The sequence below is a fragment of the Phaseolus vulgaris genome, chromosome 3 (assembly GCF_051622355.1).
Source record: "Phaseolus vulgaris cultivar YP4 chromosome 3, ASM5162235v1, whole genome shotgun sequence".
NCBI lineage: Eukaryota > Viridiplantae > Streptophyta > Magnoliopsida > Fabales > Fabaceae > Phaseolus > Phaseolus vulgaris.
This window is the reverse complement of record NC_143500.1, coordinates 22,289,297-22,361,385: the sequence shown is the minus strand read 5'-3', so window position 1 is coordinate 22,361,385 and position 72,089 is coordinate 22,289,297. Positions and strand designations below refer to the sequence as shown.

General features: G+C 36.0%; 3 protein-coding genes and 1 pseudogene across 5 annotated transcripts; all 4 read left to right on the top strand.

Moving 5' to 3' along the window:
• The first annotated feature begins 24,353 nt into the window (after window positions 1–24,353).
• On the top strand, window positions 24,354–26,798 carry LOC137806844 (uncharacterized). Its single transcript, XM_068607176.2, has one exon. The coding sequence runs from the start codon at window positions 24,742–24,744 to the stop codon at window positions 26,458–26,460; it is 1,719 nt and encodes a 572-aa protein (XP_068463277.1). The 5' UTR covers window positions 24,354–24,741; the 3' UTR covers window positions 26,461–26,798.
• A 7,837-nt stretch (window positions 26,799–34,635) lies between these two features.
• Window positions 34,636–43,753, top strand: LOC137806845 (uncharacterized). Of its 3 annotated transcripts, none has more exons than XM_068607178.2 (9): window positions 34,636–34,884; window positions 35,402–35,463; window positions 35,758–35,812; window positions 36,278–36,376; window positions 36,667–36,753; window positions 37,150–37,266; window positions 42,303–42,395; window positions 42,689–42,719; window positions 43,401–43,753. In XM_068607178.2, exons 1-9 carry the CDS (start codon window positions 34,789–34,791, stop codon window positions 43,583–43,585), a joined length of 825 nt encoding a protein of 274 aa, XP_068463279.1. In that variant the 5' UTR covers window positions 34,636–34,788; the 3' UTR covers window positions 43,586–43,753. The 3 variants fall into 3 exon arrangements, with proteins under 3 accessions (XP_068463279.1, XP_068463282.1, XP_068463281.1); XM_068607181.2 differs by having other exon boundaries at window positions 34,648–34,884; window positions 43,256–43,753; XM_068607180.2 differs by lacking the exon at window positions 43,401–43,753 and adding an exon at window positions 42,960–43,268 and having other exon boundaries at window positions 34,648–34,884.
• Window positions 43,754–45,374: 1,621 nt separating this feature from the next.
• On the top strand, window positions 45,375–46,185 carry LOC137806846 (uncharacterized). The gene has a single exon (XM_068607182.2). It carries the CDS (start codon window positions 45,519–45,521, stop codon window positions 45,972–45,974), a length of 456 nt encoding a protein of 151 aa, XP_068463283.2. The 5' UTR covers window positions 45,375–45,518; the 3' UTR covers window positions 45,975–46,185.
• Window positions 46,186–67,923: 21,738 nt separating this feature from the next.
• Window positions 67,924–72,089, top strand: part of LOC137806847 (putative E3 ubiquitin-protein ligase LUL4) — a 7,225-nt pseudogene continuing 3,059 nt past the window's right edge.

The following is a 72,089-nucleotide window of genomic DNA, read 5'->3' as shown; positions in this document are numbered from 1 at the left end:
GGCGACAAGGACTTAAAAACTTTATACTTGTGCCTCCAATCGCTGGGTGGCGATGGGGACTTAAAAACTTTATACTTGTGCCTCCGATCGCTGGGTGGCGATGGGGACTTAAAAACTTTATACTTGTGCCTCCGATCGCTAGGTGGCGATGAGGACTTAAAAAACTTTATACTAGTGCCTCCGATTGCCGAGTGGCGATGAGGACGTAAAACTTTATACTTTTGCCTCTGATCGCGAGGTGGCGATGAGGTCTTAAAACTTTGGACTGAATGCATGCGATCTGAATCTGCCCTAAATTATACAAGGACGACAAAGTTTTCTCTTGAAAACTTAAAATGACAAACATGCAAACTCAATAACTGGGAAACTTTGATAAATTATTTAAAATGATAATCATGCAAGCTCAATAACTGGAAAAACTTTGATAGACTCGAACTTTCTTTATTGGGTGGCCTCATTAAAAAACCCTTCTCAGGGAAAAAGAGCGCCACCTTGAAAAACTGTTTTCACTTGACTGTTCGAGTTAACTGCTACTTACAATGTTTCAACTGTAATAAAACTTGAGGTGGGTAGCGTTCCAAGTGCGAGGAATCGCCCCTCCCTCCAGTGTTTCCAAACGATAGGCGCTGTTCCCGAGTGCTTCGGTTATTCTAAACGGTCCCGTCCATTTGGGTGACAATTTATTCTGCATCTCGTACAGGTGGGCCTTCCTCATTACCAGGTCGCCATCTCTGAACTGTCTTGGCCTTGTCCTAGAATTGTACTTGCGCTCGACTCTTCTCTTTATCGCCTCGGCCTTTACCCTTGCCTCCTCCCTGACCTCATCCAACAAGTCTAAGTTCATCCTCCTTTCTGCATTCGAGTCTTCTGCCACGAAGTTTTGGAATCTCGGCGAGCTTTCCTGGATTTCAATTGGGATCATTGCATCGCACCCGTACACCAAGCTGAACAGGGTTTCGTGGGTTCCTGACTGTTCAGTGGTGTGATATGCCCATATTATACGGGGAACTTCCTCAGCCCAAGACCCTTTGGCCTTCTCCAATCTCCTCTTCAAACCTCTTAGTAAAACCCGATTAGCCGACTCCACCTGCCCATTCGTTTGCGGGTGTTCCACAAAAGCGAACACCTGTTGAGTTCCAACGTCCTCGCATAGCTTCTTCAGCAGGTGACTTGCGAACTGAGTCCCGTTATCCGACACCAAACGCTTGGGCACACCGAAGCGACACACAATATTCTTCCATACGAAGTTCTGTATCTTGTGCGCTGTGATCTGGGCTACTGGTTCTGCTTCAATCCACTTCGTGAAGTATTCAACTGCCACAACCAAATACTTCATCTGCCTAATCGCCAATGGGAAGGGTCCCAGGATATCGATTCCCCATGTGTGGAAAGGCCAGGGACTGTAGATTGATTTTAACTCTTCTAGAGGCGCCTTGTGCCAATCGGCGTGCTCCTGGCACTGCTTGCAACGTTGGGCATATCTCTTGCAGTCTTCTCTCATTGTCGGCCAATAATAACCCGCACGGATGGTTCTTGTTGCCAAGGCTCGACCTCCGATGTGACTCCCGCAAATCCCTTCATGAAGCTCGGTCATAATTCTCGTGCACCTCTCTCCATGCACACATACTAAAAGGGGGTGTGTGAACCCAAACCTGTACAACACACCATCGATGAGGGTGAACTTGCTGGAGTTCCTTTTTACCTTCCTAGCTTCCGCCGAGTCCATTGGGAGTAAGCCATCTGCGATGTATCGCTGATATGGCGTGATCCATGTGTCCGGCTCGTGGACGGCGCAAACTTGCATCATTTTTATCTCCCCCACTGGATGCGCTCTAACCCTTGGCGTTCTCAAGGTCTCCTGAGATAGGGATTTATGACTTCTTGCCATCCCTTCCTTTGACTTGCAGATTTGGAGAACTTGGTGGTCTGCCACGAACGCTCGAGGTGTCTTCAGGGTCTCTTGTATGACGGTCCTCTGCCTGCCCCCCTTGCCCGAACTGGCGAGCTTTGCTAGTAAGTCGGCCCGGGCGTTCTGCTCCCTTGGCACATGCACTACTTCGAACGCAACAAAAGACTTCCTCAACTCCTGCACATACTCCAGATAAGCTGCCATCTGCGGATCTTTAGCCTGGAACTCGCCGGTCACTTGGCCTGTGATTAGCAATGAATCGCTTTTGGCCAACAGCACCCTTGCTCCCATCTCCTTTGCCAACAAAACGCCAGCGATCAAAGCCTCGTATTCCGCTTGGTTGTTGCTAGCTTTAAAGGCGAATTTTAGGGATTGTTCTATCAACACGCCGTTGGGTCCTTCCAGAATTATCCCGGCCCCACTGCCTAACTGGTTAGAGGATCCGTCCACTGAGAGTACCCAACGAAAACCATCCCCGGCGCTTTGCACTGTTTCAGAAGATAATTCGACCACGAAGTCAGCGAAGATTTGACCCTTGATCGGTCCCCGGGGCTCATACTTGATGTCGAACTCCGACAACTCTACCGCCCATTTTACCATTCTTCCAGCCACATCTGGTTTCTTCAGGACCTTCTGGATAGGTAAGTCGGTCATCACCAACACTGTAAAACTCTGGAAGTAGTGGCGCAACCTCCTCGCCGAAAACACTACTGCCAATGCTGCTTTCTCCAATGCCGCTATACCTTGCTGATAAAATAAACGGGTTTCTGAATTTGATCTTGATCCTGGACGAGCACCGCACTCAGCGCCTTCTCGGTTACGGCGAAGTATAATCTGAGGGGCACTCCTACTTGGGGTTTGCACAAGACCGGCGGGCTTGCCAGGTATTCTTTGAGTTTTACGAAAGCCTCTTCGCACTCTTTCGTCCAGACAAATCTATTGTTCCTTTTCAAGCACTGGAAATATGGGTGACCCCTCTCCCCACTGGCAGACACGAATCGCGACAGGGCGGCCATCCGACCCGTGAGCTACTGCACTTCTTTCACCGTAGCAGGACTCCTCATTGCCAAAATGGTCGCACACTTGTCAGGGTTTGCCTCGATCCCTCTTTCGGTCAAGAGAAAACCTAAGAATTTTCCTGCTTCCACACCGAAAATGCACTTCTCGGGGTTCAGCTTTAGCTTGTATTTGGCTATCGTAACGAACAGCTCCTCTAAGTCGGCTATATGTTGGTTTTTTTCCAAGGATGTTACGACCATATCGTCAACGTAAGCTTGCACGTTTCTCCCAAGCATAGGCGCGAGCACTTTATCCATCAATCTCTGGTACGTGGCTCCCGCGTTCTTTAGCCCAAAAGGCATCACTTTGTAGCAATAGCACGACTGTTCTGTCATGAAGGCAGTTTTTTCCTCGTCCATGGGGTGCATCTTAATTTGATTGTACCCCGAGAACGCGTCTAAGAAACTCAACAACTTATACCCTGCTGCGCTGTCCACTAGGGCGTCTATACTCGGCAAAGGATAGGAATCCTTTGGACAGGCTTTATTTAGATCTGTGAAGTCGACACACATTTGCCATTTCCCATTGCTCTTTTTTACCAATACAACATTGGCGAGCCATTCCGGATACTGTATCTCCTTGATATGGCCTGCCTCAAGGAGTTTTTGCGTCTCATCTCTGATCGCCTGTCTCCTTTCTTCATTGAATTTTCTTCTTCTTTGTCGGACTGGTCTGACTTGGGGGTCCATTGCTAGGCGATGACATAAAAAATCGGGGTCGATTCCTGGCATATCCGAGGAAGACCACGCGAACGCGTCCAGATGCATGCCTATCACCTTGGCGATCTGTTCCTGTGTCCCGTCGTCTAGATTTTTCCCCAACTTGAAAGTTTTACCGCCGATCTCCCTCTCGAGCCAATCTCCAACCGGGCGAGGTCTCCTCTCGCTAGCGAGCAATGCTCTCATAATGCTTGACTCCCTGGCGGCCTCCGGGCAGCTCGCCTCTTCTTCTACCCCGGCGTTGTTTTCAGGCTTCAACCCGACATCTCCCATGTTCACATCGCCGTTGGTGGCTGCCCCCGATGTTATGTCTATACCCACGTCGCCTACGGCGGTTTCCCCTGTCGCCGCATCCATGGCCCGTCGGCTTTCTTGCGCATCCTTCGCACCAAGAGGCGGTGTCGTGGTCACGTGGCATACTGATCGCCTGTTCTTGAGGCTGTTTTCATAACATCTCTTTGCCTCCTCTTGGTCAGATCGGATGGTGACAATTACCCCTTCCATTGAAGGTAATTTGACCTTCATATGCCTCGTGGAGGGTACGGCTCCTATCCTATTGAGTGTTGGTCTTCCCAATAGGATATTATATGCTGAAGGGGCGTTCACGACAAGGAATTTGATTTTCTCCGTGCGCGAGGCGGTCCCATCCGTGAACGTTGTTCTTAACTCAATGTACCCTCTGACTTCGACTTGGTCGCTCGCAAATCCGTACAAGCAGCCTCCATATGGCCTCAACTGATCTGTGGATAGTTGCAATCTTTCGAACGTTGGCCAGAACATCACGTCTGCCGAGCTCCCTTGGTCAACTAAGACCCGATAAACCGTTCTTCCTGCCGTGATGAGCGAGATCACAATGGGATCGTTGTCATGCGGCACGACATCCCTGAGGTCCTCCCTAGTGAACGTGACGTCCACGTCGGGTGAATGGTCCTCGAAAACATACTTCTTACGCTGCGACGCCGTGCATCCGCCACCCGAGAACCCACCAGCTATGGTGTGGATTTCACCGAGGACGGGCGCCTCGTGCTGCTGTGCCTCACTGCCCCCTGCTTGCGAGCCTGGTGGTCGTCCCGCCTGTTTCTCCATCAAGTAATCCTTCAGGAAGCCACTCTTCACGAGCTCATCCAACTGATAGCCAAGTGCTAGACAGTTGTTGATATGGTGTCCGAATGCTTCGTGGAATTCGCACCACGACTCCTTGCGAGGCCCTAGTACCTTGTCAGCTTTAATCGGCGGCCTCAACCTGTTGGCTATGCTGGGTATCGCAATCAGACCTTTGAGTTCCATCACGAAATTGTGTCTTGGCGGTTTGCGTGCTTCTCTCCCTTCCTCTACTCGACTCTTAGGTTGAGTCCTTCGTGGCTCGTAAGCGCGTTTCCTGTCAAAGTGTTTCCTTTCTGTGACGGCTTGGTGAACTCGAACAGGTTGCGTGCATATCTGTGCCTTGGGGCGCGCCGGCATAGTGGTTGTACATTTTTCATACGTTTCACCTTCTGAGGCAATATGTTCCACCGCTTGTCGCCTTATTTCAGCGAAAGTTTTGGGGCGACTGCGGTTAAGCGTTTTGCTGAAAGATCCGGGGCGCACTCCCTTCTTGAATGCGTACACAATCATGGGTTCCTCCTTGGTACCTACTTTCACCACCTGTGCCCCGAAGCGGCTTATGTATTCCTTTAGGGTTTCACCTTGGAACTGCTTGACGTCGAAAAGGTCGTACGAGCCTGGGGCGGGAGTTCTGTTGGCTAGGTACTGTTCTCTAAATAGTTTCGAAAGTTGGGCGAAGGACGTGACGTGGCCCTCTGGGAGGCTAATGAACCAGTCCATGGCCATCCCTGTCAGGGTGCTCATGAAAAGCTTGCACTTAGCAGCGTCCGATCCACCTACTAGTAACATCTGTGTGTGGAACGCCGTGAGGTGCGCTTCGGGGTCCTCCATTCCTGTGAACGTCGCTTTGGGTCCTGTGAACGTGTTGGGAATTGCCGTCTCCAAGATTGCTTGTGAAAACGATGTTGTGAATTCCCTGGGTGGGGATGTAGCCTCCGGTTCGTCTCTGCCCCGCCATCTATGACGTAACTCCTCGTTGGTGCGGTGGAGTTCCTCGCTTCTTACTTGAGAAGCTGTGAGGTCCGCCTGCATGCGTTCCTGTTCTACTTTCGAGGCGGCCACTGCGTCTTGTAGCCCGTGCACCATCCCCATGAGCTGCTGTAGGGTCATCTCTTCACTCCTAGCGCGTGCTGGTCGGGTGGCCATGGCTCTCCAAGGATCCTCTCGACTTATCTGAGTGTTGAAAATCTTGAACTGAAAGCTTGTGTGGTGGAACCTATGTTTATATCGGCCCCACGGTGGGCGCCAGATGTTCCAGCCGGTTAACCTGGGTCGTCTTTATGCGTGGCTTGTCTTAACGAGTTAGGGCACCTTCGTTTTACTTCGTCTGCCAGTACCTGAAAAAAGAAGAACAAAGGGGCACCCTCGCGGCCGTTTGCACTCCGACGATCAAGTCAGCTAGCGAGAAACACCAAAATACTAGAAACTGTATAATTATCTCAATGACTGAAACTGTATGATTTAACTGTGTTGCCCTAATTGTCTTGTATTCTCAGCGGATGCGCCGTCAAGGACAATTAGGGTCTTCGCTCTGTATGTCTATCTGGGAACTAGGTTAAACTCGTGTAACTGTGGACTGAAAAACACGTACCTCTCTAGGGCTTATTTGCGCCCTATATATAAGTGAAAACTAGGGTTTACCTCTGCGTCGCCTGCTATTATCTAGGGTTCCTTGGAGAAGGTCCTTGCGCCGCCATCTATAGGATCTTAGCGTATCTGGCCCATGGACTTCCCTTATCTTGGAGTGCAATGTATAACCTCATGGCCCCTTGGGCTCTAACTTGAGTGCTGTATTTATCGCGCCATCATTCTGTTCGAATCCCCTAATTGGACACGTGTCATGCATGCAGCCTTCCCTGGATACCTTCAATGAGCACGTGGGTATTACCACGTGCCCCTTTGACTTGATCACTTATTCTGCACACAGGGACCCACAGCGTCGCTACCCAACTTAGGGTTACCCCTCGTGTGGGCCCTCTCTCTGTGAAAAGCTTACGTCATGCGGGTTGATTCTTTAGGCGGTGTCTTGCCTAGGCGGTGTCTTACTTAGGCGATGGGCGATGATCTTGGTGGTGACACATCTCGGCGATAACAGCTTACTCAGTGGTAGAGCACGCCGTCCTTACATACGTCGACTGTGTTAACTTCTTGACTACCTACCTCTCTCTTGTCCACGTCATCATACCCGATGACCTGGTCGGTACACAAGCCCCCCAGTCTTGAGCTGATAACTTGTTTTCAGCGAAAAGACTAAAGCTTGCCCCCTACTGCCCTTGCGGCGTTTTGATGACATGCCATCTTCCGATCGACTGACGTGACATTTCTGTATCGCCGGCGCAACGTACCCTCAAGGGCTCTGACGATGTGACATTCTCTGAGTGAACTAAATGACATTTTAATTCGTACCTTTACCTCGCGACACGTGGCCCACTCATGAGGCGCTTGCTTTACCGCTTCAATCATCAGGCTCGAATCTTGAAAACCTCGCATCTCAACTCATTGTCTCTGCTTCCTTCGTATCTTTCTTGCACTATTCACCTTCTTTCCAAGAACTTCTTGCCCCACGTTCTTTCTTTGCGACCCTTGCCTTTGTTGCGTTACTGAACCCTTGACCTCCAGTTCCTTTACTGCCAGTGCACACTAGGATGTCTACCAATCCCTCTTCCTCTCGAGTGAGTCACAAGGATCTCTATCCCTGGGCTTCGAGCGAACTACTAGAAAAACTGTAATACTAGAAAAAACAATCGGTTGTTTATACCAACAAACAACAAACAAACTGAATTTAAAGAGTTAGGGATAGAGAGATTGTACACAGTTGTTTATATTGGTTCACTCCAAACTAGAGGTACATCCAGTCTTCTCAGAAACCCTGAGGATATCCACTAAGCAATCACCACTTGATCACTTACACCACAACCAAGAGAATGACCTTGAACACCTCAAGAAACACACTCTCCTTGGCGAACACTAAGATTGTTGATCTTGAACACCTCAAGAACACACAGCCAATCTCAACAAAAACACAAAAGCGAATTGTTCAGTAGTTTACAAAGATTACACTTGTTACAGATGAATATCTGAAATCAATACAAGCAGAATCCTATTCAGCACCTTGATCAATCTCTCAACTCTTAAGCAATCTCAGAACTCTTTGAAAAACTCTTAGATGATAACTTTGTTTCAAGATTCTTAAAACATAAAAATAGTTTTTCAGAATATATCTAAGAATATAGTTTGTTATCAAATCTTAACAAACTCTTAATTGCATTTAAAACAGATTGGTCAAAGCATTTAATGACTGGAGCGTATTCAGTTAAAGCATTTAAAGCTCAGTCAAAGAAAACAGTTTTTCTGTTATGGTTTTAAAACAAACAATCGATTGTTTCCTCGAATCAATCGGTTGTTTTGTTACTTAACAAAATTCACCATTCAAAAACAGTTTTCAAACTTTCTCAAAACACCTAAGTGTAAACAATCGGATGTTTCAAAAAAACAATCGGTTGTTTTAACTTAGTTTGAAAAACATTTTTCTTTGATAAAATTGAGATGTTAATTGCTTTGAGATTTAATCTAAGGGTTGATTACAACATTGAACTACCCCAGAACAAAGCTTAAACCAGCATAGTAGCATCAAGCAAAGCAGAGGCTTCATCATCCTTCAAAGGATTGGATTCTTCAAAACATTGAACACCACATGGTTCAACAATCTCCCCCTATTTGATGAAGACAAACCCCTGATGCTTGTGTTGTTCTTTGATTAAATCTGAAGCAATTCCTGCAAAAGAACTTTGAGCAATACATTGAACTTCTGATATTCTGTTAGTATACAGATTAACAATTAAAGCTTAAAACATCTAATATCAGAACCAAATAACATCACTCAAACTGTTTTTAACAACTTGAAAAACAGAAACTTAAAACAAATTGGAAACACAGCATATATCTCCCCCTATTTGTCTTCACAAATAGACAAAGATAAAAGATAAAATAAAACATTATTCCCATTACATCAGAAATAAACCAGCAACAGCAGAAGGAAAGAAATTTTGAAACCAGAAAAGAGAACAACCAAAAACAATCGATTGTTTTGATGACCAATCGGTTGTTTTTCTTTCAATCTTCTTCATCAGCAAACTGAAGATCAAAGATTTGATTCTGGACAGCTTCAATATGTTCGTCCAGAGTCATAAACCTTGCATCCATGTTGTCAAACCTTGTGTCAATCCTCTGAAAGTTACTAACACATAGATCATGAAGGCTCCTTTGATTTTCAGCAAAGGTATCTAGCCTATTCACCATGAGTCTTTCAAAAGGAGACATGGTTTGCATTCTTTCTCCTTGATGTTCAGCATCAGCACTAGGATCTGCATCTTGAAAATCTTCAGCTGGATCTTCATGTTGAACATCCATGTCAGCAGGTTCATCTTGTTCAAGATGAGCAGCACCACTAGAAGATGCACCATGATCACCATCCTTACTTATCCACTTTCCACCTATTTTTGTAAAGCCCATCTTGCTGAGTGATCCATTGTTCAACTCTTGAGTTGACTTGACCACCTCAAAAGTTTCATCTTCAAGATTAACTTCAAAATAGTGTAGAAACTTAGATATTAAAACAGCATAGGGATAGTGGTAATCGCCTAACATCATGGCTTTTTGCATATGTTCTTTGATTATGTGAATCCAATTGATCTTCACTTTCTTGGAGATGCAGAAGATGTAAACCAGATCTTCTTCAGTCAACACAGAGTGTTTACTCCCCCTTGGAGTTAGAATCCAAGTTACAATGAGAGCAAGCAACCTCTCATCAAGCTTCAAACCTCCAACCGAGCATGTGCTAACTTGAGATTGATTGTTCTTCAAGCAACTTTTGTAAAACTGGATTTTGTTGAAATCTTCCACCACACCAAGGTTTCCTTTATTGATTCTTAATCCAAAGAACTTAAGCCCAACAACAGTTGCCCAAACCTCATGGGTTATCTCCATCTCCACGCCTTTCACATGAGAGACTAAGTTGTTTCCCTCAAACTTCAAGTTGGTGTAGAAAACTCTCACCAAATCTGGATATATATTCCCTTTGAGCTCCAGAAACTTTCTGAGTGATTGGTCCTTGAGAAGCCTCCTCACATTGTCAAGCTTTTGACTTTTCAGCCAGTCAAAGCACACAACCTTGGGGTTGTTTATCTTCTTGACACTTGTTTCATATCTATACTTCTCAATGAGATCGGTGTCACCAGAAAACCAGCTTTCAAGCCTTCCTCCAGACCTTACAACTCTGGTTTTGACTCTTTTAGAGGTGGGAGGGGTTGATTCCATGACAGCAGAGACGAAAACTCACTTCACAAAATTTTGCAAGAGATGGTGCAAGAGATGTTGCAAGAGATGTTGCAAGAGATGTTGCAATTGGTTGTTCTTGATGAAAGAAATCTGCACCTGATTTTATAGTAGAAAGGGAATCAATTTGAATTTAATTTCATTCAATGGGTACCTGATTTTTCAGAGAGAGGACTTGACTCTGTTCTGCACTGAAAAAAGTCAGAAAAAGCTGAAAATCACATGGTGTTCACATGTGATCTTTGACTAGTCATTAAGGCTCTTGAATTTCCAAGATTTTGGAATATATTCCTTTATGACTGTTGTAAATCCTTTCTGAACGTGATCAGCTTTCAACACAGATCCTTTGACCAAGATTCTCCCTTTGAAAAATATCTGCAACGGCTAGAAATTCAAAAAGCAGTTAAAACAATTTCTACACAGTGCTGTCAGACTCAAAACAATCGGTTGTTTCGAAGAAACAATCGGTTGTTTTTCTGCAGCAGTTAAAAACTTGATTTTGTAATTTTTAACCATAAACAGAAACAGATTAAAGTACATGACATTGATTAAAAAGACAATTAAACATAGGAAAGAACTTTGAAACAGAAATTGAGAACAAATAAAAGACAAGCTGTTGTTTCTTTAATGAGCCAATTGCTTGCTGATCAAGAAAACTTCTTTTCACTGTTTTGACCTTTTGCATAGCATTGATTCAGCTTCAATGACTGCCTTTTTCTTCAACAGCTTGATCAGAAGGCTCAATTCTTCCTTTTCTCTTCATTTTTCCTGCATAAACAAATTCAAGTTGCAAGATTTGGTCCCCTTACAAATTTGGGTCCATTTGGCTTTTCTTTGCTGTTAGAAACATCACATCCCTTAGGAATCCATTTCGTAAAACCTTTAGGAACATAATATTTTCTAATTTTGCAGAATCTAACAGAGTGGCCTTTCTTCATGCAGTAAAAGCATGTAACAATCGGTTGTTTCGTCTTAACAATCGGTTGTTTTTCTGATTTTCTCAAAAAGCTTTTTGAAAACCTATCTTGCTTGTTCTGTGGATTGAAGCCTAAACCAGCTTTTCCAAAAACACAGCTTTGAGATGCTAGGACATTCTCAAAGTTTGACTTTCCTTTTGAAAGCTTGTCCACAGTTTCAACAAGATAGTGAACCTTTTTCTCAAGATTTTCACAATTTGTGCAATTGAGAGTATCACACTTGCAAGAGGCATTTTTCAAATGATTTTCCAAATTTTCAAAATCACTTTTTGCTTTTCTCAGTTCCTCTTCAAGTGATTTAACTTTCTTTTCAAGCCCATTGTTAAGATCTTTCAATCGGTTGTTTGAAAGAACCAATCTATTAGCTTCATCATGTGTTTCTTGAAAAGCTTCAAGCAATTCACTATAGTTTTGTTCATTTAAGGAAGCACATGAACTAACCTCACTTGAATTGCAAGAATCATCATCATCATCCTCAGCAACTAAGCATATGTTGGCTTTTTCATCTTCACTTGATGAAGAACTTGATGATGATACTTCATTTTCATCCCAAGCAATGTAGGCTCTTTTTGTCTTGCCTTTCTTCTCCTTGTAGCTTGTCTTTTTCTCTTTGCTCTTGTTGGGACAATCTGCCTTTATGTGACCTTGCTCACCACAACCAAAACAAGTATAGTTATTTGAATTAAATTCATTGGGTTTCTTATTTCCATACCTATCCTTGTTGTTGTCTTTGTTGTGGTTTCTTTTTAGGAATTTGCTGAATTTTCTTGACAGCAAACTAAGATTTTCCTCATCACTATCATCACTTGAATCTTGCTTTCCCTTATGTTCGGATGCTTTCAAGGCTATGCTCCTTGTGTGCTTATCTTCACTCTCTTGAACATTGAGTCTATTCATCTCTAGCTCATGTTCCCTAAGCTTTCCAAACAAAGAGGCAACACTTAATGATGTTAGATCTTTAGATTCGGAAATAGCAGTTACCTTTGGTTGCCATGCTCTATCAAGACATTTCAAGATCTTGATGTTCAGCTCCTCTTTATCAAACGTCTTGTCTAGGCTCATAAGGTGATTGATGATGTGTGTAAACCTTTTCTGCACTTCAGCTATGGTTTCACCTTTAAGCATTCTAAACATCTCATACTCTTGGATGAGAGCATGCTTTCTAGCTCTTTTCACCTCATTTGTTCCTTCATGAGTGACTTCCAAAGTATCCCACATTTCTTTTGATGATTTGCATTGTGAGACCCTGAAAAACTCATCAGAATTTAAAGCAGAGGTTATGATATTTTTGGCAATGCAATCGAATTTGGCCTTTCTACTTTCTGCATCAGTGCATTGAGACCATGGCTTCTCAATGACAGAACCATCTTTTTCAAACGTTGGGATAAAAGGGTCATTTTCAATTGCATCCCAAATTCCTTTGTCAAGAGATTCCATAAATATTTTCATTCTAACTTTCCAAAACTGATAATTCAAACCACAAAACAAGGGTGGTCTGTTTATTGAGGCACCTTCCCCAAACGGTAGTCTATCAGTCATTTTGATTCAAGTAAACACACTCATCGATTATACCGGTCGACATTAAACACTTAACAAAATAGTTTTCATTTGAAGTTATATCGAGCAGTTAGCCATTAACGTTTCATTTTAACTTGTGTATTACGAAGAAAAAACATGAAGAAGTCTATTCATTAATAAGGAAAGGAGGTGGAGGCCACACCCCAGCCTCAGAGGATAAGAGGAAAGGCTACATTCTAGCAATAGGAAACAAAAAGCTAAAGCCTAAAACCTAATGCTTTTCGTCTTCAGCATCCTCGGCAGGAGCATGTTAGGTAGTGTTCCTCAAGGCTTGCATCTCACCACAAGGCACCGTCCAGCCTTTGAAGATGTCCATATTGGCGTCGAAGTCACCGAACAGTGACGACTTGTTGTAAAGCAGGTGAGCCTAGAAGACGGCCTGATCGAAGCTCTGGCCCAGCATCACCAATGTGTTGTCGATGGTCTTGTCTAGTTCGGCCTCAACCGCAGGCTTCTGTCCCGCAGCTCTGAGCTTTCTACTCGCAGCACCGAGATCTCATTCTCGGCCTCCTCCAAGGCCTTCTTTAGCTCAGCCACCCGCTCCCTCTCCCGACTCTAAGTTATTTCCAAGTCGACAGCCACTCGGACCATCTTCCCCTCGTAAATCGAGTTCGCCTCCAAGGATTGCTTTAGAGAGCTCGAGGCCTCAACCACCTCATGCTTGAGGCGAGAGATTTCCTCGACCTTTCGGCCTCGGGCGTCAGCACCCAATTGGGTCTTAACGAGACACCGTCAAACCATCTCAATGTTGCCCTGGAACAGGTCCTCCTCGGGAAAAACACTAAGTAACTCTTAAGTAGCGGGGGACAAATCGATTTGGACTTCCTTTGAAAATTTTAAGTCACTCGTTAAAAGAGATAGGGGGACTTCGAAGCCTTGGAGGCGGACGAATGGGCAACATCATCGATCGACGAAAGAGAGTCTAGGTTGATCGGAGAGGGACGAGGAGGAGGGATCGGCATGGTGCCCGGAGAATGCGTGGTGGTGGCTATGTTGCTCGCCTCCCTCGCCCTTTTCTTACCTTTACTGGAAGGAGCACAGGGACAGGAACAGGGCCCCTTTCAAGAGCCCTTGCCCGGAAGGAATTCACCAAATCGTCCGCCTGAGGGACTTCTCTATACATTGTTTCTACATAAAAAAAACATTAGTTAAAGACTAAATAATTGATCGAGACGAAAGACAATGCAAACACCTAGAAGACTATCCATCGATAAGACGATTTGTACACGGTTAATAACCTCTGTGTAGGGAGCCTCTGGGGAGCTTATCAAAAAGAGAATATATCTCTTGTTCCTCGACATTCGGAGCCGAATGAGTCCACTTTTTAAACTTGGTAGGATTCCTAGTCCAAAACATAGAAAATCTGGGTTGATTGGCTTCATAAAAAAGAACCTCATCCCCTTGGGCTCAATGTAAACTTTGAAGAATTTACCTTTGAAATTCTTATAAGAGGTAGTGAAGGGGTTAAAAAGAGTATTACCCGGCCGACTGATGAGGGAATGTCAGATAACAGGTTCGGTTGGATGAGAGGTGTAATAACTAAGAAAAGTAGAGGGGATTGAAGACAGACGAGATGCATCATATATTAGACGGAAGGTTTGAAGAGAAATCCAAGTATTTGGATGAAGCTGAGAGGGGGCCACATTGAGCGTCTGAATGACGCCGCCCATCGAAAAATCATCAAAAGGAAGGACAACATGTAAGTCGGAAAAGAACAAGAATACAAGAAGAAAAAGGGTCCCTTTGAGGAAGATCGATCCATGCATATGGTATCGATTGGTTGGCAATGCTCAACCCCCAACATATGTTCGTTGGCATCCGACTTCAATATCGCGGGTACTTCCTCAAGAAAGAGGAGATGGAAGCCTTGTTCAAGAAAGAAGAGGTAAATCCAATTACTTTAGGGTCCACCCAGTCAAGCCCTATGAGGGGGGATGACTGCTCAGGGGAATCCGATCATTCGACAACACCTTCCGGATCATCTTCTTCGGACAACGTCCTCCAAAGGGGGCAATATCTTATATGCCTCGACCAATAAGGGATCGGTTGTGGAGGAACATGGAAAAGAAGAGAACAAAGAGGAAGAAAAAGAAGACAACAAGGAGGAAGACATAACTAAACTTTCTGAGTGTACGATAAGGAACGCGCCAGAACAATTGAAAGGTTCGAAAGTCTGAGCAAATAGAAGTAGTAAACCGACATTGTAGGAGACCACTACTTATAGAATTGAAGAGACCCAGGAGACGAAACGTCATATCCATCTCAACTGTTAGATCTTCTTTGATCCAACGCTCCTCGTCAAATGATGTAAAAAAACCCTCATTAATGCACATCACATCACGTGTCCAAGTGTCCGCCCAACGTCATGTCAGACCTCGGGAAGTCCAATTGTCACATCGGTCTCAGACAAAAATTCTTCGGATTAACCACCATTGACCCTGGAGGCAAGTGTACCGATAAGGTTTGCACGACCGACACCACGGTTTGGAACCCGGTCATTATGTCGGTTGACACTACATAATCAATTACACTTAAGTAGAATTAGTGAGACTAATCAACAATTAAAACTAGGTAATGTATTTCTAAACATGATCCAGTTTTTTAATTCGGTCCAATAAGAAAGACTCATCAAAATAATATAAATAGCACAAATTTCAAGAATCAAGTACGTCATTATATAATATTCAGAATAACGAATGTCGAATATTAAATCTGACTTGAACGGTGGAGTGTCTTTTGTCAGTATCATCAGAACCTGAACTACGTGATGAGAAGTAGAGTGAACAAAGAAAATAAAAAAACTTGTTTAAAAAGAAAGTGAAGTACTATATGAACCAGCAAAAGAAGTGTTGCATAGATCTCAACCCCGTTTGAAAACGTATTCTACTTAAATTGGTGTATCAATCTCAAAATGAGTGTCCCAATATATCTTACGGTGTCATTGCAATCATCTACAGCACTATCGCCTCCTGACTTAGCTGAGTCTATCTGATTCCGTGAATGGAAACCTGCATTAAAACTCGTATGACAGCACTGTAACGGGTCTTGACTAGTGAGGCTGCAACTTCCAGTTTTAGTAACACTAAGATGCAAGTTAAAATGAGAAAATTGACCAGTTCTGTATTTACAAAATTGTTCTTTAGCTTTTCTGTCCAAATAGATAAATGAAACGTTGGGTGATTAGGTGCCACTTATTTGCACCAAAGGTCAAGAGATGTGGAACCCACTTGTTCAGAAATGGAAAGTGATGCTATGTTTGTAAAAGAGGAACTTACTGCAAGCCTTATATTTTAATCCTTCATTTAACTGTTATAAGACATTATTAACGGAGTTATGTAATTCAAAAATGAGTTAATTAATTTGTACAGATATTTTAAAAATGATACTAACTTATTTTATTCTTAATAGAAAATATTTAATCTTTGTGCACAGATACCAAAAATATTTAATAAAAATAAATAAGTGAAAAATTATTATCAAAAACAAAATACCTTGTATAAAAAGACCATATACAACTTCTAAAAAAATGTCTTATAATAAAAACGAGAGAATAGTATATACATAAAATAAACAAACTCAGCTTAAAAATCAACATAAATGCGACAAATATCATCATATGTGGCGACGCTAATGACCAATTGTGAGAAAATATTATTCCAAAATTAATAGGGTTTTTGTAGGGCTATGTTCCTTAAAGGTAGGTATGAGCGACTCAAGTTTGTCGTATTGAAGAAATGATAGCATGTCTATGACACTCACCCCAATCACTGCTCTGAATCGCCAGATTAAAAAGTGATCTAGTTAGTACTGATAAAAAAATAGTGAACATTTTATAAGTAATTATGATTGATTTGAAAAATTAAAAAGTAGATAATAATTTGATTATTTATTTAATTATCATAATGTTGATAAGAACATAGTCATTATATCTTTAATATGCATGATAAATTGATATGTTTTTTATATTAATGGTGTAGGTCTTTAATATAAAAGATAAATTATACAGATTCATTGATTATATGCGTCATATATAAACAACTATAAAAGTTAAACATGTGCTAATTAAAGATTAATACTTAAGGACAATTTGAACTTTTAAACAATATTTATCTCACTTTTCTCTCTATTGGAGAAAGAAAGATACTTGTTTATATATATTTTTCTTCTAATTTAAAGTGTTTTTATTATTTTTCACATTTAAGTCTTCCTTCTTCCTTTCATATAATGAGCACATATGTTAAAACTAAAGATGGCAATAAAAGTAGGACGAATGTAGGTTAGACTATATCAGTTCATTCTTTTGAATTAAAAATTTGTATTAATTATTGTTGTCAACTTTATCTAGTATAAACTTTTTATTCCATATTAATTTTTTTTACAAAATAAAAATAACATGAAAGAAAAGATATTATCAAACATTTAATATTAAAAGGATATTCTCTTTTCTTAATATCAAATTTCAAAAAATAAATTATAATTGTATTAATCTTAAAATAGAGGATTAAATAAAAATTATATAAATATTAAGTAATTATAAAAAAATTACAAAGATATTAACGAATACGTACATACTTATTTTTGTCCTTCTTAGATCTTTCAAAGTATTTGAGAGATACAACATCCGATATCATAATGTAACGTCCTTATTTTACTCATATTTAATAACATACATAGTATGCATGAAATATCAAATTAACATATAAATATATACTACTATTGCATATTGTATCTAAAAATATATCCTTCTTCATCAGGATTTTAATATATACACAAGGATTTTAAAACAAAACATTTAAAATAAAAATAAAAATATCTCATCCTTCAGCATGCAACTTCATCTGCTCTCATGTAAATTAACACGGTCATCACAAATTAAAGAAACAAACACAAAACAAAGCATATGATAAGCTAACAATAAAATAATATTATATAATTTCAATTTTAATTTAACAAACATAAGTCATAAGTCTCAAACAAATTTCTCAAATCATCAATTGTCTATCATAAACATCATTCACATTTCTCATGTCAGATTTCTACTAACCAACATACTGAGACACTTGATTATACTTTTAGAAGACTCATGCATTAAAATTAGCATCCAGAGACCTGCACCTGTCATACTACTCATTGTAAATTCACACAGTCATGCACATAATCATCTCAATATCTCATCATCTCATATGATAGGATAAATTCATATGATATGCTTTGATAAGTTCTTTCAAACCTCTTACTCAGTCAAATAAATCTCCTTCGACTATCACCGACTAAATAACTTTATCTATATGATTTTATTATATTAGTCGAGTCAGGATCGTCTCATTCACATGATACTTAGGAATCAATACACCCTAATAATAATCTCAACACATTATTTCTTTTCCTGAAAATATTATGTCTTGATCACATTTTCACCTCACTGCATACTTTATTTAACACATCAATACATCATTCAATCACATTATATTTTAAACTTTTTAAACAATCCAAATATATCTTAAAATCAAATTTTAATATACTAAAAAACAAGCAATCCTACAAGAAAATTTGAGATTGGTGACCTCGTCACCCCCACATCCAGATCTTCTAGTCTAGGATTTTATTGAAAATTTAAAACTAGTTTCATGTACCTAAACTTGAGCAAATGCTCACAAAGAGCTCCCAAACTATCCAAAAGTTCAAGGATAGCTTAACCTGCATCACATAGTCCTGATAAAAAATCTAACTATATCACTAGAACCTTGAGCTAACAGAGATTAAACTTAAAGCTAAAAGAATCACATGTAAAGCCTACACATAGAAAAACCTAACAAGGTCAGAATATGATTCAGAGAGAAAAGTAAAAAAATTGAACTTACTCTATCAAAGATTTTGACCGGGCAGTCTTGTAGTATTTACTGCCAGAAGTCTAATGGTGGACTCCAATCGTCAAACTGATGAGCGAGAGGAGAGGAGGTCAGAATCTTAGAGAGAATGGAGAGAAAAGGAAAAGATAAGTTTTTAGAGAGATGGTGGTTCTTTTAAAATGAATCCTTAATAACTGAATTTTCTATTTATAACTCTTTTTATTTTAATAATAAAATATTCAGGTGTCATTTAAATTATATCACTTCTACTCTAAGATTATTTTCTAGATCCTTACATTCTTTCCAATAAGAAAAATTTTTGTCTCTGAAAATTGACTTACCAGAAAAGAGATATAGATAGGTTTGTCTCATAGTTTCTTCCAATTTCCAAGTTGAATCACCATTTATTATCCCACACCACCTTCACCATATTGATGGTCTTGCCTCTAAGTTGTTTACTTTGATAATCTTCAATTCTAACTGATTTTGCTTCAAAAGACAAGTTATCCTTGATTTGTACATTATCTAATTCCAATATGTGACTAAGGTCTGGGATATACTTCCTTAGCTAAGACACATGAAAGACATTATGCAAGTTTGCTAACTAAGGAGGTAGAGAAATCTCATAAGTCATTGAACCTATCTTCCTTAGGATAGGGTCCAACAAACTTAAGGGATAACTTCCTCGATTTGATAGCTCATCCTACACCCTTGGTTGGTGTCACTCTTATGAACACATGGTCTCCAAGTGCAAACTCCAAAGGTTTTCTCCTTTGATCTGCATATGATTTATGCCTACTATGAGTTATGAAACATGAACAAGGACACAAATATAATACAAACATGAATAAGGAAATACATATAAATTAAAAAATGTAGAACACATAATGTTCATGTACTTATAAACCTATTAAAATATATTAAACATTTTATAATCTAGCAAATTAAGAGAAAAGATTATAAAAAAATTTAACTAAAGAGAAATGTATGTAAACCAATATGTTTGGTCATCCATTTAATATAAGTAAATAGGTGATTTGGTTGTGCACACTCTACTGGTGTATATGAAACAAAATGCATAAATGTGATTGGGTTGTCATGTTGGAGCTTCACAAGTTGTGAACAAACTTATATAAGAGACATGATGTCATCTCCTACCTAAAACCTTAAGATAATGAATTCTCACTCGTTCATCTGCACCTGAATGTCATTAGCGGAAACAAATACTGCTTTAATGAGTCTTCTTATTTATATTATTCAACTTTCTTATTTTTATTTAATGTGAAACTCAAACTTGTGTTTAAAATCTATAGAATCCTCATATTCAATTTAAAATATTAAGTATTAGTCATATGTCAAGTAAATACTAGAATTTCTTGTCAAAATAAAGATGAATTCAAAGAATTATCGTATAAACGAGCTTATTTATCATCCACTACAAGAAAATCATGAAATAGAAACCAATTTTTAGATACCAGAATAATTAGTTGCAATAGTAACTAAATTAGAGAACATTTTAGAAACTAAAAAAAAATTGGTTTCTAAATTAGTTTCTATTATTGTTAAATAATTTCTAAATTGGTATCTAATTAGCAACCAAGGTTTTAGAGACCAAGTTTAGAAACTAAATAATTGGTAGTTAAAACTTTGGTTGCTAATTAGATACCAATTTAGAAACTATTTAAAATAATAGAAACTAATTTAGAAACCAATTTTTTATGTAGTTTGTAAAATGGTTTCTAATTTAGTTACTATTGAAACTAATTATTTTGATCTCTAAAAATTGATTTCTATTTCATGATTTTCTTATAGTGATCCTTAATTAAAGTAAAATTATTTAAACATATAACATTTATCAATTATTTCAAAAATGGAAATTAAAAGAAATCTAAATTTTCATTATGCAAATTTTGTTATCTCTTATGATGGAGAAGAGGTTTCCATAACCTAAAGAAAGAAAAAAATCACAGTTTTTTAACAAACGATCCTTTATAAGTTGCCAATTTTCGGAATGACAATAATTATGCTATTAGAGTATTAATTTTCATATATACATTTTAAAAGTGCAATCTATTGATATATGCTCTAATTTTAAAGTCTATCACCATTTATTTATTTTGATTCAATATCTATGTTTGTTAAATGAAATATTTTTTTTTTCCTTTTAAGCATTCTTTTTTATAAAGTAATTAAACTAGAATGTCATAGCAATAGTAAAAATAAATGTAGAAGTCAAAAACATGGAAATTATTAATTAAACAAATACATGTCACTCAAACATTTTAAATATTATTGTATAACATAACAAATATAAAAGTTTTATTAAATTCGTTCGAAGTTCAACATAATAAAGTAATTAATTACTAACTAAATTTTTCTCTAGCCATCAACTCATTCCAATCCTTTATCCCACTAATCCCTGCATCAAATTTCAAGAAAAACAATCTAAACTTCAGTAATATATCTTAAATTTCAATAGGTTTTATTCAGTATAAAAGTGAAACGAATCAAATAATTTATTAATCAACTCAAAATTATAGTTTATTTTAATAATAAACTTAATTTTTTATTTTTTAAATAAAAAATAAAATCAAACTCAATTTCTTCTGCTATTAACTTTTTTTCTGATCTATTTTTTATTTAGTTGGATTTTAAACACTTAAAACTTTTTTCTTGATGATGTTGTAGCGGGAATCAACAACACCAAACATAACAGAAGAAGTGGTATTACTGCAAAAAAGAATATTAGTCTCAGAGTTGAGACAAGTAGACCTATCAAGAAAAAAATTAAAACAATTCCATAAATACTTATAATTATCTATAACTATTATATATGAAATAAATTTCTTCTTTTATAATATAAACATTTTATTTTTTAACATACCCTTTAATTTATATAAAACTGATTTATTTATTTTATTTTATCTGATTTCCTTTTAAATAATCTCTACAATTATTTTTCTTTTATTTTATTTTATAATTTTCAAGCTCTTTATTCTTTCATATTTTTATTTAATTTTCTCACTTAATTTTTTAATATTAAATTTAAATATCTTAAATAATATTTTAAATTTAAGTGAAACAACCCAAAAAGAAACAAGTTATACAAAATAAATAGTTGCTAAAATATTAAATTTAAAAATAATGTAACTTAATGAAATACAATATTAATTTTTTACTAATTTAAATAATATTAAATCAAGCGAGATAAATTTTTGTGTGTTTGTTAGTAATAGTATCAGTTCCAACCTTAACGTGTCGGTGCTGTGAGCATGTGACAGCACAATATTTAATTTTCTAACTTTATTTTTAATAATTTTTATTATGTACATACGTTGTTAGAATAAAAGTTATCATCATGAATAAGTTATAAATAATTAATAATTAAAATATTTAACCATAAATAATAAATTCATTATTTTATAATAATATGATTTTTTAATAATTTTATAATATAAAATGTATGAAAACTAAATTCTTCTTTTAATTTTTGTTGAATTATAACTTTTAAATGATTGATATAGAATTTGAAAAATTCATTATATAATAGTTTAAGACATAATAAAGTAGCATTAGTTACTTATTTTTCTTTAAATACAAAATATTAGGTAAAAATACATTAATGAAAGTCTTTAAAATAAATAATTAGTAAAAGTAGTTGTTTATATTATTATCGATAATAAATTTATTCATTTTTATTATAAACACTTACTAGAAAAAGAAATTAGTAAGATAAAATAGATTAGGTATTTTCATAAGTTCAATTAATTTGTGTATTTTAATTTTTAGTTTAATAAACGTTTTCAAAAAGTGAGGCTATAAGTTGATTTATTTTTTTTACTTATGAGAAAACCCAATTTATTTTAATAATTTTTAATAAACACTAATAGAAATATTTTATCTAAAAATTATACTGAGAAATAATTTCTTATTAGTTGAAAAAAAACAATAACTTTATAATTGACAAAAATACTAATTTAAATGTATAAAGTTATGGAATTAAAGAATAAAATAAGGAAAAAGTTTTGTTTATACTGTGCACACATTAAATAACACTATTCAACAATCATTTTTAATAATATTGTAATATTTTAAAAATAAAAATATTTAAAATATTAATTAATTTTTTTGTTAAACATATATATTTGTAATGTTTAGTGTGTGAATCCATAAAATAATATTAAGTATCAGATCCACAAAATCATATTTTTACAATTATTTATGAAAATATTTTATTCCATTAATACGAATGAATTGAAAATAATCCAATGATGATTTGGTTTAAACTTGATAATTCAAATCACAAAAGTTTTACTAAATGGGTAGCATTTATGTACAGTTTAAATTTACTCCCATAGACAAAGAAAAAATAAATATATAATTATACTAAAATAACCTCACACTCTCAATAAATATATTAAATAATAATTTAAATAATTATAGCATTGAATAATAACCTGTTAATCTTTGTAAGGACAATTTAAAAATTAAAAATATTATATTTTAGAAGGAATTGTAAAGGCTACAAATAATATGAGACCATATAGTATAATAAAATATAAAATTAGTCATCTAAAATTAATTGTAAACTTTTTAGATTGTCTAATGAAATTTATCTTAAATTCAATCCAATACAGTCAAATCATTTTTAGTTTGTGTAACAAAGTGTGATTGAAGCATATTCTGGTCAGTTATTTTGACTTGTAAACAATCACAACATTCCTCTAAGAAGTGTTCATTTAATTTGTTTAGATCCATCTATGATTCATAAGGTTGGTACATAATTTTTTTTTACTAGGAGCAATTATCCAGGTTTTATGTGTATTATGAAAATTATGATAATCCAAATTAAATGTATTGTGTATTTCATTACATATATATAATTTATTTATAATTTCTCATTTATTTCATCGTGCAAATCCTTATATAACAACACATAACAAACCCATACCACAAATTCACATAGTAGGATAGGTTTCTTTAGTGCTCTTTTTTGTCTTCTATTAGTGATTTTATGACTTATATATAAAGGTTTTTCATCTACATCTATCATATAAGTAATTTTATCACAATAAATTAATTATTGTTATTTTTTAATCTTTATAATTGACTAATTGACGTCATTATCGTTCAGCACACATAAGTATTTACTCTAAGTGGTAATATAATATATTCAACATTATCCTTCAATACATTGAGTTATATCATATTTTATCAAAAATCCATTGAAACAAGACTTCCAAATTTGTTAAGATCAACACGTTCTAAACTTTCATCTACCTTCAAATCTTTTATTTATTAATCACTAACAAGTAATCTACTTAAAAATTTCATTAATAATATTTTCTGAGTGATGATTCTTTGATAACAAGACAATTTTATACTTCCATTTGAGAATTGATTATATTAATTTTAAATTTAATAATTTAATTAAATAACTTAATTAATCTTTCATTATTATTTAAAGTTGTTAAATGAATGCAAGAAAAAGAACTGAAGTGTCAAAAAGTAATTTTACTCTTTTTATTAAAATAAACATACATACAAACTTTACACCTACTTTTGATTAGCTTCTTTTCACCAAAATACAAACAACCAATGAGTTTGTCTCTTATCATACATGTTTGAATTTATTTAATAAGTATAATATTTAAATTAACTTCTTCCTTTTAATCACATCCACACTGTAGTGGTCAGAGTAATTAATATTAACAACCAAATAGAGCAAAAGACAGCTTTGATTAGAATTGGAAACAGGAAAAGTGGAAAAATCCACAGCTGTATAACCAAAGCAAATCAAAATTTAGAAAAATGTAACTAAAAATATGTAAAGTTCATAATTAAACTGAGCTTCACATGTTCTTTGGACATACATGTCCATGTCTGAAATCTGCCAAGTTACTTTAACGAAGCACAGTGTGAAAAAACTTCCTCTTCCTCAGGAACTCACACCGACCCATTAGTAGCAACTCCATCTCTTACAGAACAACACATTACATTGAATTTGGAAACACGCCTTGAAACTTGTGAGCATCCCACAATTTGTTTTTCCATTTTTTTCACTCTTCAAGATTTATTTCTTTTGTTTCCTCGGAAAAATCGACTCTTGTGATTTCAAGGCACTCTTGTGGTTTGGCGTGTTGTCGTCAAAAGATAGCAACTTTTGAGGTATTGGAGGGTGGGTTTGTTGGTAGCTATTTTGGGGTGATGCCATGCCAAAGAAGGTTGTGATTTCGCCCCAATGGGTTCTATGGTCCATTCCAATGCTTCATTGGCGTGTTGGGTTGCTCACTGCTTTGGTTTTGGTTGGAATGGTTGTGATTTGGAGCATTGATGGGTGCACAATCAAGAGCATCATTCAAGTTTGGAGGTATCAACAAGACTATCTTGCTGTAAGGTTTCATACTCCTAATTTAACTCTCGTCTCTCCATACAGTCCTGTGAACTTCACTCTGTATGAAAAACCAGGCAACAAGTCCCTTCTACTTGAGAGGCATACTAGTTGGATTTCAAGTGAGTTAGAACCCAACTTTACATCAAATCTCATAGCTCGATGGTCAGCTCGTGGAGGTGTACCCTGTAAAGATTCTAAGGCTGTGGAGATTGCAGTTCCTGGGTTGGATGGTGGGGAAGTTATAGAGCTTTCTGCTGGTGATGTGCATGAATTTGGTTTTCAAGCACTGGATGATTCGGGGAATCCTCGTTGTTTAGGTGGGGACTACTTCGAGGCTGATCTTTCAGGGGAATCATGGAAATCTAGGCCTTTGGTGAAAGATTTCAGCAATGGTTCTTACTCAATTTTAGTGCAGGTTCATCCAGATTTTGATGGGGTTTACAATCTCACTATAATCCTGCTCTATAGACACTTTGAAGGTCTGAAGTTCACCCCATGGAGGTTTTCTTATGACCGAATGCTGCGAAATGTTGCAATCAGATTCTACAAAATCAGTGTTCAGCTACCAGAACTGCAGGCTTGCAAGGCTTCTGATTTTGGCAGGGATGTGTGGAGTGGAAGGTGGACAAGACATGGAAAGAATGATGACTGCGCCATAGGAAATGATGGCAGGTACAGGTGCCTTGGGTCGGATTTTCCTTGCAAAGCTCCTTGGTGTGATGGCTCCTTGGGAATTCTTGAGAGTAATGGTTGGGTGTATTCAACTCATTGCTCATTCAAGTTGTATTCTGCGGAGTCTGCTTGGAATTGCTTGAAAAACAGATGGATTTTCTTTTGGGGCGATTCAAATCATGTTGACACAATAAGGAATATGCTAAACTTTGTGTTAGACTTGCCTGAAATACCTTCTGTCCCCAGAAGATTTGACATGAACTTTTCCAACCCAAAAGATCCTTCTCAAAAAGTTAGAATTACAAGCATCTTCAATGGGCATTGGAATGAAACACAAAACTATCTGGGGTTGGATTCTCTGAGAGATGAAGGGTTTCAAAATTTGATAAAGAAATACTTCACAGAAGATACCATTCCTGACGCTGTGATCATGAACTCTGGCCTGCATGATGGCGTCCACTGGCGCAACATAAGAGCATTCTCTGTTGGAGCTGATTATGCAGCATCCTTTTGGACAGATGTTATGAAGACAGTAAAGCAAAGAGGGTTGGCGTGGCCAAGGGTGTTTTACCGGACTACGGTTGCAACTGGTGGATATGCAAGGTCACTAGCATTCAATCCTAACAAGATGGAGGCATTCAATGGTGTGTTGTTGGAGAAATTGAAGCAAGCAGGAGTTGTATCTGGTGTGATTGATAACTTTGATATGACATTTCCATGGCATTTTGATAACCGATGTAACGATGGAGTACACTATGGAAGAGCTCCAGCAAAGATGAAGTGGAGAGATGGCCAAATTGGACATCAATATTTCTTGGACCTTATGTTATCTCATGTTCTTCTCAATGCCCTATGTGCAAGATAGCATTTGAAGCAAACAAGTGTATGTACACCCTATGGATAAATGCACATCTTTTGCTTGGTTGAAAACTATTTAGGTAGTGTCCACTGTGCTTCGGGTATTGTTGTTTCTATGTACTTAGATTTGGTATTCTTTCTTGCTCATATATTTTTGTTTGTTATGTATACCTGAGATTGTTTCACTTGTAGAATAGCAGGAGAATTTAACTCCTCAAAACACATTTTACCATCGAAGATTGTTCTTTGTTTTGATTATCACTTCTTATGTATGGCTTGTAGCCATATTTATGGGCTTGTGGTTACTTAATTATATTATATGAAGAAAACGGATGAGTTTCATAATTATGGCTTTGTTGTTGGCAGTGGAAGGTTGCAATTAGTTATTGCAGCAAAGTTATACCAAACTGCATAATACTGACTTATATATCTCTTAACACATGCACCTCTTTTCTTTTTTACTCTGCCATGTGTCTATCATGAACATGGATTGCTCAACTTTATCTGCCCTTCCTCTCCAATAATTTTTATTATCCCTTCTCATGCTCCATTAGACTATCTTCTGTTCCTGGTTTTCTGTAACTATTCTTTTTTTTTTTTCCTTTGTCCACAAGCTGTGGCTTATTTGGTGGTGAAGAAATAGCAATGGAAGAGTTAATTTGAGTTGTTTTGAAACGAGAGAGAGAGAGAGTAAAAATGATTTTAAAAATTATGGAACTCTCCTTGCATATTAAAACATATTTTTTGTAATCAATATAGTAGTTGAATTCGTAATAATTAATTTGCATAAAAAATGGTAATAATTAAATGTTACTACTTCGATGCAATATTATTAAATGGTGTTAATTTTTTTTATAATAATCATGATTTTTTGTAACATTACATATAATTTTAACTAATATATGTCTTAACTCAATACATAATGTTTAAATTTTAAATTTGAAACTAAATTGAATTTATAATATTTAAAATTTAAATTTGAAACTAAATTGAATTCATAATATTTATATTCTATAACAATATTATCACACCTATTATTTTTAGGTTATTACAATGAATAGTCACGTATTCTTATATAAATTACAATTCACCTATCATCCTTTTTCAACCATAAACTCTTCTTCACTCCTTCTATGAATCCAATATACTATATCTTATGTCTTAGTAGTAGATAAAGTTGCATGTTGATTTTCAATAAGTTTCAGTTTTAAACAATGTGAAAATATATCCCAAAACAAAATTTATAGTGTCCACACTTTTTACAAAATTTGCATCTACAACCCCTTCAATAGCTTTTATGTCATGGGTAAATTGGCTATACATCAATCTAAACAATAATGTTCCATTTAAATATGTCAACACCACTTCAAAGCCTTACTTCAAAGCCTTATAGTGAACACATCTAGGATATGCTATGAATTTGTCAACCATATTAACAACAAGTGTGAAATCTTGTTTTTTATACACCATCTCATACATCATACTCGCTACTCCATTAACATATAGAATAGTCTTTAACTCTCTCCTATCTTTTTAAGAACTATGAGTTTTTCGGTAATAAAAAACTTTGTGTAATGATCCAAAGATGTACCTACATGTTTGGATTTATGCATCCTAAATCTTTCCACAACCTTCTTCAAGTAACCTTGCTAAGATGGACGTAATACCTCAATCGACTGATCCATCTTTACATCAATCTCAAGTATCCGTCTTGTGCCAACCCACCAACCCACCCTATGACTAGACAGGTTATCACATAACCTTGACGGTGTAGTCTGTCCTTCTTTTTGCATATCAGTGACGAGTTGGGCCAAAAACACATTACTAGAAAATCATTAAATAGAAACTAATTTTAATAATAAAAAATAATTAGTTATTATATTAATTAAATTATATATTATTTTATAGACTATAAAATTATTGACATTTAGATACCAATTTAAAAACTAGTTTATAAATTTTTATCTATACTTATGTATAAAGGGGATTCCCCATTATAACTGTTTTTATTGTACACAAATTTGTTCATATTTTATCCTTATATAAATATTTTCTTTTGGTTATTTCGTCCTTTTATAATTACTTAAATTTAAAACTAAAAAAAAAGTTAATATTAAATTTGAAAGAAACTGTTTGAGAGACATGCGCTACATTTATTTGAAAAGAATGAGTCAAATAAAACTTGGAATTGAAACGTGGTTTGATGTTCATCAAACGAAAATGCATAGTACAAAAGAAACTTTGAGAGAAGTGTGAGAAGAAGAGACTAAAAACAGAAAAAAAAAGAACAAAAACAAAAGAAACATAAAAAAATGAATGTAAATCATCACAAAATTTTAGTTTATTTTTTTCATTCTTGACAATCTAAAGGTATTCTTATTGAACCAATGCTATTATCGTTTATTTTGTTCTGATCAATCAATACAGGTTGTATAAATTTTGATTGTTTAATTGTTAATACTCCTCATTTTTATTTCTTTTACTTTGCTTTTCATTTTCGCACAACAGGTGGAGGCGGAAGAGGAAGAAGATAAAGAAGCAAAATATCCCAAATTGTTACTTGAATATAGACATCCAGATTTTTGCACAGGTACATAGTTATCTTGATGTCATTGTTGATGTGGGTGTCGACGGGGAAGATGGATGCGTTGTGAATACGATATTGTTGCGGATAAGATAAAATGAATTAGAAAATAGATATTTTCTTAGGATTTGTTATTGAAGTTTCTAATCTTATTTTTTTTTTAGTTTATATTAGTAACCAATCAAAATTAGTGATTTACAAGTTTTGAGAATGAAACAGATAATCTAATTGCTTTAATATAATTATGTTATTATGTTATAAATTTGAATTTGTATAATATATTTTTTAATATAACTTAATTATTAAAATTATATGTTTTAGAATTGAAGAGAGAAAATGTTTCTATTTTTTTAATAATATTTTATATTTAAAAATACAAACACTCATAATAATAATAATAATAATAAATAAATTGGATGTTGTGTTTCCACTAGTTAATAATAAAAATTATTTTAAATATTAATAATTTTATAATTTATAAAATAATATCTAATTTAATTAATATAATCATTAATTATTTACTATTTTTAAAATTAATTTTTATTTCATATTTTTTTTTATTGATTGACTTGTTATGTTACCTTAAAAAAAGGAATTTGCATATATGATAAGAATTTATATATATATATATATTATTATGTTAGGGGAGATACTTCTAATATATATTAGCAACTACAATCAAAAGTTAAATAAATATAATTAGTAAAAATATCATTTTTATATTATTATTATTATTGGTTATTAATTCAGATTTTATTATACTAAAATTATTTACCGTTAGTATTGCACTAATGATTAATTTACATGGTTGTTAATATTCCTATTTTGTAACTTCCAGTATTTGTAATTTTATTATATATTTATATTATTGAAGTAAATTAAAATGAATGTATCAGTTTTGCAATTTCGTGCAATTATGTTCAATCAGTTTCTACAACTTTTTGCCTTTTGTTATTTCCTTCAATTAGTTTCTACAACTCGTATCAGAGCTTGTCTGTTATCATGAACTCTACCCAATTATCAGTCCCTATCCTTGATGGAAAAAATTACAATCGATGGTGTGTGCAGATGAAAGTTTTGTTTGATTATCATGAGTTATGGGATGTCGTTGAGAGTGAAGTGTCTGCATTAGTTGATAATGCAACTGAGGCGCAACGAGTAGCGCATCTTGGTCAGAAGAAGAAGGACAAAGATTTTGTATCTCATCCATCAATGGATGAATGACGAGACGTTTGAGCAGATAGAAGGAACAACAACTACAGGTGAGGCTTGAATCATTTTGTCAACAAATTATAAAGGTGATGACAAGATCAAGAGAGTGCGTCTTCAAACCCTGAGACGCCAATATGAATTGTTGCAGATGGAAACCACAGAGACTATTGATGTCTATATAAATAAAGTTCTTGCCTTGAGAAATTAGATGAAGACCAATGGCGAAACACATTCGGAGCAGGCAAAGGTGGAGAAGATTTGGAGGTCTTTAACTCTCAAATTTGAACATGTTGTTGCCGCAATTGAAGAGGCCAATGACATATAAAAAATGACAGTAAGGTTATTGTCTGGTTCCCTACGAGCGCATGAGCAACAGATGAATGACAATAAGATTGAAAAACCAATTGAACAGGCTTTAGAAGCACAATCCTCAATTGGTATCTCCTATCATAAACACGGTAGTTCACGTGGCAAAGGATGGGGACGTGGTGGTAGCTATTCCAGCAAAGATCGCAGTGGCCAAAATCATGGAGGCGCTAAGCAAAACACCACTGGTTCCAATCACAATCCAAGTTCAAATAACTCTAGGCGCGGAGGACGAGGGGGCATGTATAATAAATCAAATGTGGAGTGTTATAACTGCCATAAACACAACCATTATGCAAATGAGTGCAGATCAACAGGTGATAATCATGCTACCAGTTGTGCCCAAGAAGATCGTAATCACGAACAAGATGAAGAGGATCATGCAGTATTAATGTCAGCCACATCAAATGAAACTCCAAACAATCAAACTTGGTATTTGGATACAGGTTGCACGAATCATATGTGTGGTTAGAAGGAGCTATTTGAAGATTTGGATGACTTATTTCGCACAAAAGTGAAATTTAGTGATGGCAGGTTCGTTCTGGTGACTGGAAAAGGGTGAATTCTTATCACATTGAAAAATGGTGATCACAGGTACATTTATGATGTTTTCTATGTACCTGATATGAAAAGTAATCTATTGAGTATCAGCTGGCCGAAAAGGGTTACGTGATGCATATAGTTGAAAATAAATTCTCAATTTTTGATAAAAAAATGTAATTTGATTCTTAAAACCTTTTCATCAAAAAACTAAATGTTTCTAGAAGATTTTCATATGGGTGATTTCAAGTGCTTTAATGCAATAGTGAATAATGAATCGTGGTTGTGATATTTACGCTTTGGGCACTTAAATTTTCAGAGTTTGGAAAATATTTTAGTGAATGGTTTACCCCATATTCATCACCCTAACCTGGATTTATCTATTGAAAAGCAAGGATGAGGTATTTTAGTGCTTTAAAATATTTAAAGCATTTGTTGAAAGACAGAGTGGCTGACTAATTAAGATGATGCGTAGTGATGAAGGGGGTGAGTACAAGTCTAATGAGTTCAAGAGACACTGTGAAGAACTTGGGTTGCAGCATAACATAACCTATCCCTACAAACCCCAACACAACAGAGTTGTCGAGAGAAATAATAAAGTAATCATGGACATGACAAGGAGCATGCTTAAAGCGAAAGGTATGCCAAATTATTTTTGGGCTGAGACCGTAACATGTGCGGTATATTTGATAAACAAATCACTCAGTCAGAGTGTTCCTAACACAACTTCAATTGATGCATGTAGTGGATTCAAACCCAATGTGCAGCACTTGAAGATATTTGGGTCAATTACTTATGCTCATGTCCCCAAGGTAGCAAGATCAAAGTTGGATGATAAGGCAATGAAAATAATTTTCATTGGATATAAGCATGGGAGATACAAATTGTACAATCCAATGACAAAGAAGGTGATTGTTAGTCGTGATGTTACATTTGCCGAAGATGAGGAATGACAATGGAATGCAACAACTGAAATGAATTCGAAAAAACGATATATTTACGTTTTGAACGATGATGTGGAAGATGGAGTCACTCTTGAAGCACCTGCAGTTCAACCCGAAGCTGTAATTCAACCTGAAGTTGCAGCTCCAATTGCAACTATAATGGAGCAACCAAGAAGGCAAAAATGACAACATGTACACCTTCAAAATTACGAAGTAAATCTTGATGATGAAGTTGATGACAATGGAGAATTGGTTCATTTTGCTTTTCTTGTAGATTCAGAACCTGTGAGACTTGCATATGCCATTCAACACCCCAAATGACAAGAGGCTATGAATGAAGAATTGATGGCGATTCAGAAAAACAATACATGGCAACTCACTGATCTTCCAAAAGGACACAAAGCAATTGATGTGAAGTGGGTGTACAAGATTAAAGTGAAAGCAAATGGTGAGATTGATAGATATAAGGCAAGGTTGGTGGCAAAGGGATTCGAGCAAAGAGAAGGCTATGATTATGAAGAAATATTTTCTCCTGTAGCTCAAATGGAAACAATGAGATTAATCATTGCTTTAGCTACACAAAGACAATGGATAATTCACCAAATGGACGTCAAGTATGTGTTTCTAAACTAAACGATCCACTTGATGAAGAGGTTTGTGTAAAGCAGCCGTCAGGTTTCATACAATCTGACAAAGAGGAGAATGTGTACAGACTAACTAAGGCTTTATATGGTCTTAAACAGACACCAAGAGCTTGGAACAAAATGATTGATTCATTTCTTCATGCCATTGGATTCAAAAAATGTGCATCAGATCATGGTCTTTATGTAAAGACTAATGATTATGGAGATTTGCTAATTTTATGTCTTTATGTGCATCAGATCATGGTCTTTATGTAAAGACTAATGATTATGAAGATTTGCTAATTTTATGTCTTTATGTTGATGATGTTATTTTTACAAGAAGTAATCTCAAAATGATTGGTGACTCAAGCATATCATGATGAAGAAATTTGATATGACTAGTCTCGGTCTTATGTCCTACTTTTTTGGGCATTGAAGTCATCCAAGGAGACGATGGAATCTTCATTAAACAGAGAAAACTTTTAAGATGGGGGATTCAAACCCAGTTAAAACTCCAATTGAAATTGGAATTAAGCTTAGGAAGGAAGGTGATAGGTGAACTGTAGATGCAACATACTTTAAGCAGATTGTAGGGAGCCTTAGATATCTCACGTGTACTAGACCCGACATATGTTATGTTGTGGGATAGATGGAGTCACCTCATAATTATAAGATTAAATTTTTAATTAAAGGATATAAATATTTTTCATAGAAAGTAATTTAAATCCAATTTTATGCTGACTTGTTTTTAAAATAAAATAAATTGATTTAATAAGCAATAAGAGGGTTGAAGCAGTGAGTGTGACTGTAGGTTCATTAATTATTGACGGTTCTGCCGCTTCCATAATTGTTCCTATTTATTGTTCATCTTCTTTCCCTTGTCATAGATCTTTCAAGGAAATAGGATACAATTATACAAAACAGTGAAAAGAGCATGGAAGTGGAGTCTCACTTAATTTATTTCATATTAGTTATAATTAGTACATACCTTAGATATATTTGTATTATTCTCAGTCACCTATTTATAAATAATATAATATGTATGGGTTCAGATTGAATGGTTTTTAAATGTCAACATGTTTAAAATATATTAAAATTAAATAATAATTAATAAAAAAATTAAGTTATATATTAATCTTATTCAATAGTAACATCACTAATGACAATATACAATAAAAAATAAAGATATATTATTATTAGATATTTATTGTACTAAAGAATATTTAGTTGAACATCATCTTCATTCATAAGATAATATACATTAATTTAAATTATTTTTATACTTTGTTTTTAAAAATTAAAATCAATATAATATATTTTTCAAAATATATTATAATATGAATATCAATGTATAGACATTGTTGTTAAATTTTAATAAAATTGAATGTGTATAAATATAAAATTAGTTTTAACAATTTCAAAATTTACTTTTTTTTTTCTGAAACATTTGATAAAAGTGACATATTATATATATATATATATATATAATATGAGAAATATACATGAATACAATTTTATTAAAAAATTGGACAACTATTTTAATCTAAGCATATTTTATTTAATTGTGAATACTTCTTTATCTCTAATACGAGGTACTTCTAATAAAATTACAAAATATTAATAAAAATAATAATTTATTTTATTAATAATATTATCAATATTTATGACTACTTCTTCTCATTATTTATCAATAAAAAATTGCATATTCAGTGTATTTAATAGAAATAAAAAAAAACATAAACATTATAAAATATCTTATAAAACTACCATCAGTTTCTTCTAAAATAAATATCTCTTATATTAAGAATGGGATGAAATAGTTTGTTTAAATTGTAAAGTTTGTAAAATGTTGATAATCCAAAACATCATTATCATGAAATTAATAAGAAATAGTGTAGTGTAGCCAGAGAGAAGTTACAGAGGCAAGGAAGTGGTCATACTCTGTGTTGTTCAGGAATTAATTTTTGGAGACATAAAGTGGACAGAATGATCAGATAAGATCAAAGGACACGACTTTAAGTGGTGATTCAACCCTTTCCCCTTTGGGTCTGAATGAACCAACCACCATGTCTTTCACGTGGACCTCTGCTCTCAACATCACTCTTCTGCTTCTTCTTGTTGCCGCCATTGTTGTTGGTTTTTTAACTCTCCCAGTTGACAAGGTTCTTTTTTTAATCCAATTTCACTTCTGGGTTCTTCTATCTAGCTCTTTTAGTTCTTTCTGTTTGAACTTGAAATGGGGTGGGTGCATTTTTGTTGAGTTGATTAATTTCCATGACACGCTCTTAGAATTACCTTGTGTCTGCGGCTTCTTCCATGATTGTCTCATTACTCACATGTGGCAGAAAAAAATTGAAGTGGTGTTTGCATACAGGAATTTCAATCAAGGGGGATAATATAAGTAGCACCTTGTGCAATTTTTAGAATTGGAGTATCATTAAAAAATGGAGATTTTTGTTTGAATTTGGTTTGGTTTCTTACTGTGAAAAGCGGAAAAGAATAGAGGATAATGGCTTTGTATTACGAATGGGAATCCCCACTCCCTTGTTCATGCATACAATCTACAATACCACTTTTACTGTATTCTTCATTACAAGCACCGCATTTTGAATTTTCTTTCCCAACAGTTCCTGTTGCGTGGAGATTTTGAATCTATTACCCTCTATTTTTGCTCTACAGATTCTGAAGGACTTATTGGTATGGATTGATAATAGTCTTGGGCCATGGGGTCCACTTGCTCTGTAAGTCTATTTTTATTATTGACCACTAAAATTTCGACTTGGTGATTATCACCATTTGTTTTTAAAATCTCATAATAGTGATACTTGTTTCTATCATGTAATTGCTTTAGTTTGGGGTGCAATTTGTAAAGGTCATCTTTACAGGAGATTGTCATGTGCTTTCATTCATGATAGGCTTTATGCTATTCATAGTATCATGGAAAGGAATTCAAATGGGCATATTAAAATATATCAAGATAACAACGGACTTGAATACGTGAATTTGTCAACCCATGTTTGTTTGGTCATTTTCAGGATAGCTGTTTACATTCCATTGACTGTCTTGGCAGTTCCAGCCTCTGTACTTACTGTAAGAATATTTGATTCCTCAATTTGTACTTCATAGGAATATGGAATTCTCAATTACCTGTATAAGAACTGTGGCCTGTCTGCATTTACGCTAATAATTGTTCTTTAAAATATTGTTTGGTATTTGCGATTCTTACCTTTATGAACTTGTAAATTTTTAAATTGAATTCATCAGGGTTACCATTTACCTGTTTAAGTTCTACAAATTAGTTGACATTGTTGCATTATACTATTAGTTTTACTATAAAGTATATTTGTGTCCACAATTTGATGTATGTTCCAAACACCTCCATTACTTCTTAAATGATTCGTTTATAATTTCTATTGTATAACAAAGGTTTGCATTATAAACAGTTTACTCATTGCTTTACATCTCCTTTGCAATACAACTGATGAAGAAGTAAACTTAATCAACCAAAGGCAGAAATAATTTGTTGAGTCACTTTACCTGATACTTTTTGTTCAGCTTGGGGGTGGTTATCTATTTGGCCTTCCAATTGGCTTCATTGCTGACTCTATTGGTTCAACTGTTGGTGCAGTAGCTGCATTCCTTCTTGGTAGAACAGTAAGTTTTCTAGTTTTACATTTATTAGTATTTTTTCAAATTAAAGAAAAATAGAGTTATGGCATGATTGATTCACTTTTCAGTTTCCTAGTTGCTATGGCAAAAATTATAAATTTAAGTTTTTCTCAAGTATTACAATATGCCCTTTATCCGTTAGCCTTTCTTCATTTGCATTATTCTTGAAATTTTCTCAGCCTTTCAATTGTGCTGCTTCTTGGTCCACTTGTTTCTGTATTATGATAAATTTATTTCCTTCCTGGGGTTATTAGTATAGTTTTCTATCTATGCAGATTGGGAAATCACTTGTTGTTTCAAGGTTAAAGGATTATCCTCAGTTTAGATCAGTAACAATTGCAATTCAGAAATCTGGCTTTAAGGTTTGTAGATCCAATAATTGAATGATTTTCTTACATGTCTAACACTCAGTAATAACTTTTTTTTTTAAGTTTTCATACTTTTGATGTTTATTTTATAATGTTCCATTTGTTTCTATCTTGTTTTGTCCTTTTGGAATTCTTGTTTCTGAAATGGCTCAAGAAGAGTAAGTGTATCATGAAGTTATGTATACTATGGAATGTCTGAAATTACGGTGTATAAGTTTGATTGCCTGTTAAAACAAACAAGAAAGGCTATTATTATGTATACTAATAATTGCTTAGGAAGGTTATTATCGTGCTAGAATTTTGCTTAATCACATTTATATTATATCGTGTTAATTTTTTAATTTTTTCTCAATTGAATCTCTGAATGTTTTAATTTCTCTGTCTTTACAGATTTTGATACTCCTTCGGCTTGCTCCTTTTGTACCATTTAACTTGTTAAATTACTTCCTGTCTGTGACTCCTGTTCCATTAGGGGAATACACACTGACTTCCTGGTTAGGAATGATGGTATCTTCTTTATCTCTGATCAATTATATGTAGGGGGCTTTACCCTTAGCAATGAATTTCTGTTTCTATGGCCTGACTTGGCCTGTTTACTATAAAGGTCATGCTAAATTTTTGAAATAAAAGCCTATTAAAATAAAAAAAGGCCAGGCTTAGGCTATAAAAAAATTCTATCAGGCATGCAAGATTAGCTTGTCAATTTCTGTTGTAGACTTTTGCTTCTTGTGGATGAGTATGAACTTATTAAACATGGTTTGGATGGATACCATGTTTGATGGACAATGGTTTTTTACATTTCTATTCCTATAATTAATAGTAGTTGAGTTTTTGAATTATCTCATAATATGTTTGGTAGTAATGATCTCAATAAAATTTAATTATTTACTTTTTGGAGAGGACCACAACTCAACATGTCTATTTTTAATTGAATGACTTATTGCTTATTTTTTTATATTAATATTAGTCTTACAAAAATTGAAATAATTTAGGTGATGAAGAAGGTCCACTAGCCTTTTATAGAACAAGTCACGTTAATTGGTTTTCAGGCAGGCCAGACCAAACTTTAAAACAAGTCAGGCAAAGGCTTAAAAGATAGTCTACTTTAAATAAATAGGCCAAATCTGACATGTTCCACTCCTAGTTACAAAATTAAAACTTGCTAAAAATTAATTGGATTTTCTTGTGGTAGCATGCTGTATTCGGAAAAAAGTTTGTCTTAAATGTTTTCAATATTAAATTATGAAAGAATATGATTTATAAAAGAAGAAATATATTTGAATGTTGAGTTTTATGTCCACTCTTGTTTATAATCACATATTAGGGTACAATGAAATCAATCATAAATACATAAGAACACATCAAACCCTTAAATTGTTGTACTGCATCCTTGGTGGACAACTATTTCCATATTTAAAATGTATTAAATATGACAATTCCCTCTCAAGCTAGAGCTTATATGTCATATTAGCCTAGTTTGTCACTGATGTAGTCAATATGAGAGCCTATAAGGGATTTAATAGACATGTTGGTCAACTGGTTGCTTGAGTTGACAAAGTAAATTGTGGTTTCCTCTTAAAGCACCTTCTCTCTTGCAATTTACTAAGTGAAAATCTATTTGTGTTTGGTCCATTCATGGAAGATTGGACTTGATGCAATGTGAAGTGCAATTTGATTGTCGCAGATAACTTTTGTTAGTTGTTGGAATAGTTGCCTGAGCCACGTAATCTTGCATGCAATTGTTATCGTAGCACAATATTCAACTTTGACTTGAGATCTAGCAACTATGCTCTACTTCTTATGCCCAAATCATATTACCTCCAATATGAAAACGATACCCAGAACTAGATCTCTTATATGATAGTGGTCCTACCTGTCAGCATCACAATAACAAGTGATATTTTGGCATTGCCTTTATGTTCATACAGAGTAGTCCTTTTCCTTATTCATTTTTTATGTACTGAAGACTACATATGACATCTCATTGACTCACCACAGTGAGATAACTGTGTAGGCTTACATGTTTTTTATGGGTCTTCTTAACCTGGATTAAGCTTAATATTACTAGGATGACAATCTAGTGTATTGGCTTTAGTTAGAATACCAAAACTTCAATCCTAAAAAGTATTTGCAAGGTCTAGAGTCTTTTGTCTGAGATTAATTGAAAAGGTTGGTTTTGAGTTATTGAGTATCATTTATGTCATCCATAAACAAGATAACTGCATTTGCCAAAAGGAGAATGAATGGAGAAAATGAGTTGTGCTGCATTGTACTAAGGCAGAGCTAAAAACAACTACACTAGACACAAGAAACTATAGTGAGAATGAAGTTGACAAATAAAGCAAGAGTCACTAGACTTTGTTAAACCTATTGGCTGATTCATACAAACTTCATCCTATAATTCACCACAAAGAAGACAATTTAAAAATCAATTGGTGAAAGGCCAATAGTATGTAAACCATGTCAAGAAAGAAAAGAACAAAAGTATCATTTTTGTCTAATCTTTCCCATATATATCTATCGATAGCCAACAATAGTCGTGTCAATTTTAGAAACAAAGGCTGAGTTTAAGAGAGAGGGTAAGTTTGAAAGATTTTCAAAATTGGATGAGGTATTTACTTTGAATCAAAGATAAAACATTCAAGAAACTTGTATGATTTTAAAGAAATGTCAAGATAATGTTCATTGGCTTCAATTTTAGAGAACACTTGTTTTAGCTCAAAAATCAAATTTGTAGAGGTAGTAAGAAAAAGAGAAACACGAAGAATTATATTGGTTCCCTCTCACAACTAAACTACGTCTATTTGTCTAACAACCCTTATTAGAACAACTAACATTTCAAAGTTTTACAAGATTTTTTACAACCTCTTGTGAAACCCTATCATAAGAATCACCTTGACCACCTTGGTCAACAACTTACACACAATAATGTAGTAAAAAAGAACATGATTACCCGGACAAACTCTTGAAAGAGACATAAAAAAACAAGGACACAAAGGTAACCTTCAAGATGATTCTTTAACCAATTATCTTCATGTTTTTTGATCTTGTAAAGGTACCTAGAAATATATTTTCTATAGCTTTTGAGTTCTCCTTAGGTATTTGATATATTCAAATACTTTCTCAATTTGATTCAGTGAAACTAGTTTGAGATAGCTTCTATATATAATTGATAGGATTAATTCATTAAAATTGAATTAAATCCATTAAAATGTTTCTCACACACTATATAAGAGCATTTTAATGGATTAATTCGAGTATTTAACCAGTTAAAATCTTTAAAGAAAGTGTCTTCAAGTGATTTTAATTGATTAAAACTTGTTTTAATCAATTAAATGCGAGACCTTGCAAAAGCTCAAGTTCATTACAAACTTTCTAACCCACTTAACCTTTAACCAAACAATCCAAATTGATTTAACTAAAATATTCTTCAAGTTGCTGGAAAAATAGTCAACAGATAAAGAAACAAGTTCATAAGTGCCAGTAGAGTGTAAAGTCATCATTTCATCCATTGCCCAACGCCAATTGGAATTAGCCAAGACTTCACTTGTAGACTTATGAATAAGCACAAAATCCAAAGAAAAGGCAGGAGAAATAAGAAATATAAAATTTTATATTTAAAGTACAAACATATAGAGGAGTAGGATTGTGAGAGAACCATATACCTTTTTGCAGTGCAGAGGAAAGCTTTGGTGCAAGTGACATAAACAAAATGGAAATTGAAATTGTTGATGAGGCTGGAGGGTCAACTGAGGAATTACCACTACAATCTATTTCGTCATTGGTAAGTAAGAAAAGGAGGTGGGGTACAGGCAACAATTGAAGTCAAAACAATCGGTGAAATATTCAAAGGGTCCACAAAGAAAATAGTATCTAGTACAACAAAATAGGAGATGAAAAGGCAAGTATAAAAAGGGATGTTAGTAAAAATGATGTCATTAAAGTTGAGGACAAAAACAACAATAGCTCTTTTGGAGGAGTGAGTAACCCAAATAAGGGAATTCAAGAGATTTTGCAAAGTTATCTTTACCTAGAATGAGGTCATGAATAAAACTTGTGCATCCAAATGGGGTAATGTTCTATTGTGGTTACAAAGTAGCTTGGGGAATTTGATTGTGAAGAGTAGAGGAAGGAAAAAAGTTGTTTCAATTACTTTTAATGAGAAACGTTGTTGGGTTACTCAAATGAGCGTACTAGGGAGAGTCAGTACCTAACTTAGGAATGTGGATCCGATGAGTTTTGAGTCATGAGTCAATCCATATATAAGAGACCTTGATACCATCTTCAACCCAAAATCTTAAGACATTAGGTTTGTGGGTCTTTCTTATATATTTCTCATCTCACTCATTTCCACTAAATGTAGGACTCTTGACGCCACACTCAAATTCCTCACAAATGTATCACCCTAAAGTGAAAAGGAACATTGACTTATAAGGTGAGGTTTGCACCCACTTATATTGACACACCCCCTCACACTAAGACTGTCAACTTGTGTGTGAAACTATATTAATGAATGGTCCGATAGTGAGTGACCTGGTAAGTCCAACAAACTCTCGTTAGAATAGACTATAAATGACTCTGATACCATATTAAGAAGTGAACTTTAAGCCTAACTCAACTTTATAAAATCGGCTTATAAGGTAAGGTTTGCACCCACTTATATATTATAAAATATCCTTATTTCTAGTCGATGTGGGATCTTCAACCGTGAAGAAGGCATGAACAATTTCAATCATGTGTAGATTCGTTCTTTCAGCAATAATGTTTAATGTTTAGCTACTACGTGTGAGCACTAATGTTTGATGAATAATAATCTCTTGTGAAGTCAAAGAGACTAGAAATTGGGAAGACAATTATTCACAAGAATGATTTGTGCACAATTTTAAGAAAAGCTTGAAATGTAGAGAAAAACCAAATTGATCTTGAATTTAGTAGAGAAAAGCTTGAAATGTAGAAAAAAATCAAAACAAATTTTTATTAAGAATAACCAAATGCAATGGAAAAAAATATCAAAGAAAGTGACAAAAATAATAGTAGCTTGAAGTTGAATAGACATGTCTAGGACCCTAAATATTAGAACCAATTAAGAAAAGGTGACCAAGCTCTTTTATTTTGATATTCCCATACCTAAAATGTATTAAATGTGCTATGCTATCTGACATGGGTAATGGAAAAACACGACAACTTTAAACTTTGGAGTTATCTAGATCATTCCTTTAGTTGTTGTGCCAAATTGAGAGCATGTTGTCCATATAAATGAATAGTGGATATTGTTAAACTTTAAAATGATGTGTAAGAATATTGAAAGTTTGAGATCAATTGATTTAAAAGGGAACAATGTTAATATTGGATCAACAAGTGCATTCAACAAGTAATCATCCTTGTGATTTATATGTTAACTACTTATGTTCTAGGAAGAACGTACATTAAATTAAGCTATTAAGAACATGTATTTAAGGTTGATGTTTGTAGAGTATTAGTAAGTATATCCCTATTTGCATTACTCTGGATTTTGAAATGCTTTATTGTTATTGTTATTGCAGCCAATAACACTTGCTCTTGTATATGTTGGAACTACACTCAAGGATATATCGGACGTGACACGTGGTTGGGGTGAATTCTCAAAGACTCATTTGGTATGAAAAACTATGCTTTATTCCTTATATTAACATCTAAGAGGCCTTGGTTAGGATAGGTTTTGATAAGTTTTGATATCATCCTCGATAGAACTTTAAGCCTACTCAACTTCACCTTACCTAGCCTCACAAAACCAATTTGGTAAAGTGAGGTTTGGACTCACTTATATATTATAATTTAATCATATCTCTAGTCAGTGTAGGATATCCAACATCTTTAATTATCTTGATTGAATCAAATAGGTGAGCTTTATCTCATATGTAACATAAATTTATTTGTCTTTTGGATGCAGCCTTGGATCATTTCTGGCTTGGTGATATCTGGTAAGTTATGTTGTTTCCCCACAGCATAGAATGTAAAATTTAACACGCTCTATCTAGAAGTTGTTCTCTTTCTCCTGTATGCCTTGCTCCTGTTTTCCTTGCATGTGAGGTTTTGTTGCTCTGTATACTAGCAGCTCAGCTGCAATTGCTGGGCAACAGTTGAGGGCTTTTAATAAGACTTGCATACTCTGTCCAGCGGCTCTATTTTTTTGCTCATATTTTTGCTTATTAAATTTTAAGTTCCAGGCAGAAGAAAATGAATTTGAAGCTTTAGCAGGCAAACCAGAGATAGCAGACCATCATTTATCTCAATTTACATAAATGTTTAATTGTTGTGTCAATTCCTTTGGTGGTTTATGCTTATATTGCATTGGATTTTGAGCAATATATGGGAGTGTGATCTGGTGGGAAAAGTGGCAAGTTATGTTAGGAAACAAGATCTTCACATAGATTAGTTATTTTATTAGAATGTTACTGTTATTTAGAATTAATGTGTAGTGTAATGTGTTTCATGTGGTGGTGCTAAATAACTACAGAAGTATAAGATTGGAGAATCCACAGTTGATTATAGACCGTTATGAAATTGGAGATTTTTGAGCTTGGAAAAGTTGTTTAAGACCTAGAGTTCCTTATTTTCTTTGATTAATGCCTGGCTGAAATATTATTTTTGGCTACGGGCAGTGGTTCTCATGATATGGGTTACTAAAGTTGCCAAGTCTGCTTTAGATAAAGCCTTGGCTGAGTGTGAAGATATGGATGACAGTGCATCTTCACCAGAGCTATCAATTGCCACTGAACCTTCAGTAGATCTCAATCAGCCTCTCATAAATAAGACAGATCAGGATGAAGAGAATCAGAAAATGTAAATTCCACTGTGTAAATTCTTTCGCCACCCCTCCTTTTAAAGGCTATTCTTTTATTTTAAACAGTAGCTGCTGCTTATTTGTGATTTGTACAGTTTTGGCATTAGAAATGTAGTTGGTGATATAAATGGTTAATCATACAATCAAGATGAGGTTATTGAATTTGTCTAACGGCAGAAAAGTTCATCATATTCTATGGTTCTCCCTAATTTTTTATTCTTTTTCAATTTTGTATGCACAAACATTGCTAATTCATCGTATTACATTGTATTCTTACTTTGAATTCAACGGTTCAGATGCTTGGTGAACCAATGTTCTTCATTACTTTGACTTGAACCGCTCCTATTGATATTGCTATTATTGGGACACTTCTAGGATGGCAAAGTAGGGTACTTATAAGAAGTTCAATTAAGGAGTTATGAGACTGATTGGAATAGATTACCTGGGGTTAAACCCGTTTATATGGTTAACTGCTGTGATAAAATAAGGACAGTATCCCATTTTGACGATCATTATGATCTAGTCATTAAGATTTGTTCTTTGATCTGAAATAAAACTGTATTGTGCTGTACGTCTCTCCAACCTTTGTACTTTACCTGTTTTATTCACCTAACACTTTGTGCTAACTATATTTTAATGATTTTAATGGCTATGCATCTAATCACAATAATTTGTAAAACAATGGCATACTCATCAAATTCTAAATTATTGGTGCTATAAAGTTTAGATCAATTTTGTAAAAGTCAATAAAGGTAATTTTGATTTGATGATAATTTAAATTATTTTCCTCGGTTAGTGTGTAATTTGGTTCTATTTTTTTCTACTAAGTACTAACTAGTATTTTCATAACTATATATCTCATAAAGCAAGAATAATGAAAATTGTTACTATTATTTATGGATATTTAACATAACTAGTTATTTCTTTCTCTTAGTTTTTACTATACAAGATATGGAGAATGATGGTTTGAGTAGTTTCGGCTTGTAAGAGAAGACAGAGAAATCTGAATAAGGAAAGTATATGAATGTGGCGTAGGGTAGTCAAGTCGTTAGAGCCACTTACACAGATTAAAGACCACGAAAAACTAGATGTCAAATAATTTGCTTATAACTTACAATAACATTATGACATCATTTGATTTTTATAGTCAACTCTATCCTAGTTAGAAAAGTCTCTGGCTGTTGTTATTGTACATTTATGAAGCAAAGTAAATAAACAAATACATTTTGTATAGAGACAACACAAGCTATTAGCTTTGCAATGTTATTATTTTTGTACTGACAGCAACAAAAACTAACTATCCTATCAATGTTTTGTTCCAACCAACAGCCTCATGTCATGGTTCTTTTCTCACTCCGAAGAGAACTTGAGAAGAAAGTAAAGAGTGAAGAGATGAATGCACAGCTAAGAGAAAAGAAAATAATTGCTTATTGGGGTAATGTTTTTTATTCAACTTGGATTGGATCAAAAGCAACCCGCCCTCGCAATAAAGGTGAGGCAACATCATATGAGACCTCATCATGAATCTTTGAATGAGTACTACTGTTGTCAAATGCCAACAACATCTTTTTCTTTCCCAACTAAACAAAAGGAAAAGCTATTCTAGCAATTTTTATATAATTTTGTCAGTGCCAATGAACTTTTTCACTGTCTTCTTGTTGAAATCTTGGCGTCTAAGGACCCTATGACTTCCTTGATGGAAGGGCGAAACAATATTCTGTCCTTGTGAGGAGTCTAAAGTGCAAGGTTACTACAGATTCTTTCCACAACCTCAGAAATGAGAAACCCCTAGCTTTGCAAAGTAACTAAACTTTATCACAAAAAGCATAATTTATCGGCTGGTTATATTATATACATAGTGAAGTTTCTATTGCAGAAGAACATACATTGTTTGGAAGTTGGTGATCAAGAGGAAGCAGCAGTTGGGGTATCCCTCATGGGAAAAGTGCAAGGCTTTAGCCTTCTATCTTTCGGTGGCTGCTTTGATGGTTGTCGAGATCACACTCAAGGTTCTGGATATGGGACAAGGATATGGAACCTCAGTGATCGGCCAGTGGAGCTGCAAATAAGGGTGGGGTCAATACTGAAGAAGATTCACACGTTGAAGCCAGGGTCTTCTAAAAGACTGAAATGTAAAAGCATATATAAGGCTTACATGCCTGGAAGGAGTGGCAGTGTTGGAGGGAGCTTGAGGAGTTTATTGTATTACTATGATGAAACATGTCACCCTTATATTTGGATTCATGACACTGGGTGTCATTCCTTAAGGATGGCTAAGCAGCAGTATATTAGCCTCGAGGATCTGAGGGATTCTTCTGAGATCAAAGTCTTCTGGGATCATCAGAGAGGCTCTATATCAGTTCGGAAGAGAACAAGGCCAGATTTTTGCTGAATTTGAATCTCATTCTTCTCAGCATATTTTTCAAGTTTGGTTGTCATGAGTTAGATATTGTTTCTTTGTTTTCTTTATTTCACATTGGGTTTCAATTCCCCCTCCCATGTTGTGTGATTCAATGGTTCATGAACTTCCTGACCACACTTAATGTGGTTTTTGCTACAATGGAATTTTTTCTTCTGTTCTGCTGTATAGATATAGTTGTTTAAGTAACTACCACTTCAACCAATAAATAGGGTATATTTGTAAACTTGGAAGTTATTGTAGTAATCAAGAAAATATCTGCTCAATCAATTGCCAAGCATTGACTTTGTAGTTCTTGACTTGTGTGCTAAAGGAAACTTCTTGTGCCACACAATCCACTCTGAACCTCCCATAAGGGGAGAGGATGTGAACTCCTTTGAATTCTGGCTTTATCTTCCTTATATGATGATGAAAAAGTAAGTAATGAATTCAAATATTTTGATTTTTTATGACATGCAGAATTTCTTGTTACAAACATAAATCTAAAAAAATAACAATAATTAAAAAATCAAATAAATGATTTTTAATGAGTTTTGTTAAGTTGGTTGTAATATGTCAAGTTATAAAGCTCTTTAATGGTGTTAAAACAATATGAATGAACCAATGAAGATGAGAGAAATTATGAGTTACCTCTTTAAAAAATATTATAAAATTAAACTATTTTTTCCACCCTCGTTTAGGGTGGAAACAAAAACGTTAAAAGAAAGTAGTTTTAATCACATTTAAAACCCTTTTAACAACTATTAAAACCTTTTTCTTAACCATAGTATTGGAACGTTATTGAAACTTAGGATTTTCAAGAATGACTTTAACCATTGTCATATATAAAACATATATTATGACCACTTCATAATTAACAATATTATATCAATGCATAAATTGATTTTTAATTTTAAAGGAAGACATAACTCAACATAATTTGATTAACAAACAAAAAGGTAATAATTTTAAATAAATATTGTAAATATTAAGAATTGTAAAACATAAAATTCATAACTGAATTATTTTTAAAGAATTAAGTCTAGAAATTATTGTAATATCATTGTGTTAGAAACTGATAAAATAAATTGTCATACTCAATAGCTTCAAAATAAAAAAGTTGAACGTCAATGAAATATTATAATATATAACTTGAATTTAGTCTTTAAATCAAAATAAATATAGTTTGTCTATTGATAAATTAGATAAATATATTTATATGGTCTTAACTTTTTTTCACGTCAACTCCTTGTTACACTTATAATATTTAATTTATTTATTATACTAAAGTTTAATTGAAACTTACACCCGTACATAAAGGTTTAAAAATCACGATTATTTTTAATTTATAACGGTGACTATATAGTCGCATTTGATTTACACGTAGTCTTAAATCCAACACATAAGAATGCGGCTATTTAGTCACATTCATAAATACGATTTATAAATGCGACTATGGTAAATAGTCGCATTTTTATATGCTTCTGAATTATGTTTTAAGAGTGAGGAGTAATGCATTTACGAATGCGGCTATTTACCATAGCTGCATTTATAAATCAAATTTACGAATACGACTATGGTAATAGTCACATTGATAAATCTTTCTTCAACATTTAAAAATGCGGCAATGGTAAATAGTCGTAGTTGTATATGGTTGTTTTTTTTAGTACAATCTGTTTAATGTTTATGCCCATCTAAATTAACCTGTTCAATTATAACCCAGTCAGACAAATACATATATTCAAAGAATCATTTTTTATATATTTGATAAAAATGTATTACAAACACTAATAATATATCTTTATCTATTTAATTTCTATACTATTCATCAGCTAACCTAGAGTTATAAAAATTTAGGAAATATGTGGACCAAGAATGTCTCACATATGATATGGCTTCCAAAGACATTGGCTGCTCATCCGTGAATAACTGCATTTCAAAATATGGTTGACATAAATTAGTTTTAAGATACATATATGGTAAAGATTTATAAAAATAATTTACCATCATGTTACCTCATGCCAATCACTTTTAAGGCCTAGTCTTACAATGGTAACCATCCATTGCATAATGTAATAGCCACACTCATAGCTTCCTAATTGTTTATTACACTATAATTCAATAAAAAGTAAAAGTTAATATTCATAAACAATGAAAAGAGAAAGAAAAAAAATTACAAACCTTTAGTTTTATCCAGTTCAGATTTTGAAAATTTGAACTGGATCGACCTTTTATGATGTTATATCCACACCATGAACTGATTAATACAAAAAAACTGCGTTAGTAGATGCTTAATTAGTAACATACGAATTTAAGTTTATAATGTACTTACCTATCAATGATATTCTTAAAAGATGTGGATGGCTTCTTGTGTAGGGAACAAAACCACACATCAGTCTTATCAACCGTTGATAAGACAAGTAACTGCCAATGACCTCTATATCATCCATGAAAAAAGTTAGTAAATATTTAAAACATGAAATAGTAATAATTGACAACATATAATTAAATTTACTCATTAATATAAGGGCATAAATAAATTTATTTTCCCTTTTTTTTTCAGGGTATTAGTGATGTATGATTGGGTTTCATTTGCCTTTGTTCCAATGGGATTAGCATATGCGAGATCTAAGAATCCATACACATTTTTCCTTCCCCTCAGTGATGTAGACACCATTCAAAAACCTACAAGTTATTAGTTAAAGCATAATCAATGCTAATTTAACATAAAGTAAATTGAAATATAGGTAAAGATACTTACATCATAAAAATTGAATTATATTTATATTGAGCTCCTGATCCCCAGCTACAAATTCTAACAAATCTGACATGTATATGTACAGTGGCTCAATGACTTAGTGTTTATTTCAAAAAACGTATCATCCCATGGAATTTCCAGAGGGTCTCGACCAATCTGTTTAGCAACTACAACTAAGATAGCTATAGGATTGTCAATCGGAACCTCATGCTTCCTTTTCAGACTTGGTTTCCGAAGAGGTTTCTACAAAATAAAGAACATTATCAAATTAGATGTAATATATAAATATAAATTAATATAATGAAATTATTACCGGAGGTTCTGGCATAATTCGAATAAGGTGTATGGGCCAAACTACGAATGTCTGAAATGCATCGGCCACAGTTGTTACCTCATCTGAGGTAGTGGAACACGAGCATCAGGTACTCGTACTCTTTCAACTGTTACCTTCACCACATCAGGAGAGAGAGGAACGTTATGTAAGGTGGTAGCCTCTTAATAGACTTTTCCAATGGCCACCACTTGAGGAAGCATGTCGCCCTCTACCAGTAGCTCACATTGGCTCGTTTGGCCAATGACATCCTCCTCTGATGTTGTAGGAGTCACACAACTCCCCTTTGTGCCCTTGGGAGCAAGACTAGCAAGCGCCTGAACCGCCGGTTTAGCACAAAGTTGTTGCGATAATAACCCCTGTCACAACACTAGCCGCATCCGATCAACCTCCTTTCTTATCTCTTCCATTAATTCTTGACGTATCTTACTCGTTATTTCTTCTTTGATCTCTTGGGGGAGGAGGATAAGTGTTGTGGTGCAACTCCAAAATATAGTTTAATTCCAACCCCTTTTCCAGTTGCACGAACATGACCACAGTTGATGTGAGTTGATTTTAAGAGTTTTCATTTAGGTGACATTTTACTTATAGAATTTATATGTTTTGGAAATTATGAGTGAGAACCTAAAGAAAATCCCCACTGGACATTAACTTAACCAAGTGGTTAAGTAAATGTGAAGGTTCATTTCACAAAGGCAAAAGGAAAAAGACAATTATAAAGTGACAATGATGCCAAGATATGGTGCGAAATTAAACATGGATAACAATTATAAAGAAAATGAGCGAATGAATAAAAGGAAACCAAAAGGAGAACATATTTATGAATTGAATGGAATGAAAATGGAAGGAAAAGATGAAGGAAAATGAATCTTATGAGAAATGGAGTTTGAGATGATGAACAAGCCACTTGGATGATGAAATTACTCCAAGTGTTGGAAGCCGCCACTTGAGAGTTCTCAAATTCTCACCAGATAAGACTATAGACTAAGAGGAACAAGCCTCACTAGCATCTCACACAAAATGTGCAGAGTAATTTTTCTCTATTTCATTCAACTTGTAAAAGACACTAGGTAGGCCTCCTATTTATAGGTGAAGGAGTCTTGGAGAACAAGCTAAAGGGGTAGGATGGGAAAAGGGAAAAAAATGGGTAGCCTTAGGGTTTGACTAAGTCAATCCTGCATCCTAGGTTTGTCCTTCTAGAAACTAGGTCAAAATGCCTTCAGATGGGCTAGGAACAAGCTAAAATGCTACCCACACCTCCTATTATGCTAAAGGTACCTTATTCTAGCCTATATTTGCTATTTGGACCCCCAAAGTGAGCCCAATTATTTAAACATATTTGTAATCATTTAAAAAGACCAGCAGGAAGAACTTTAGATGCTCTGGTCTATGTCCCATTCTCCCTCTGGTGAGCTCTCCACTTTGAGATGACTTCTCATTGTGTAAATTAGCATTCTTAGGCATCTCCTTGTTAACTTGATTTGCATCAACAGTGCTTAGGTCATACAATTGCATCAACCAGGATATCGTGACAACCTTCAGAGACAAAATTACCTTGGGAGCTTAAGGAATCCTAGAAGATACCAAAATCATATGAGTTTTTAATATAATTAATGTTTTAAAATAAATGCAAAAGAGGATAAAAATAACTTACAATTTTTTGAGACTATCTTTGATTGCTCAGAACTAAATGCACCCGACTTTTTAATTCGGGCCCTCTTCCATTTTACATGGCGCAAAGGTGGTGATGGAGAAGAAGTGACCCCGGTATCAATCTCAAACCCAGTCCCCTGTCTGGATTGCATCTTTTCCTCCATCAATGATTGCTCAAGCTTTCGATACCCCGAATGAGACAGTACATGCGGGGTACCATTCTTTAAAGCTATCTCTTGAGCTTTCTTCTGACATATCATAAATGAAATAAACAAAGTGAATTAAATAATATTAAGTTATTAATGTTATATAAACAAAAATAGTTAAGTACACTGGTCTACAAAATCTAACCTCTCTTACTAGATGCACAACTAGATGAACCATGATGTAAAAAAAAAAGTTGGAGGAAAAAACATCTCAAATTTACACAAGATAACAACAATTTCATCTTCAAGTTCATATAGTTTTAATGGATCAATGACTTTACAGCAGATTGAAGAGAAGAATGAGCACAAAGGGGTTATGGTATGTCTAACATTTTTTGGTAAGATCCCACGAATAACTACCGGCAGCAATTGTTGCATCAAGATGTGACAATCATGAGACTTCAACCCAATTAATTTCAAATCTTGCATTGACACTAGGCTCTTCACATTTGAGGAATGTCCTTGTGGCACTTTCACACCTTTTAGACATTGACAAAAACTTACTTTTTCATCTTTTGACATGGTGTAACAGGCTGGGGGCAAATATGCACGCTTACCCATTTCTATCGGTGTCAACTCGCCTCGTATGTTCATCTCAATCAAATCTAAATGAGCATTTAGACCATCCTTCGTCTTCCCGTTAATGTTAAGAAGTGTACCAATTAAGCTATCACACACATTCTTCTCAATATGCATTACATCTATACAATGTTTGACTCCTAACCTTGACCAGTACGGAAGATCAAAGAAGATTATTTTTTCTTCCAAATTTTTGTCACAAATGACTTTTTTTTTACTTACCGAAGGTGTGGTCTATGTTATTTACCTTTTCGTAAACCTCAACACCAGTTAATTGAGTTGGTGGGCCATTAGTCTCTTGATGTCCATTAAAGGATTTTTTCGACCTCTGGTAAGGATGATGACTTCTAAGAAACCTCTAATGTCGAAGATATATTGTCTTCTTTCCATGTTTCAATTGTTGAGAAGCGATGTCTTCTTCGCATATTGGACATGCTTTATGACCCTTAACATTATACCCTGATAAGTTACCATATGTCGGAAAGTCATTGGTGGTGCAAAATAACATGGCATGCATCTTGAAAGTTTCATTAGTAAATTCGTCAAATACTTCAACATCCTGATCCCACATTAACTTTCAAATCTTCAATTAGGGGACTTAGATAAACATCTATGTCATTCCCTGGCTGTTTCGGACTGGATATCATCATACACAACATCATGTATTTTCGCTTCATGCACAATCCAAAAGGTAAGTTGTAAATAACTAGTAAAACAGGCCATGAATTGTGTTTCATACTCATTTTACCAAACGGATTCATTCTGTTTGTAGCTAAACCAAGTCGGATATTTCTTGATTCTTTACCAAACTCTGGAAACTCGTCATCAAATTTCTTCCATTGAATAAAACCAAGTAGATGTCAGTACATACCATCACATTTTCTTTCATCTGCATGTCATCTAAGATTCTTTGCATCGTTTGGACTCAATACCAACACGTATAAATTGTCGAGGGTCGAACACCCCTGAACTCAATACCAACATGTATCAATTGTCGAGGGTCGAACACCCCTGAACTCAATACCAACACGATAATTCATTTCTAAACTAACGACTAACATAATATAAATTAATAATAAATACAAATTATAATAAATACTAAATAGTATAATTTTAAAAAAATACAAATTATAATAAATTAAAAACAAACAAATTCATTCATAACATTCAAAAAAAATTAAAACAACACCAACCTTGTGCGTCAAGGCAACGTTGCTAAAGAGTGGCATGGGACCGGCAACAACGACGACAACAGCAGTGATGGAGCAAAGACAATGATACACACAAGAAGCGCGGAGGCAATGAAACAGTACTTCGAACAATGCAAGAAAACAAACAAAGTAAGAGAAACGAAAAATATTTATAAACCATTTGTGAAGAAGAAAATACCTCGAACGAACTTATAATGGCACGCAATGGAGCTCACAAAAGAAGAGAGGAACAAAAGAGAAGGAATAGAGCAAACACGAAGCGAAAGAAGAGAAAGAAAGTATGAAAGCGTAAGTGACACCTTTTAGAGTTATGGTAAAAAATGATTAAAGAATGCGACTATTTGTAATAGCCACATTCTAAAATCAAAGTGTTTGATTTATGAATGTGGCTATTACAAATAGTCGCATTCATAAATGAACTTAATTTTAAACATGTCACTACATTTTGAAAAAATGCGTCTAACCATAAAAACGCATTTAATAAATAATAATTGTTTTTTTATTTTACACCAGTACTACTTAACATATTTAATTGACTTATAAAAGCAAGAAAAAAAATCTATATTTAATAAAATTAATTAGGTTGAGATGTCATGTAAAATGTTATATTCAAACTAAAATAATGAACCTCAAACACAAAGTTAAAGTTCAACGCAAAATCAATAAATTTGAACAAACAAACTAAGTTTATATTTTCAATAAATCAATTATTACAAACAACTATATTATAAAATATCTATATTTCAAATATCATATATCAATATAATTTCTAATATCCTTTCAAAAATATTTTGAGTCTCATAATTTTATTTTTCATATTTTTTTCAAAATTTCGACAATATAACACTTAAAATGTACACTGTACCGACCAGTCCTTGGGCGTTGTTGACCACCGGTAACGTTGGTGCCACGTAAGCGGGTCCCACGAGCAGTGTGAGTCAATATCTCACGAAGCACGTGCGCCAAGGAGTCAAAGAGTGGTCAGACATCGGTCATCAGGATGTACTGACGTGCCACTAGACAGTGTGGAGTTCAGGAACCCAAACAGTAGAGCTGGGCCACGAGAGGTGGATCCCATATCACACACCAGTTATCAGAAAGGGAGAAGCTTAGATCATGAGGGCCCATGCGTGTAGAGTGGATAACGCGTTCAGGCGTAACACAAAGTGTAGAGCCACTAGAAAGATATGACCTATGAGGGTCGTGTTCCAGGGGTGAGCTGCATGCATGGCACGTGAAACAGCTAGGGCACTCCCAAAGGTGGGTGACCCCAGAGATCAGGTGCACGAGAAGGCACCCAGGTGGTCACCTTGCCAGAGGTTGCACTCCAGTTAGGGACCCCACGCGTTAGGTTATCCTGAAAGTAGGGTAACAACAGTGTTGGGCCCGCCCCATCAGAAAAGTCCATTTCGGGTAAAGAGGAAACCCTAGTTTCAGTCTATAAATAGTAAGGTAACAAACTTGACAAGGTATGTTATTCCCTTGCACCGCTTAACACACACAGTGACAGTTATACAATTTGGTGTTTTCTAACCCTAGTATTGACTTGAGCATCAGAGCGCAAACGGCCTCTAGGGCGCCCTTTGTCTTTGTGTTTTCAGGCGTTCATCACAGGAAAGGCACGTGTCAGGACCCTTCAATGAGTCACTCATCTGAAACCATCCTAAGACCTTCACCGAGATAAGGCATCGCGCAGTGGCTCATATTGCGGCAGAGGAAGAAGTTAGTGAAAAGCGCACATGTGTGGTTCCCACGCGGCCGCGCGACAGGACGTCCTCAAACCCTAAGGGTGCACGAGACAACGATAGAGATGAAGACCCCTGTGAAGCAGCAACCCTATCAACCAAGAAAGCCCAATGCCAGGGGATGCGGGAGAGAGAATGTGTCGCCAAGGCACGACTTCGTAGTAGAATTGAAGGACCTCATCGCTATCCCGAATGTAGCTGAGAGGCTAAAGGTACCTCCCAAGACCGACAAGAGGCTCGGGCCCAACAAAAACGCCTGGTGTGAGTTCCACCAAGCATTCGGCCATCCCATACGCAATTGCTTAGCGTTGGGGCACCAACTAGACGAGTTGGTGAAGAACGGTCTCCTCAGGGATTATTTGCAAGAAAAACAGGGGACTGAGGACATGGTGGCAACAGGGGGTGGCCTGGGGCACGAAGTCCCTGTACACGATGAGGTTCACACCATCGCATGAGGATTCTCGGGAGGAGGGTGTACTGCTTCTCAGTGAAAGAGATATGCATGAACGGTGATGTCAGTAGAAGCACAAAGGACCGACGACGCCTTCGACGACCCGGACTTCACCAAGGCCGACCTAGAAGACGTTGTCCACCATGACAATGACCCAGTGGTGATCTAAGCGGTAACCGCAGGAAGGAAGGTGCACCGTGTGTTAGTAGATTAGGGAAGCTCGGCAGACGTAATGTTCTGGTCGACTTTCAACAAACTGCAACTATCCCCCGACATGCTGAGGTCGTATGGCGGCTGTCTGTATGGTTTCGCGGGAGACCAGGTAGAAGTGCGCGGATACTTAGAGTTGAGTACCACCTTCACGGACGGTACCGTGTCACGTACGAAGAGCATTAGGTACCTTGTCGTCAATGCCTCATCCACTTATAACATGTTGGGTAGACCAACGCTGAATAGGTTAGGGGCGGTGCTGTCGAAAAGGCACATGAAGATGAAGCTACCGGACTTGACAGGAAAGGTGATTACCATCAAATCAGATCAGAAGGAGGCCAAGAGATGCTACGAGAACAACCTCAAAACAAGGAGAGGGGTATCTGTGGTCACTAGTAGACCACCATACACAGGGGAAGTAGAGTATGCCAAGGACCTGAAGAAAGACAACAGGTACCGGAGAAGGCAGCCCCATTTTTTTCACGTCAGGTCTCCCCCGTACGGGCCATTTCGTTCAGGAAAATAGAGGTCCTCGGGATGAAGCATGCAGATTTGAGGCGCTGAAGCAGGGCTCGGTTCCTTGCACATGGAATACGGTCGATTTCAAGTCTTATTTCAGTTAAGCAGGAGTATGGTACATGGTATTAAAGGACACTCTTTTTCCCTTATAAGGGTTTTTTAACGAGGTCACCAAATAAGTTTTGATTGAAATATTTTCTCGAGTTATGTACAATTCAGTTAAGAACTTGTTTTCCTTGCGTTAGAAGTCTTATGGGCGGAGAGGTAGGTTTGCAAGAGAACACCTCCCCTCTTGAGTGAAAACGCCAAGGTTAAACGAAATAGTTCGTGAGATAAATCCTCCGCGCCTTTGAGCGAAGCCGAGGTCAGTTAAAAACTTGTTTTCCTTGCGTTAGAAGTCTTATGGGCGGAGAGGTAGGTTCACAAGAGAACACCTCCCCTCTTGAGTGAAAACGCCAAGGTTAAACGAAATAGTTCATGAGATAAATCCTCCGCGCCTTTGAGCGAAGCTGATATCAGTTAAAAACTTGTTTTCCTTGCGTTAGAAGTCTTATGGGCGGAGAGGTAGGTTCGCAAGAGAACACCTCCCCTCTTGAGTGAAAACGCCAAGGTTAAACAAAATAGTTCTTGAGATAAATCCTCCGTGCCTTTGAGCAAAGTCGAGGTCAGTTAAGGGTTTGTTCTCCTTGCGTTAGAAGTCTTGAGAGTGAAGAGATAGGTTCGCGAGAGAACACCTCCCCTCTCGAATGAGAACGCCAAGTTTGAACAAAATAGTTCACCGGATAAATCCTCATCGCCTTTGAACGAAGCTGAGGTCAGCTAAGGGTTTGTTCTCCTTGCGGTTAGAGGCCTCAAAAGTAGAGAAGTAGGTTCCTAAAGAACACCTCCTCTTTCGAGCAAGAACGCCAAGGAGGAACGACCTAGTTCATAGTTAAAACCCCTCCTCACGATGAGGGGAGTATATCGCAGAACACTAGAAGAAGCGTCTTGGTGTCGAGCACCATGAGTTAGCGGTTAAGCAAGTCAAAAAGCAGTTTTTCAATTTAGAGAAAGGAAAGCAGTTATATGTTCGAGAAAGTAAAGGTGTAGGCAGATAATAAAGAGTTTGTCTGACAACCAAATGCAAGTTAGGGAAGGACCCTGGGAACGATTTGCCCGTTTGATGTGATTCCAATAGTCACATAGAATAAGATTCTTGACATTTTTAGGAATCTCCTTGAGCTGGAAAATATAGAGGCACTTTCTTAGAAGTTGGATCATGGTTCTAAGTCAAGAACTCACCAATAACAAGTACCAAATCCCAAACTCATTTGGATGAACCAAATATTGTCAAATTGAATCAACAAAGGAATTATATAATGGATTGACCGAACAGAATTAGGCAAGAACACATATGAACCGAACATAAAAGGAATTGAAAACAAAAACAGAACATATGTGCTGAAAAATGGAATAGCCGAACCAAAACAAATCAAAAACACAAGGCAACATGAACAATTGAAAAAGAAGAAAGGAAGGAGAAGAGAATGCTCATGAAGATGGAAGAATGGTTGGATGATCACGCCACTAGAAGTATGGATGCTCCTAGATGAGTGTGCAAGCCCAAAATGTTCATGCAACACATCCAAAGTTTTAGCAACCCCAAAATGTCCCATTAAGCCCCCCTCATGAGCTTCTCTAACAAGAGATAATCTAATAGAGCATTGGGGAACACAAAGACGTTTTCCTTTAAAAAGAAAGCCATCTTGAATAAAAAAGTCTTTGTGTCCTCCCTTAAGACACTCTTGATAGAGGAGAGAAAAATCAAGGTCATCATGATAAAGTTCCTTAATGTGATCAAAACCAAGATATTGAGAGGTTAAAAGATTTAGCAAGGTGTATCTTCTAGAAAGAGCATCCGCTACAATATTTATTTTGCCTTGCTTGTGTTTGATCACATAAGGAAATTGCTCAATGAATTCCACCCACTTAGCATGCCTCTTGTTAAGTTTGTTTTGGCTTTTCAAATATTTAAGAGATTCATGATCACTATGTATCACAAACTCTTTGGGAAAAAGATAGTGTTGCCAAGTAAACAAAGCCCTAACAAGTGCATATAATTCCTTATCATAGGTGGAATAGTTGAGATGACTTCCCTTCAATTTCTCACTAAAATAGGCTATGGGGTGGCCCTCTTGAAGGAGAACAGCCCCAATACCTATGCTTGAAGCATCACACTCAATCTCAAATGTCTTAGTGAAATTAGGAAGGGCCAAGATGGGAGCATTAGTCAATTTTTCTTTCAAAGTATCAAAAGCATTTTGTTGTGCTTCTCCCCAATGAAAGACCACATCCTTTTTCACTATGTCATTGAGTGGTGCGGCAATGGTACCAAAGTTTGGGACAAATCTTCTATAGAAAGAAGCAAGCCCATGAAAACTTCGGACCTCATTCAAAGATTTCGGTGTAGGCCAATTTTGAATGGCCATCACCTTTGTTTTGTCCACATGGACCCCTTTACAACTCACAACAAACCCTAGGAATTCTATATGATCAAGAGCAAACATACATTTAGCAAGGTTAGCATACAAATGTTCCTTCCTAAGGGTTTCCAAAACTTGCCTAACATGCAACCTATGGTCATTCAAAGATAAGCTATAAATGAGAATGTCATCAAAGTAAACCACAACAAACTTACCAATGAAAGGTCTAAGAACATGATGCATGAGGCGCATGAAGGTACTTGGTGCATTAGTTAAACCAAAAGGCATAACTAACCACTCATATAAACCAAAGTTGGTCTTAAAAGCCGTCTTCCATTCATCACCCGATTTGATACGGATTTGATTGTAGCCGCTTTTAAGATCAATCTTTGAAAAGATTTTAGAACCATGTAATTCATCCAACAAATCATCTAGTCTAGGTATGGGATGCCTATACTTAATGGTTATGTTATTTATGGCCCTACAATCCGAACACATTCGCCATGTGCCATCCTTTTTTGGCACTAAGATGATAGGCATAGCACAAGGACTCATGCTATCTTGCACCCACCCTTTCTTAATCAAAGCCTCAACTTGTTGGCGAATTTCCTTGGTTTCACTTGGATTGGTCCTATATGCGGGACGATTTGGTAAAGAAGAGCCCGGTATCAAATCAATTTGGTGCTCAATCCCTCTCAAAGGTGGAAGTCCATTTGGAGGATCTTGAAACACATCTTTGAACTCTTCTACCAAATTTTCCAAGCAATGAGGACTATCAACAAGTGATTCTATGCTAAGAGTTCTAGGGATGGCTAAAAAAAGAGGATGATGAGCCACTATTTCCCTTTCAATGTCACGCCTAGACACAAGGAGTGTAGGCTTAGAACTCTTATCTTTTTTATCTTTTTTATCTTTTTCACTCTCCCTCTTTTTCTTCATGATAACTTGGTCCTCATGGACTTCTCTTGGAGAGAGAGATTTTAAAGTAACCTTGTGACCATGGAATTCAAAAGATAATTTGTTGGTAAAGCCATCATGTAAAACTTTTCTATCAAATTGCCAAGGCCTTCCCAAAAGAACATGAGTGGCTTCCATGGGCACAACATCACATAATACCTCATCTTTGTATTTTCCAATGGAGAAATGGATGAGGACTTGTTTATTAACAATTATTTCTCCTACTTCACTAAGCCATTGTAACTTGTAGGGCTTTGTATGAGAGATAGTAGGCAATCCAAGCTTATCTACTACTCTTGTACTAGCCACATTTGCACAACTACCCCCATCCACTATCAAGGAACAAATGTTGTTTTGAATAAGACATCTTGTATGGAAAATATTTTCCCTTTGACTTTCATCAAAAGGTTGTGAAACTTGTCCAAGAAGTCTTCTCACAACTAACAAGTCCCCTTCAAGTGGACATTCGCTCTCTTCCTCACTAGATGTATGAGAATGCAATGAATGCTTTGGAGAATCCGAATCATGCTCACTAACTACAATGCCCTCATGCATGTACATACTTCGTTTGGAAGGACAATTTGCAGCAATATGACCATAACCCATACATTTAAAGCATTTAGTGTTAGATGTTCTAGTGGGAGACTTAGGTCTAGAAGTTGATGGCTTAGATTCCTTGGGTTTGAAAGAAGAATCTTTGGAAGGATGTTTAGAAAAAGAAGTTTTGTTTCTCCAAGACTTGGAGTAGTATCCATCATTGGAAGCATTTTTAAAAGAGTTTTTCTTAGCAAGTTGGGCTTCCACCTTCATTGCAAGATGAACTAAAGAGCCCAATGATGAATACTCTTGTAACTCAACAATGTCTTGGATATCCTTCCTAAGACCACTCACAAACCTAGCAACCATGGCTTCTTCACTTTCTTCTAATTCAATTTTAAGCACAAGCGTCTCAAGCTCCTTATAATATTCATCCACATTTAGCGTGCCTTGTTGAAACCGTTGGAGTCTCAACATGAGGTCTTTCCTAAAATGTGGGGGCACAAACCTAGCGCGCATATGATCCTTTAAAGAGTTCCAAGAGTCCACGGGAGGACCCTTGTGATAGATAATGTCCTTTACAATTCCATGCCACCATTTCATGGCATAATCACTAAACTCTAGGGTGGCTAGTTTGAGCTTATGCTCATCTTGGATCTCATGGATCTCAAAAATTTGTTCACACTTAGCCTCCCAATCTAAATACACATTTGGATCACTAGAACCATTAAAACAAGGTAGTTTGACCGAAGGAAGCTTGGACTTTGCATCATGGTAGAAGCCATTGCCGTAGTGAATTCTTTCCCCTTGGTGATGATGTCTTTGTCCATGGACTTGGGGAGGAGGTCTCCTTCTCCTATGCTCATCTTCACGGCCAACATCATTTGAAGAAGCTCTTGAAGATGGTCTATGAGAATGATGTCCATCATGGATAGAAGGAGATAGTCTAGTTTGTTGGACCTCCATCTTTTGCAATTTCTCCTCCAACCGTCTAATTGTTCTTTGAGCTTCATGTAATTCACCAATAATTGAAGCTTTGGAAGGAGAATTCTGCTTGTAGGATGCATCACTTGAAAATCCAGCCATTTGTAATTAAAAACAGCAAACACACAAAAACAGCAAACAAGTTAAAAATTAGCAAAAACAGTGAGCTTTGCAATTGAAACTGCCGAAGTGAAATTAAGGCTGAAAAAGATATCACTCTCAAAGAAATAATGTTCTTGCTCCAATCTGATCTTGAGGCCTTGGAATCCTCAAATGAAATATGTCAAAGCAAGCACACCAATCTTAAGAGCAAACCACCACAAAACCAAAGAAACAATAAAGACAAACAAGAAAAGGTATAAGCAAGGAAAAGGTAATTGCAAAAGGAATACTATATGTAAGACAAACTCAAAGAGTAAGAATGAAAGACAATCAAGAAAATAAAGAACTCAATGAGAAAAGTAGGCACACAAAAGAATACCTAAGGAAAAGCACTAGAGTAGATGAAGAAAACAAAAAAAAATTAGCTACTGGAAAATTTTTTTTTATGCAAACTGTTTTGATATTCACTGATTTAACTGGAACGTTGTAGAGCGAACTGGATTATGAAATTTATACCACAGAAACTTCAAGATGTTAACTCAAAAATGGCACTGGAATCAATTAAAAACAGTAAGCCAATTGAGAGAAATAAATTTTTTAAAATCACTGCCAGATTACCGTATTTTTTTCGGCAGGAATGTACACTTTTTTTTATTTTATTTATCATTTTTTTTGTGTACTTCATATTTTTGAATGATTTTTTTTTCTATTCTTTTCTAACACTTTGAATATCTCAAATCCAGAATTTCAGAATTTTACAGTACGTAAATCAGTTGCAATAAGGAAAAACAGTAAGCACTTTTTTCAGAAACAGAGGAATCCTAATAGGAATAAAAAACAGAATGATGAACTAGCAAAGACATAATAGAAAATCATGTATTGGAACTTGTATAGGTCTAGAATACAAGTATGAACTCAATTCTAAAAAGAAAATGCACAAAGGATCAACATCAAATCAGAAAATTATATGACACTAAAGCAAGAAACAATCAAAACAAAAAAAGTACTACTAGAAGTAATGACATATATGGAATAACATGACTAAGACAAAACTTGACATGATTCAAAAATTAAAAGACACAATACAAATTGTAACAAGTGAAAGGAAGCTTAAGGTAAACTCTAGGAAGGATAATGCCATTCCAAAAGAGCAACCATACTCATAAGAATTATGAGTGCCATAAACCTTTCCACAAACACTTGGAGCAAAAGAAAAACAGCAAGAATACTCAATTAAAATTCTAAAACAGAAACTTAAATTGCAAGAAATTAAAAAGAGCTCTTGAAATAAAGTGCACACAACTCAACAATTAAACAAGAATGAACCTAAGACTCATGATACCACATGATGTGATTCCAATAGTCACATAGAATAAGATTCTTGACATTTTTAGGAATCTCCTTGAGCTGGAAAATATAGAGGCACTTTCTTAGAAGTTGGATCATGGTTCTAAGTCAAGAACTCACCAATAACAAGTACCAAATCCCAAACTCATTTGGATGAACCAAATATTGTCAAATTGAATCAACAAAGGAATTATATAATGGATTGACCGAACAGAATTAGGCAAGAACACATATGAACCGAACATAAAAGGAATTGAAAACAAAAACAGAACATATGTGCTGAAAAATGGAATAGCCGAACCAAAACAAATCAAAAACACAAGGCAACATGAACAATTGAAAAAGAAGAAAGGAAGGAGAAGAGAATGCTCATGAAGATGGAAGAATGGTTGGATGATCACGCCACTAGAAGTATGGATGCTCCTAGATGAGTGTGCAAGCCGCCACTTGAGGAAACCATGGTCCTTCAAGATAAGACTAGAGTAGAAGCTCAAAAGCTCTCCAAATGCTCACTCCAATTTTGAGTATAGTTTCTTTAGATAAATTCCAATCTGAATTTTACAAGGAAGGCACCTCTATTTATAGCCTAAAGTGCTGAAAATGAAAGCTAAAACAATTCAAAATTCCCTCCCAAATCAAACTAGAACCGGCGCTAATTTGCAAAGCAAAGGAAGGTGTGATCCTTTCCTTCACTTTGGCACCCCCTATTCTACTCCTACACCTATCTACTAATACACCCCCCTAAAGCTCCTAACTAAAACCTAAAAGATGCTATAACAAAAGAGGTTTCTAAGGTTTCCCTCTAAGCACCTTCAACTAAAGAAACTACAAAAAGAGAAAATAAATGTCCTCTAGCTCCCAAAGCTTTGAACATGCTTCTTGTAATCCTTTGAGGTGGACTTTGACCTCCATGGGCGTCCTCCATTTGTGCCTCCATCTCTTCTTGAGCTTGATGAGTGGCCTCCATGTTCTCTTGAGCTTGATCTCCATCACCGTTTTTAACACAATTTGATACTGTGAAGGGTGTAATATCCATCTCAGGATGTGTGCAAGCAACTTGAGCAAGGGCGTCCCCGAATCCTGTGCCATAAGCATCAAGAACGTCTCCGGTCAGCTCAGCCTCAGCTTCTTCAAACCTCTTAGCTTGTTGATGAAGTTCGGCCTCCACTTGACCCAGATGCACCTCACGACTGATGGACCTTCGTTCAAGTCCCGTAATCTTGGACTTGGACACCTCATCAGCCTCTTCTAGCTCAAAGACCCGGATCCGCAAGGACAGAACTCTTGCCTCCAGCTCAGTAACCTCTCGGCACTTGGCATGAAGTTTTTTAGAGAGATTTTCTTCAGAGCGGCAAAGGTGAGCCAATTCCTCTCTCAGTGCAGCCTCGCAAGCAGCAAACGAATGAGCCTGCGGGGATGTTTCTGTCTTGGCCTCTATTACCCCCGGTTTAGCCCTAGTTAGTAGAGCATTGGACTGAGTAAGAAGAGCCCCAAAATTGAAGGTCAGTCTCTCCATCGCAGCGGCCTCATCCAAGTCCACAGTCACCCCTAGTTGGAAGCCCTTAAGGGCGTGCTGTAGGACAACGGGCAGCTCAAGGACAGGAGGAGTCCCAGAAGCACTCGTCCCACCAAGGTCAGGAAACAGGGGAACGCTAGTCGTGTGGTCGAGGGGCGAAACAGAACGACTGATACAAGAGGAATGGGAAGCCATCGCCGGCGTAGGCTTGGGCCTTTTAGAGATTGGCCCCTCGGCGGAGTTCTCGTCTGACTCGATCACTCACTATCGCTTTACCCTTGCAAGGAAGTGGAATGGGAGACGATTGGACGACGACGAGAGGGTCCGCAACTCCAGGAATGGAAGGAGTAGGCGAAGACGCAGCGGTGGCAGAAGTAAGGGCGTGGTGGCGAGAAGTGCCCACATCCCTAGAAATCCCGCGGAGGCGAGCGAGGATATTAGTCAGTTTGGCCCACTTCTCTTTGCTCAAAACCATACCGGCGTGCAAAATTTAGAAATACGAGTAAATCACATAAATGAAACATGCGAATACACAGAGGCAGAGCACGCAAACGTGACATTACGATAACAAGAATCAGCTCCCCCAGAGTTTCGAGTTTCTCGAACCTTAACTTGAAGGAAACCCAAAAACAAAGGGCAATTGATGCAAAGATTAAATAGCACATGCAGTTATCCAGAATCAGAATCAATAAACGAGTGCAGATAGTAGTCAAAGTTCGTACCTTCAATCAAATAGCAAGAAGATGCTGGAATGTGTAGAGGAAACGTGTGAATGCTTGAGGAAGAAGACAAAGCAATCAAGAGTTCCAGAAAATGACGGTACAAGTGATTGGACGCGCGCACGTTTTCGAAAGTTTAAGCAAACAAAGAAGTGTAAGCGACGTTAAGCCCTAACCATTGATCAAAAACATGTGTGCACAGATAAGACAGGCCCAGAAAGGCGTCACTTTGGCGCAGTATTTATGTCCTGTCACACAGAGCCACGTAGGTCACCCAAGGCAAGGACTTGGCCTCTTCACTGAACGAGTTACAGCTCGAGACTGGGGACTTGTGTACCGACCAATCCTTGGGCGTTGTTGACCACTGGTAATGTTGGTGCCATGTAAGTGGGTCCCACGAGCGGCATGAGCCAGTATCTCGCAAAGCACGTGCGCCAAGGAGCCAAAGAGTGGTCAGACATCGGTCATCAGAATGTATCGACGTGCCACTAGATAGTGTGGAGATCGGGAACCCAAACAGTAGAGCTGGGCCACGAGAGGTGGATCCCAGATCACAGGCTAGTTATCAGTAAGGGAGAAGCTTAGATCACAACGGCCCATGCAAGTAGAGTGGATGACGCGTTCAGGCATAACACAAAGTGTAGAGCCATTGGAAAGATATGACCTATGAGGGTCGTGTTCCAGGGGTGAGCTGCATGCATGGCACGTGAAACAGCTAAGGCACTCCCAAAGGCGGGTGACCCAGAGATCAGGTGCACGAGGAGGCACCCAGGTGGTCACCCCGCAAAGGTTGCACTCTAATTAGAGACCCCACGCGCTAGGTTATCCTGAAAGTAGGGTAACAACAGTGTTGGGCTCGCCCCATCATAAAAGCTCATTTCGGGTAAAGAGGAAACCCTAGTTTCAATCTATAAATAGTAAGGTAACAAACTTGACAAGGTACGCTATTCCCTTGCGTCGTTTAACACACACACAGTGATACAGTTTGGTGTTTCCTAACCCTAGTACTGACTTGAGCGTCGAAGTGCAAACGACCTCTAGGGCGCCCTTTGTCTTTGTGTTTTCAGGCGTTCATCACAGGAAAGGCACGTGCAAACACAAGGATTCTGGACGTAAGAGTGACGTAGACGCACGAAGGCGTTTCGGGTCAACCGGTAGGAACATACACTTTTCAAAAAAAAAAAATACAAATTTTTGAAAAAGTAAAATAATATAATTCTTTTTAGGGTTAACTATCTCCATATTCTATATCATTGTGTTAAAAAAAACTAATCGATAAAAGAAAATCACTATAATTTAAACAAGAACACGTTATAAAAAAATTAAGAATATAAAGAGAAATCAATTGGTAGGCACACGAAGGCGTTTCGGGTCAACTGGTAGGAACATACACTTTTCAAAAAAAAATAATACAAATTTTTGAAAAAGTAAAATAATATAATTCTTTTAAGGTTAACTATCTCCATATTCAATATCATTGTGTTAAAAAAAACTAATCGATAAAAGAAAATCACTATAATTTAAACAAGAACACGTTATAAAAAAAATTAAGAATATAAAGAGAAATCAACTTGAATAAAAACAATCTAATCTAAAAGTAGTGGTGGTGGTAACCTGATAATTGTGAAACTGCAACCAAAAAAGAAATTGAGAACAAAGACACAAGGTACAATTGGAGGAATGAACAGTAAAGCAAAATACACCAAACTAAATAATTGATCTCCTGCGTTTCCTGCTAGGACAAATGTTCCTTGGATGTTTCGTAATCGATGGAATACTTGTCTTAATTACTGTGGAAAAATGAGGTTTAGGGTTACTCATATTTTTCGTGAAGGGAATGCGTATGCTGATAAGTTGGCTAATTTAGGATTTATTCATAGATAATCCTTTCATTGGTATAATAGACTTCCATCTAGTATGTCCTTAGAATTCTTTATTAATAGGTATAGTCTACCTATGTATCGTTTTTGTTAACATATGGGTTTTGGTCTAGTCCCCCCATATTTTTGTATTTTCTTTTTTTTAATAATACTTTTTTTTCATGTGATGGAAAATTATTGTTGTTACTTGAAGTGTCAGCCTAGCTGAGATGTCAAGTAGCATAGTGATGCCTAACATGAAAGCTTTTTATAAAAAAAATAATAATAATTGATCACCTATGACAGTGGCGGGAAGAGTAATGATGTTTGTTTTCGTGTCAATTTTTTTGAGGGAGTTATTGTTTTCTGAATTTATTACTAAAAAAGTTATTAAATGAAAATTAATTTTATAAATCAAAATAATTAGTTATTATTTAATTAAAAATTAAAAATGATTTTATAAGTTAAAAAATTTATTAATATTTAAAGTATTTTTTATATTAATAAAATTTTATAAAATAATTTTTAAATTGTACCTAACCATTAGTTACTAAGATTTTAGGTACTTACTATTTTATATTCTAAATTAGTCTCTATTAATTTTTTAGACACCAATTTAAAATCTAAAATATTAGTCATTAAAACTTAGGTAGTTTATTTAGATACAAATTTAGAAACTATTTTATAAATTTTTATTAATAATTGAAACCACTTTAGATATGAATAATTTTTTAAGTCTCTAAATTAGTATCTAATTTAGTTAATATAGTGACTAATTATTGTTGATCTCTAAATTTAATTACTATTTAATTATTTTCTTGTAATGCATTTATTAGTGAAGAAATGAGAGTGCAGATATACGAAGAAAGTATGGATGAAATAACTGACTTGTGAGTGAACATTTGAGAGGAAAGTTAGCTGAGATCGTACAAAAGATAAAGTTGTCTTTCATTTTACAGTGTAGAAGCTCCAAGATGAGGTTTTTGAAGGTTGAGATTGTTGGGAATAATCGGTTACCTCCTTGCATAATCAATTATGCTTCAAAATAAATTAGATATTATGTTTCAAAATAAAACATTTGAAGCATAATCAATTATATAAGGAGCTAATCAATTATACATGTTTTTGCATCTTTAATTTGTTTTTTCATGATGGGATTCAACAAAGATGATGACGAGTTTGATAATGAACTCAACGAGGGAGTATGTCTGGCCCTTTTCCTCTTGAGCTTAGTGGTGGCGACTATGTGAGGGAGGAGAAGTTAGTGAGAGGTTTGCTGGTGTCGTGGGTGGGGTTCAGTTGACCACATAGATATAGTTGTTGTCATTCTTTGATTTGTTTTACCACCCTACCATCGTGTTCCTGCAAAGACTACTCATTACCTTATTGTTTTGATAATATCAATATTATGTTCTGTACTGGCCAGATCTCAGACATCGACATCAGAGATCGACATCAGACATTGACGTCGGACACGTGGTCTGGTTGCGATGTTGGGCCACGTAAGTGAGGCCCTAAAAATAGTATGTAATGAAACCTACAACGCTGGTGCATGAGTTGGTACCCTAGCGGCCATATTGTTAAGATTATGCACTTTAGAAGAAGAAAGTTTTGTGCGGCGGCTGCGCTAAGATTGCGTAACACGCAACAGGATGCCCTCCTAGTAACACATAAGAGAATAAAAAACTTCTTATTTCTTCTTACCATCTTCTTACATACCATTTTCTTATATGGTATCAGAGCACTGATCTTGGTGCTCTGACAGCCTCTCCATTTTTATTCACTAAATAAGAGATCATGTCTGGCAAAGAAGACACTAGTAACGAGTCCGATAGAAACCTCGCACAAGGTTTCACCGCCGAGCAAATTCAGCAATTGGCAAAGGCTATTCACTCGCTCAACAATAACGGTAAAAGTGACACGTTTGTTAGCGCTGCAGGTCTGCTTTCCCATAACTCGTCTATTAATTCTGCTTTTACGAAACCATGGATTTTTGATAGCGGAGCAACCAATTATTTTGCATCTGATTCACAATTTTTCACACACACTTCATCATCATTTATTCCAAATGTTAATATGCCCATAAGCTCAACTGCGCCCTTCTCATCTACGGGCACAATTAAATTCAATAACAATATCATTCTCAAAGATGATCTTTGTGTTCCTTCTTTTAATTTAAATCTCATGTCCGTTAGTAAGATAACCACTTCACTAAATTGTTGTGTCGTTTTTACTCCACATGGTTGCATTTTGCAGGACTTGGCTACGAGGAGGATGATTGGCTCGGGTAAAAAACACGCAGGCTTATACTACATGTCCCCTCTTCCAAACCAAGCCCACACATCTCAAATTTTGACCGACCTTGATTTATGGCACAAGCGCCTTAGACATCCTTCTCCGGTGTATCTACAACTTGCATCTTCCTTACTACCTATCAGTAAAAATCTCATTCTCATTCATAATAATTGTAGTATTTGTCCTAAAGCTAAACAAACAAGGCTACCCTTTCCTTTAAGCACAATAAAATCTCATTCTCCATTTAATCTATTGCATTGTGACATTTGGGGTCCTCATAAAACCCCAACTCATTTTGGAAAACGTTTTTTTCTCACTATAGTCGATGACTATACTAGATGTACTTGGTTATTTCTTATGAATCACAAGTATGAAACCCAACATCTCTTAGAATCATTCATTACTTTTGCACAAAATCAATTTCAGGCATCTATTAAAACCATCCGCGTTGACAACGGATTGATATTTATTTCTATGCGTAATTTTTTTCTAAAAAAAAGTATTGAATGTCAACGCACTTGTGTCTACACTCCTCAACAAAATGGAGTAGTAGAACGCAAACATAGACACATTTTGAACACAGCACGAGCCCACCTATTTCAGTCCCATTTACCATTAGAATTTTGGGGGGAATGCGTTTTAACCGCCACATATATCATTAATTGCTTGCCAACACCTTTACTAAAAAATAAATCACCTTTTGAGATGCTATATAATCGCCCACCTTCACTTTCTCACTTAAAAACTTTTGGTTGCCTCTGTTATGCAACTGTTGATTCACCTAAGCAAAAATTTGATACGCGCGCTCGACAGTGCATATTCATTGGTTATCCTCTCAATCAAAAAACATACAAATTATTTGATATAGATGAAGGCACTTTTTTTACAAGTCTAGATGTCATCTTCCATGAAAGTGTTTTCCCATTCTGCCAACATTCCCAAACGCAATCCTCCTCTCCATTACAAAGTATTTTGCCCACTATTGACATTGACTTACCCACTCCTGTCCAACATTCACTCGATCAACATTCTTCTCTTACTCATCACAATGCACCTGAACCTCCATCAAACCAACCTTCTTCTCCTACTCGTCACAATGCACCTAAACCTCCATCAAACCAACCTTCTTCTCCTACTCGTCATAATGCACCTGAACCTCCAGCAGACCAACCTTCTTCTCCCACTTCAAAAAGTCTAGCACCTATTACCAAACCTTCTCCAACCGACCTTCCTGTTCAACGATCCACTCGCACATCAACCCCACCTTCCTGGCTTCAAGACTACGTAACGGGATCCCAAGCCAATCATTCGACCACTGCCCAAGATTGGTCGAATGGAACCAGGTATCCTATGCATCATTTTCTTTCTAATTCACGATTTTCTTCTACACATAGTGCATATCTTGTTAACATCACAGCCGCCAAAGAACCTCACACTTATGCTCAAGCTATCCTTTCCAAATTGGCAAAAAGCAATGGACGAAGAGCTTTCCGCCTTGCAGCTAAATCAAACGTGGACCTTGACACCGTTACCCGTTGGGCAGAAACCCATCGGATGCAAATGGGTCTATAAAATAAAGTACAACTCAGATGGCAACGTCGACAGATATAAGGCGCGCCTTGTCGCAAAGGGGTACACTAAGATTGAAGGTGTCGACTATTTTGAAACATTTTCACCAACAGCAAAATTAACAACTTTGAGGTGTCTCATCACCATTGCAGCAGCCAAAAATTTGTTTACTCACCAACTAGATGTACAAAATGCCTTCTTACATGGCACATTGCATGAAATTATTTACATGGACTTGCCACCCGGACATCATCGACAGGGGAGAACATTGTATGTCGACTCAACAAATCCCTTTATGGTCTTAAACAGGCATCCCGGACATGGTTTTCAACATTTTCTCATGTGATTAAATCTGTAGGATTTCAACAATCCAAGACAGACTACTCTCTATTCAAAAGACAAAATAACTCATCATTTACTGCCTTTTTGATTTATGTGGATGATATTCTTTTGACAGGAAATGACTTGACAGAAATTCAGCGTGTTAAAGACTGTCTATTACAACAATTTCGCATTAAAGATCTTGGAGACTTAAAATATTTTATAGGGATTGAATTTTCCCGTTCCAAAGCTGGTATTTACATGTCACAAAGAAAATATGCGCTTGATATTTTGCAGGATACAAGACTCACAGGTGCTTGTCCAGACAAATTTCCAATGGAGCAATACCTAAAACTCACACCAGACGATAGAGAGTTATTAAAGGATCCAGTCAAATACAGACGACTCGTGGGACGACTGATATACCTCACGGTTACTCGGCCTGACTTAGCATTTTCGGTTCAGACTCTAAGTCAATATATACAGTCTCCACGGAAACCTCATTGGGATGTCGCAATTCGAGTCCTAAAGTATTTCACCGGGACAAGGATTGTTATTGCCATCCGAGAACAATCTGACATTGACAGCTTATTGCGACTCAAACTAGGGAGGTTGTCAGACAACTCGGAGATCAGTATCTGGGTATTGCATTTTTCTTGGTTCTTCTATTATCTCATGGAAGTAAAAAAAACAGAAAAACGTATCAAGATCATCAGCGAAAGCATAATACCGCACGATGGCCAATACTTGTTTGGAGATAGTTTGGTTGCGATATCTGTTACAGGATTTAAAGGTGCCATGTAACTTGCCAGCTCAACTTTTCTGTGACAATCAAGCGGCATTACATATAGCAACAAACTCAGTATTTCATGAATGCACAAAACACATTGAGATAGACTACCACATTGTGTGAGAAAAATTACAAGCCAGGACAAGGAACAATTTTTTACACTACGACACAAGTTGGGGGTTCATGATCTTCACCTACCAACTTGAAGGAGAGTATTAAAGAAATAATAATTATCAAATTATACGCAATTATTGTATGCAATATTGTAAGATATTGAACGATATTGTACCCAATTATATGCAATCAATTTAATAATGATAGAATTCCATGATTAGTGGATCCCTACCTAATTAGATTGTAATTTGGAGAGAGAAAGTCTCCCTACACTAGTATATATTTCCTATACATGAAGGAAGTTATGTAAATATATACATAAGAGAATCAAAAACTTTTTTCTTATTACCATCTTCTTACATACCATTTTCTTATACTAGCGGCCATACTGTTAAGATTATGCACTCCAGAATAAGAAAGTCTTGTGCGGAGGCTGCCCTAAGATTGTGTAACACGCAACAGGATGCCCTCCTAGTAACCCTAATTTCACTTGAGAAAGAGCTCTCGTGAAGCAGGCAAGTTAACATAGATACAACCTATAAAAAGGGTGGTAAGAACCCTAGAAAAGGTAGGGTCCCCTCTATTTCAAACGGAGTCATTCTCTATCACCTGAAGGAAGCACAAAAACCACCAGAAAGAGGAGGAGTCGTCACCTACCTCTGAAGTCAACGGCGGCTGAGTCAACCCGCAAGAACATGTTCTAATCAAAACAAAATATTTCAAATTAAATTCTAATATCCACAAAACAAATTATTTTGTTTCTTTTAATTCATTCTCAATCTTTAGTTCCTGCTATTTATTTAAAAAACAGTTGGTTTTCAAAATCAAAATTGAAGTGTGAAATAAAAATAGTTTTTACTCTAGGTTTAAACTT

Bases quoted from the DNA above. Each gene is read 5' to 3' on its own strand.
- LOC137806844 (XM_068607176.2), top strand. From the start codon at position 24,742: ATGCCAAAGAAGGTTGTGATTTCGCCCCAATGGGTTCTATGGTCCATT.
- LOC137806845 (XM_068607178.2), top strand. From the start codon at position 34,789: ATGTCTTTCACGTGGACCTCTGCTCTCAACATCACTCTTCTGCTTCTT. The intron at 37,267-42,302 runs GTATCTTCTTTA...TTGTTATTGCAG, and splicing joins CTTCCTGGTTAGGAATGATG to CCAATAACACTTGCTCTTGT. The intron at 42,396-42,688 runs GTATGAAAAACT...TTTTGGATGCAG, and splicing joins AATTCTCAAAGACTCATTTG to CCTTGGATCATTTCTGGCTT.
- LOC137806846 (XM_068607182.2), top strand. From the start codon at position 45,519: ATGGGAAAAGTGCAAGGCTTTAGCCTTCTATCTTTCGGTGGCTGCTTT.